The 72,089-nt window shown below is 38.2% G+C and overlaps 1 protein-coding gene across 1 annotated transcript; it reads left to right on the forward strand.

Annotated features, from left to right (window-relative positions):
• Positions 1-46,090: 46,090 nt before the first annotated feature.
• LOC120854653 (60S ribosomal protein L7-like) lies at positions 46,091-47,199 on the forward strand. The gene has a single exon (XM_040228859.1). The coding sequence runs from the start codon at positions 46,115-46,117 to the stop codon at positions 46,859-46,861; it is 747 nt and encodes a 248-aa protein (XP_040084793.1). The 5' UTR covers positions 46,091-46,114; the 3' UTR covers positions 46,862-47,199.
• Positions 47,200-72,089: the final 24,890 nt, after the last annotated feature.

Consider the following 72,089-nt stretch of genomic DNA (forward strand, 5'->3'; position numbering starts at 1 on the left):
AATGGTATCCATTTCTTGCAGAATCTCATCATTAAGGCCTGTGAAAATCACCCAAAATTGAGTCTAAAATGCACTTACCAGTTATTGGAGATACACTAGTGCAATTGTTTATTACTTCAATTTGATCTTAATTAGCAGAGTGAGAGATGCCTTTGAAACAGCATGAAAGTGTTTATTTAATTCTCCTATTCAGTACTCTCAAGGGTGAAAGCTTCTGCTTTAGTGCTTGGTCAAGCCTTAAACTTTATGTGCTTTGGCACGGCTCTGTAACAGAAGTGTTCATGGCTGACACTGCTGAGTGCACAGAATAAATATAAATTTTTATCAGTACAGTAAGTGTTCATAATACTGACTGTCAGTTGAAAGCTACGCAGTGCTTTTATGGTTTCAAATTTTATAATAGAAAAGCAGCAAGGTTTGAGAGCGGCTGTGTATCCTTCAAACCTAAGCTGCTGATGCCCACAAACCACTGTGTACATGTAGTGCCCATAATATTTAGCACAGAAGAAGTGAGGAACTAACAGGCCAGGGACAAGGATCTAACCCAAGCTTTACCACGACTCTCTAGGAGCCAGAAAAAGTCCCCAACAGTCTTACCTGTTAAAAAAAAAAAAAAAAGGTCTATTACTTGTAGAGATCCACCTTCCAGTGTTGCTAGGAGGAAAAAAAAAATGAAGTAACACATGTGAAAATGATGCCAAAGTCACACAGTCTAACTATACAGTTGTTATGTCCTTCAAGCTGCTGTGTTATTGATAAAGAATCCAGAGAGTTTTCAAGGAAGCCAGTTTTACTAACACAGGCTATGAAATAATGCAGAATAACCTGTTTTACATTCAGATTCATCAACTTCAGAGGGATCTTCAGAAGTCATGTGGTCTATATCGTTCCACTTCCAGGAATTTTGATTTTGACAAATGAAGACAGCAAATAAAATTTCTTCATACACTCTCTTTAGAACTGATGACCTACATTTTTAGTTTATCGACTAGCAAATCCTGGTCAAGAAAGATCTGTGTTGAACTATAAAACATTTCTCAAGAAATGAAGATACCACCACGGGTATCCTAGGAGAGATTAGGAGAAACCAAGTAAGACCACAGACAAGAAGAAACGGCCTCTATTAAGCAATGCCTCTTGAAGCGATTTCAATCTGTTCTTTTCTTGATGCATCTTATTCAAAACTGGGCCTAGGTTATCAATAGTCTTAGAGTAGTCTGGGCCATTCTGGTGCTTTTCAATAAATATTAAATTTACTTACTGTTTGAAAAAATAAATCATACTCCTCCTTCATTGAATTTTATTAATTTAACTCTCAAATGCTGATATTTTGGGAGAGACGGCTTCTTGACCAGAATAAAGCACTTGAGTGAAATCAGAATCATTTCTGTCCTAGAAGGCCATTGAGTTAAGATGTTATGCCTGATATATGATTCCTGAAGCCCTGGTGATTTAAATTTGATGATCTATTATATCTTGGGTTGCTTTCTCATTGTTTTATGAACTTTAGTTTTATCTTCTCACTGTAAAAAGGCAGATACAGCATCTTTTACTTCTGCCCTATAATGCCCAACATAGAGCTGGCATTCAGTGCAATTTTAAAACGTATTTTGTAAGTTCTCCTAGGTAACATGAATAATTCAATAACTCTTTTGTTAGAATGATTCATTCATTCATTCAACAGCACATGCTGTTTATCCTTTTATTTAGAAAAAGAAATGCTCCAAATCTTTAAACTGGTAGAGCCCAAAGGACGTTTTTTGTCTGGTTCATTCTGTGCTGAATGGGTCTCTCTTACTCTTCTCCCTTTTCCATGTTGAACTGGTTACCCAATTTTATCAATTCCATCCTAAAATATCTTTCTAATCCGCTTCTTTCTCTCTATCTTTAGTCCCACTGCCCAAGTTCAGACCATCATATCTTTTACCTAGGCTGTTTCAAGACTCTTCAAATCAATGTTTGCCTAATCTACTTTTTAAGATTTAATTAATACTCATTTATCAACAACTATGTACCCAGTGCTTCCTAGGTACTGAGACTACTTTCTAGATCTCTGCTCTCATGGGGCTTTTATTCTGATGCTCAGAGACAGAAACTAACCAAGAAAACAAACAGGATCATTTCAGGTGATTTAAGTATTACAGAGGAAATAAAATAGTGATGTGATATTGACTGGTGGGTATAAGGTGACAATATGTATTTTAGAAAATGCATTTTGAGTTTGTGACAGGGCTATAGTTCATAGGGTTGCAAAGAGTCAGACACGACCTAGAAACTAAGCCACAACATTTAGTTGAGTTTTGGAGGATGAGAAGGACCCAGCCATTTGAGGAATTGGCTAGATAGTCTTCCAAACAGAAGTAGGGGCATGAAACTGGAACAGAGAACACACCAGTATGGACAGAGAATAGCAAAGCTGAAAGGGTTATATAAGCTGAGATGGAGAGGTGGGCGGACAGCAGTTCATGTAACTTTGTAGGCAATTGAAAGGAGTCTGAGCTTTATTCTAGGAGCAATAGGTAGATCCTGGAGAGTTTTAAGGAAAGAAGCAGTATCATATGATTTAATTTTAATAAGCTCATTCTTGTTCTGAGGAGATTGGATTCATACAGGCAAAGCATGAACCAAAGGATAAGTTATGAGACTATTAAAATAATCCAGGTAAGGGAAGATAGTGGTTTATACTATGGTGATGGGAAACAAAATGAAGAAAATACATTTAGGATTTTCTTATTTTTGGATATTTTGAGCAAGAAAAAATAAAAAATAAAGAATGACACTTAGGTCAGGGGCTTGAACATCTAAATAGCTGACTTTACTGAGATGGGCAAAAATGGAGAAGAAGTACATTTCACAAGTAGAACAATTTTTCTAAAATTTGAGTCTGATTATGTTTTAGCTTAGCTAATATATTTCAACCATTTCCTATTCTTCTCAGTATAAAATCCACACTTTATATTATATATATGACATCACTTGTATTCATCCTTCCAATCCAGCTTCCTTTCCCATCACTCCCCCACAAAGCACCTGCAGCTGCAGCCATAATGAGCTACCCACTTCTTTTCTGTACAGGCTGTACTTTCTCGCTTCACCATGCCTCAAAACTCAAGTGTTCATTCTGCCTAAAATTTTTGACCTTCATTGTCTATGTTGTAATGTCTAACCTATCTTTCAATACACTGTGTTACCTCCTCACCAAGGTAAGATGGGTACTTCCCTGTTTCAGTCTCAGATAATGGGCCAGTTACATTCTATTGATGAATATGCCTTGGCTGTGAGCTTATTATCAGTAGGGAATCTCATTCAACTTTTTACCCCCATAATTGATAAGCCACATCACAGCTCACAGATCAGGCCAAGGTAGACGGACTTCACCCCAGTTACAAGGGTCACTTTCATCCTTCTGGTTATCAGTATGGGAGTCTTTATTAACTTTCATCTGTTTTTTTGCGTACAGCCCAAATACACAATTCTTAAAGGGTGGTTTTGCTAAAGTTCTCTTTTTTTCCCTCTAGCTTAGCTTCATGGATGTTTAGAAATGTGAAAAATATTTTTGCACAGAAGAGAGGATGCTATCAGGGTGATTAGTATATGGGGTCTGAGACCCTTAGGCAAGCCACCACACTTTGAGACAAGATGTTTTCTTAATGAGGAAGTCATTTTCTGTGTGTCAAAGTCATAAAACTTAACACTGACCCCTCCCTATATTTTATACTGAGTCTGTGTTGTGCTTGCCTGAATATGCTGCCAGTAGATTTATACTCTAATAACTTGATTTTTAATTAGCGAGAAACCAAGGCAGTACTAGTTAAATGTCTCACAAAGCATTGCAGATGACTCTAAATGCCTTATGATATAAATACCTTTAGTCAAATGAAAACACAAGTAGCTTTGCATATATTTATATGTTTTGCCCTTTAAGTTTTGAGTTTAAAGGCTGAAAGCAGAGGCAGTGGTAAAAGGAAGGCAGCTTCTTCTGAAGATTCATGCATTAAATTAGTTTGATTAAACTCAACACACATTCACCAGGCATCTACTAGGTGCCAAGGCATGTGTACGGCATGGTGGGAATTGCAGAGCCAGGTGACATGAAGGACCTACTGCCAAGATGCTCTTCAGAATAATGTATTTTCCAAGAAAAACCTTTTTCTGTTCCTCTGAGTGGTCTCAAAAGACAGCTGAAGTCAAGAGTCATGCATCAATTCTGGAGTCCTCAGCATTTCGTTGGACTTGCTAAATCAAACCCTAAGTGGAAGTGATGCAGTTCTATTCATTATAATTCATTTCTGAAAAGTAAAGCTTCATTTGCCCTAAGAACTTTTGGCACATTTTTAAAGTAAAATATTAAAAACTCTGAAGTAATATAATTTAAAACAATCTAATCAGTTTAAAAGCTAAATAACCTGAATGAATAAAAGATTTTATTCTGTGATATTTAGGCTCTGGATTAAAATAAAATTTTTAGTTCATTTTAGCTCGAGATAAATAAAATTCCTAACCACACATGATCAAAAGTCTCTTTTTCATTAGGGAAATAAGATTCTGTGAATTTTGCACTCGGAATTTTATATCAGAATTGGTGTTCAAGATTGAAAAAAAGTGGAGTAAACCTTAAACTGATGTCAGTCCGTCACTCATTTGTCCAGCCAGACAGCAGCCCTCAGATGTACCAAACACAGATTTGCTGGGCACCCTGTCTGTTTTAGGCTCTGTGACCCATGATTTAGTTCCCTATTCTCTTTGTATTTCAAATACAGTTCTCTCATTGGAGAGTGACATTTTGTTCTTCCTTCCCTCATGGAACAGCATGTTTTGTTTGTTTGTTTGTTTTCTTTCCTGCTTGTTTGTTTTATCAGCACTAGTATACCATCTGCATTCTGGGGCACTTCTTTTCTTTCCTTAAAGATGTATGAAGATCCTCCAGACTACTTCCCTTGTAGCTCAGTTGGTAAAGAATCTGCCTGCAGTGCAGGAGACCCGGGTTCGATTCCTGGGTTGGGAAGACCCCCTGGAGAAGGAAATGGCAACCCACTCCAGTATCCTTGCCTGGAAAATCTCATGGACATAGGGCTGCAGTCCATGGGGTCGCAAAGAGTTGGGCACAACTGAGTGACTAACACTTACTGTCCCAGCCCAGCCTGGGGATTGGTCAGCAATACTGCAGGAAGCTGGAGGTTCTGGGTTGAATGGTCAGTATTTCCAAGAGTCAGTGAAGAGAAGACAGACTGATAACTCAGTGATTACTGAGGAACACTCCAGGCCAGTATTGCTTATTTATTACTGTCACCACTCCTTGACATGTTGGACAGGTTCTGTTTGTCTTCTGTTCTGTTTTTGGCATCTATATTGGTTTGCTAGAGCAGCCAGCCATTAAAAAGCACCAAAAACCAGGTGACTTAAAATAATGATAGAAATCTATTCTCTTGAAATTCTGGAGGCTAGAAGTCTAAAATCAAGGCAAGAAGTCTAAAATCAAACTGAGCTACACTGCCCTGAGATTCTGGGTAGAATTCTTCTTTGCTTCTTCTAGCTTCTAATGGTTGCCAGTATTCCGTGGCTTATGGATGCATCGCTCCAATCTCGGCCTCTATCTTTACCTTGCCTTCTGCCTTAGGTGTCTGTGTCTAAACTTACTCTCTTCTTACAAAAACAGCAGTTACTGGGTAGAGCTCATTCCAATCCAATATGACCTCATCTTAACTTGATTGCACCTTCAAAGACACCTTTTCTGAATAAAGTCACATTTATAGGTTTCAAGTGGAAATGAATTTTGAGGAGGTACTATTGAACACAGTACATTATCCAACTCCCTTTCCTTACCCCTTCAAATTCAGGGGTTTCTTACTACCCAAGAGTTCTAAACTCTTCTTTGTTCATTTCATTGAATTTGTTCATGCAGTTGTAACTTGTTTACATCCTGTGTAAATCTTTTCTTAAAGTCTCCTCAAATTACCCAGTGTAAATGTGTCATTTGTATTCTATAGGGACCCTAACTGATACACAGGTCCTTCCATATACCTCTTTCATTTTCATGTTTACCTTTAATGTTTTTTGCTTTCACTTGTCACTAACTGCAGAAATATGAAGGAAAGAAAACATTGGGCCAGAAGTGGCTTGCTTTAATTCCTCCTAGCTTTTGTAGGGCTTCCCCAGGGGCACAGTGGGTAAAGAATCTGCCTTCAATTCATTAGATGCAGAAGATGCAGATTTGATCCCTATATCGGGAAGATCCCCTGAAGGAGGGCATGGAAACCCACTCCAGTACTCTTGCCTGGAGAATCCCATGACAGAGGAACCTGATGGGCTACAGTCCATAGGGTTACAAAGAACTGAACATGACTGAAGTGACAGAGCACACATACAACCTTTGTAGAGAAGGGCCATCCTTCTTGAATAAGCTTCTGCTTTTAATCCTAACTGAACAGAAAAAATTTAAGACATGAGGCACTAATAAAGAGTTCCAGAAAAAAGAAAACCAAAAGTGTGAGAAAGAAGATGGCGTTAGAATGCATTGGGGGAAAATACATAAATACTTCCATACAGTCAAATGTTTTTATTTATAATATTTTTATAACTATGGAAAAGTGGAAAGGGGAAAAAACTATTAAAAAATTTGGTGTTCCTTTGTTAATCTAGCCACAAAAGTGCTTTATTTTTTTCTCTTTTTGTTGTGCTGTTGCTAAGTCATATCTGACTCTGCAATCTCATGGACTGCAGCACACCAAGCTTCCCTGTCTTCACTATTTCCCAGAGTGTGCTCGAATCCATGTTCATTAAGGCAGTAATGCTATCTAACCATCTCATTCTCTGCCACTCTCTTCTCCTTTGCCTTCAATCTTTCCCAGCATCAGGATCTTTCTCAATGAGTCAGCTGCTCGCATCAGGTGGCCAAAGGATTGGAGCTTCAGCTTCCGTATCAGTCCTTCCAATAAATATTCAGAGTTGGTTTCCTTTAGGATTGACTGGTTTGATCTCCTTGCTGCAAATGGACTCTCAACAGTCTTCTCCAGCACCACAACTCAAAAGTATCAATTATTTGACTCTCAGCCTTCTTTATGGTTCCAACTCTCACATCCATACATGACTACTGAAAAAACATAGCTTTGACTAGACAGATCTTTTTTGGCAAAATGATGTCTTTGCTTTTTAAAATGCTGTCTAGGTTTGTCATATCTTTTTTTCCAAGGAGCAAGCATCTTTTAATTTTACATCAGCAGTCACAGTTCTCAGTGATTTGGAGCCCAAGAAAATAAAATCTGTCACTGTTTCCACTTTTCCCCCTATCTATTTGCCATCAAGTGATGGAACTGGATGCCATGATCTCAGTTTTGTCCTTTTACCTGTGATTTATATTGATACACCCTTGAAATTCTAGAATAAATCATTTTAGTACTCATATTGTGCATTAGTTTAGGAATTTTATATTTACTATAAATGTAATTGGTTCTTAGCTTTCATTTTAAGACCATTTCATTTCAGATTTGGGACCGGAGTTATGTTAAATTTTAAAAATTATCTGGGAAACCTTTTATTCTTTATTTGCATTTTGAAACAACTGAACTATTGATAGAACAGTGTTTGTTTTATTAATGTTTCCTTCTTGAAGATTTCAATGAATTTTCTGATGAAATTATTTTGGTTTAGCAATGTGTTTGTCTATGCTCAGTCACGTCTGACTCTTTGAGACTCCATGGACTGTAGCCTGCCAGACTCCTCTTTCCATGGAATTTTCCAGGCAAGAATACTAGAGTGAGTTTCCTTTTTCAGGGGATTTTCCACCACCCAGGGATCAAACCCTCATCCCCTGAGTCTCTTGCATTGGCAGGTAGATTCTTTACCACTAACATCACCTAACAAATACTTTGAAAATCATTGATCTAAAATTTTCTTCTATAAGAGCTAATATATTCATTTTATATTATTTCAGTAGTTTTTATTTTATTACAAAGATCCACTTCTTTAAGATTTTAAAATTATTAGTTGAGAGCTACACACGGAAGGTAGTTATAATTTCAATTTTTTTTTAATTTATTTTTTGGCCTCACTGAGAAGCATGTAGGATCTTAGTTTGCTGACCAGGGATTGAACCTGTGCCCCTTGCACTGAAAGCACAGAGTCCTAACCACTGGAATGCCAAGGAAGTCCATGTAGTTATAATTTTTAAATTTTTAAATTTCTGATTATATTCTCCTCTTCCTTCTCCATAATAGTAAAAATATTAGTATTATGATGGTAATGATGCTGTTTGGAAAAACCATAGATTTGACTAAATGGACCTTTGTTGGCAAAGCAATGTCTCTACTTTTTAATATGCTATCTAGGTTGGTCATAACTTTTCTTCTTAAAAGAGCAAGCATCTTTTAATTTCATAGCTGCATTCACTGTCCGCAGTGATTTTGGAGCCCCAAAAGATAAAGTCTGTCACTGTTTCCACTGTTTCCCCATCTATTTCCCATGAAGTGATGGGACAAGATGCCATAATCTTAGTTTTCTGAATGTTGAGTTTTAAGCCAACTTTTTCGTTCTCCTCTTTCACTTTCATCAAGAGGCTCTTTAGTTCTTCTTCACTTTCTGCCATAAGGGTTGTGTCATCTGCATAACTGAGGTTATTGATATTTCTCCCGGCAATCTTGATTCCAGCTTGTGCTTCATCTGGCCCAGTGTTTCTCATGATGTACTCTGCATATAAGTTAAATAAGCAGGGTGACAATATATAGCCTTGATGGACTCCTTTCCCTGTTTGGAACCACTCTGTTCCATTTTTCAGTAGTCATGTATGGATGTGAGAGTTGGACTATAAAGAAAGCTGAGCACTGAAGAATTGATGCTTTTGATCTGTGGTGTTGGAGAAGACTCTTAAGAGTCCCTTGGACTGCAAGGAGATCCAACCAGTCCAGCCTAAAGGAAATCAGTCCTGAATATTATTGGAAGGACTGATGCTGAGGCTGAAACTCCAATACTTTGGCCTCCTGATGTGAAGAACTCACTCACTGGAAAACACCCTGGTGCTGGGAAAGATTAAAAGTGGGAGGAGCAGGGAATGACAGAGGATGAGTTGGTTGGATGGCATCACCGACTCAATGGACATGAGTCTGAGTAATCTCTGAGTTGGTGATGGACAGGGAGGCCCAGCATGCTGCAGTCCATGGGTCGCAAAGATTCGGACACGACTGAGTGACTGAACTGAACTGAATGATACTGTTTGCCACTGTATACATCTTACAGTTTTTAATCTTCACAAGAGTCCTAGGAGGTAGATTCTGTCTTTTGCCCATTTCGGGCAAGAAAACTGACATATATTTTTCTCTTCTAATTACTAATATATAAAAGTTAATAGTAGGTCTTGTCACTTTGAGACAACTTAGTTCCAAGTCATTGAATCACAATGACAGCATGAAATTTAGCCCAGGATAACTTCAGAAACTATCCTCCTAACCTCCACACTATGTATATTTGTATTGATATTTCCTTCTTTTTTCCTCTATTGGTCTTAGCAGAGATTTGTTTCACAGATAGAGAATCAATTCTTCACTATATTACCAAACCATCTCTTTTTAATTTTTTTTAAATAATTAATTTTTGGTTTTTATTGTTATGTGTGCATGCTCAGTTGCTCAATTGTGTCTGACTCTTTGCAAGTCTATAGACTGTAGCCCACCTGGCTCCTCTGTCCATGATACTGTCCAGGTAAGAATACTGGAGTGCTCCCAGGGGACCTTCCCAACTCAGGGATCAAACCTGGTTCTCTGGCAGGCTGGTTCTTTACCACTGAGCCACCTGGGAAGCCTTTTTTATTCTTACACTCATGTATATTTTTGCTAACTTTTTTAGTTTCTTTAATTTAAACAATTTAAAATTCTTCTTATTTAAAAATAAAAGTATTTAAAGCTATGAAATTTTCTCTGATTATAATTAGTATGAAATCTTACACCTCGAGATATTATATTGAACCTATAAAATTAACATCAATAATTGACAGATTTGGGCATTATAAAAATGATCATTTCATATGGTTCAACCTAATGCCTAATATTATTTTCCCAATATTTTATAATTATAGTTTGATATGCTCAGTTGGTAAAGAATCTGTGTGCAATTCAGGAGACTCCAGTTCGACTCCTGGGTTGGGAAGATCCACTGGAGAAGGGATAGGCTACCAACTCCAATATTCTTGGGCTTTCCTTGTGGCTCAGCTGGTAAAGAATCCACCTACAATGAGGGAGACCTGGGTTCCATCCCTGGGTTGGGAAGGTCCCCTGGAGAAGGGAAAGGCTACGTACTCCAGTATTCTGGCCTGGAGAATTCCATGGACTATATAATCCATGGTGTCGCAAAGAGTCAGATGTGACTTTCACTTTCATGCTTTCTTTTTTCAAGGATTATTGTGCACCAGAGGTAAGTTTTAAAATTTGTTTTCTAAAGCACAGCCCTAGTGATATTTCTTTACTCAAAAAGATTTTCTTTCTTTTTTTGGCTGCACCATGTAGCATGTGGGATCTTAATTTCTGGACCAAGGACGGAACCCCTGGCCCTGCAGTGGAAGCACAGAGGCTTAACCACTGAACCACCAGGGAAGTCCCCCTAGGCTTTCAAGGTGACATTAATTGTCCTTCACATTGCTTCTCAACATGTTGCAGGCTGCCTGCATGTACCCCTCACAACCATCCAGACTGAACCCAGCTTTCCCTGCCCACCTCTGGCTTTGCTCATAGTCTTCTTCTTTCCATATGAAATATCCTCTCTGCTCAGCTCCACTTGCTGAAAATCCTCTCTGATCTTTGAGGAATAGAGCAAAGGCACATCTTCCAAGGTTTCTCTTATTCCCTCAGTTCAAATTTGTACCTATTTGAACTCAGTTCAGTTATTAATGGCCGAGTTCCAGTTTGTTTACTTGTAAAATGGGAACATTAATACTCACTTTATCGATTTCTGTGAGGATTAAGTTATATAAAGTATCTACATCAGTAGGAGAGTTCCTAGCATGTATAAGTGTTTTTTTTTTTTTTTGGTCTGTGTTATTCCCAGTTGACCCCCTACCACCATGGCTCTTCCTCCCCTGCCAAACCTCACCTCAAAGTGCTCTGCCCTCAGAGATCTCATTTGTTCAACCACTCTTCATCCTTTACTCTAAGCTGGCTTCACATCTCTTTCTTTCCTCTACAGATGAACTACCTTCCAAACATGTGCGTTGTTCCCATCACATCTGCTCCCGTTGTTCACATCTCCCTCTCCTCCTTGCCTGGGACTTCTCCACCACACTCCCTGCCTCTTCTCTTACTTCTCTAACCTCTCCCTCTCTCAGCCTATTGGCAATTACTGTTTTACCCACCTACTCTTAAGTATAAACTGAAATTTATATTTCACCCTTATATCTGTGCTTCTGTTTCAGTGAAGAACAATATCATATAACCAAAATCTAAGAATCATTGCTAAATTATTCTCCAGACCCAGTGGTCCACTCCCTGTCTATTCTATTCTTTCACATTTCTCTGTGTCCAGATCCCCACTCTCACTCTACTAACTTCCTCTTTCTTTCCTATTCAGTACATTCTCCTCTCTGCTGACTGAATTATAATTCTAGAACATAAATGAAGAGTCTTTTAAAGTCTTTTATAGCTAACCTTTGCTTAGAGTTTACCATGAACATAAAACCCTCAAAACATACCTTCCTTAAACACTTCACAGTTATTTATTCTTTAGCGACTGTTTTATCAGTTGGTCCATGATTGCAACAGAACTTTCATGTCTCTGAGTTGTTTGAAATTAAGGGCTGCAATTTCTCTTTTATAGCTCCCAATGAACCTGCTACAATATGTGACAGGCCATCACTCATCAGCATTGTCAACCTGAATCCTGATAGTAAATGCTACCATTATTGAGTGTTTCCTATGTGCCTACTACTCTCTCATGTGTTTTGCATAAGTTTTAACTTAATTCCTGTGGAATAAGTATTAATGCTATCAACATGAAGTAAGGACCTACAGCTAATAAGCAAAAGAGCCAAGATTTGAATCCAGGCAACTACAGAACTTGTCTTTGTAAATATTGCATTATTTACCTAGGGCACATTCTTGTCAAGAAAATGCCTAAAGGACTAAGATAAAAACAAATGTATTTTTATTGTGGCATAAAGCAAGTGCAATGGTGAAGAGTTCTGACAAAACGTGGTCCACTGGAGAAGGGAATTGAAAACCACTTCAGTATTCTTGCCTTGAGAATCCCATGAACAGCATGAAAAGGCAAAAAGATAAAACACTGAAAGAGGAACTCCCCAGGTCAGTAGGTGCCCAATATGCTACTGGAAATCAGTGAAGAAATAACTCCAGAAAGAATGAAGGGATGGAGCCAAAGTAGAAACAATACCCAGTTGTGGATGGGACCGGTGATGGAAGTAAATTCCAGTGCTGTAAAGAGCAATATTGCATAGGAACATGGAATGTTAGGTCCCTGAATCAAGGCAAATTGGAAGTGGTCAAACAGGAGATGGCAAGAGTGAGCATCGGTACTTTAGGAATCAGTAAACTAAAAGGGACTGGAATGGGTCAATTTAATTCAGAACCATTATATCTACTACTGTGGGCAGGAATCACTTAGAAGAAATGGAGTAGACATCATAGTCAACAAAAGAGTCCAAAATGCAGTACTTGAATGCAATCTCAAAAACAACAGAAAGATCTATGTTTGTTTTCAAGGCTAGCCATTCAATATCACAGTAATCCAAGTCTATGCCCTGATCAGTAATGCTGATGAAGCTGAAGTTGAATGGTTCTATGAAGACCTACAAAAGCTTCTCAAACTAACACCCCCCAAAGATGTCTTTTTCATTATAGGGGGCTGGAATGCAAAAGTAGGAACTCAAGAGATACCTGTTGTAATAGGCAAATTTGGCCTTGGAGTACAAAATGAAGCAGGTCAAAAGCTAACAGATTTTTGCCAAGAGAACGCACTTGTCAGAGCAAACACCCTCTTCCAAAAACACAAGAGAAGACTCTACACATGGACATCACCAGATGGTCAATACTGAAATCAGATTGATTATACTCTTTGCAGCCAACGATGGAGAAGCTCTATACAGTCAGCAAAAACAAGACCAGGAGCTGACTGTGGCTCAGATCATGAACACCTTATTGCCAAATTCAGGCTTAAATTGAAGAAAGTAGGGAAAACCACTAGACCATTCTGGTATCACCTAAACCAAATCCCTTATGATTATACAGTAGAAGTGAGAAATAGATTTAAGGGACTAGATCTGATAGACAGAGTGCCTGAAGAACTATGGATGGAGATTTGTAACACTGTACAGGAAGCAATGATCAAGACAAACCCCGAGAAAAAGAAATGCAAAAGAGTGAATTGGTTATCTGAAGAGGGCTTGCAAATAGCTGTGAAAAGAAGAGAAGCAAAAGGCAAAGGAGAAAAGGAAACATATACCCATCTGAATGCAGAGTTCCAAAGAATAGCAAGGAGAGATAAGAAAGCCTTTCTCAGTGATCAGTGCAAAGAAATAGAGGAAAACAACAGAATGGGAAAAACTAGAGATCTCTTCAAGAAAATTAGAGATACCAAGGGAACATTCCATGCAAAGATGGGCACAATAAAGGACAGAAATGGTATGGACCTAAAAGAAGCAGAAGATATTAAGAAGAGGTGGCAAGAACACACAGAAGAACTATACAAAAAATATCTTCATGACCCAGATAACCATGATGGCAATCATCACTTAGAGTCAGACATCCTGGCATCCTGGCAAAGTCAAGTGGGCCTCAGGAAGCGTAACTATGAACAAAGCTAGTGGAAGTGATGGAATTCCAACTGAGCTATTTCAAGTCCTAAAAGGTGATGCTGTGAACATGCAGCAGTCAATATGTCAGCAAATTTGGAAAACTCAACAGTGGTCACAGAACTAGAAAAGGTAAATTTTCATTCCAATCCCAAAGAAAGGTGATGCCAAAGAATGCTCAAACTACCCAACAATTGCACTCATCTCACACCTAGCAAAGTAATGCTCAAAATTCTCCAAGCCAGGCTTCAACCATACATGAACCTTCCAGATGTTCCAGCTGGATTTAGAAAAGGCAGAGGAACCAGAGATCAAATTGCCAACATCCTGTGGATCATAGAAAAAGTAAGAGAGTTCCCCCCAAAATCTACTTCTGCTTTATAGACTATGCCAAATCCTTTGACTGTGTGGATCACAACAGAGTATGGAAAATTCTGAAAGAGATGGGAACAACAGCACCTTACCTGCTCCTTAGAGATATGTATGCAGGTCAAGAAGCAACAGTGAGAACTAGATGTGGAACAACAGACTGGTTCCAAATTGGGAAAAGAGTATGTCAAGGCTGTATATTGTCACCCTGTTTATTTAACTTATATGCAGAGTTCATTATGTAGAGTTACTAACACTGAGCTGGATGAAGCACAAGCTGAAATCATGATTGCTGGGAGAAATATCAAAAACCTCAGATAGGCAGATGACACCACCCCTATGGACAAAAGCAAAGAACTAAAAAGCCTGTTGATGAAAGTGAAAGAGGAAAGTGAAAAAGTTGGTTTAATATTCAACATTCAGAAAACTAAGACCATGGCATCTGGTCCCATCACTTCATGGAAATAGATGGAGAAACAATGGAAACAGTGAGAGACTTTATTTTGGGGGGCTCCAAAGTCACTGCAGAGGGTGACTACAGCCATGAAATTAAAAGATACTTGCTTTTTGGAAAAAAGCTGTGACCAACCTAGACACCATATTAAAAAGCAGAGACATTACTTTACCAACAAAGTTCCATTTAGTCAAAGCTATGGTTTTTCCAGTAGTCATGTATGGGTGTGAGAATTTGAGTAAACTCAGAGAGTTCGTGATGGACAGGGAGGCCTGGCATGCTGCAGTCCATGGGGTCACAAAGAATCGGACATGACTGAGCGACTGGACTAAAAGCAAATAGAGCAAAAGTTATAGCATTTGAGAATGCCATTATTAGGAATATTTTTAAAATAGCAATCTGTTTCATAGTTATCATGTAATAGTCAAACGATTCTGCAAGAGGACACAGCAATGCATTCCTGCTGCTCTTCTTCCTGAGACCAACTTATTTTTTAATTTTGTCATTCTAAAAAAGATGGAAGATTTATAATTCAGTACACATTTCTTCTGTTGTAAGTTCCCAAAGGTAAATCAACCAATCAGTTCCATATTTTCTGAGTACTTACAATGTCTGTCTTAATGCCAACAGCCTGAAAAGAAGTTTTGAGATTAGCAGTTCCTGAATCCTGTTCTAAAATCTTGTCTCTTTTACCCATCTTATAACATGAATGTATTCTGTTCTTTCTCAAGAGAAAAGTCAATAAAGAAGTTACTAGAGTAAAACTTAAAGATTCAAAGAGATGTTTTATAAATAAAAAAAGGAAAGCAATGACTATGGTGGTGATATCAGGTCTCTTTACTTCTGAGCAGGGTCTTATGAGAGACCTAATCCATTCCTAAACAATCTCTGAAGGACTGGTAAGAAAAGTCATTGGTGAGATTAAACTCAATAGCAAAATCCTTGGATGCTGCCCAAAGTGACTAGTTTCATCTGAGTCGGCTAAGTTTAAACATGCATTTACCAGCAAGTCCTTCCTGCTGGCCCTTCTATTGTGATACAGTTTTTCTTATTAATCATATATACATTTTATTATTCTCAAAATGGAAACCTTTGGAATGAACATCTTGCTCTTCAGTTTTTAAGACAATCTACTTTCATCTATGCTATCAGTGACCTTTTATTGATAGCAGTGTTATAGAACAAAAAGTAATTTTAATAGCTTGAATAATTTATAAGACTGCCTACTTGAGGATAAAGGAACTTAGTGTAAAATAAGGACTTTATAAAGCAGGATTTGTTTTATGGAAAGCACTCTACCTTAATCAGAGTACAAAGATCAGTTAAGATGCGTGTCAGGCTTGCACAGGAAAGTTGTTGCCTCAATCATCATTGACGAATTACTGTTTTATTGTATTTTCTTTTTATTTTTATGGTAGAGAATGCAGTTTTTCCCACAATCAGTCCTTGAGCACAAATACAATAACAATTTGGGGAGATAGAGTGAAAAGGGAATCTTAGTTTTATCTACACAAAGGGACCAATTGGAGATCTGTTGTGCATACAGTTGTATTCAATAGAGTATTCTAAAAATAGCTTCCTATTGTAAATAGTTCCTTTAAAAGTAATTAAAAGGAAACTTGCTTTCCTTGACTGTATTTGGAAATGTTAGAATTCCTAGAGATTATCTATTTATGTATTTGGAAATATTAGAATTCTTAGAGATAATCTATTTATTTATGCCGAATAGATTTCCTGAGTTAGAAGTATGATAAATTGGAACATGAGACTGATTATGTTCCAGATAAAAGTTCTTACTGTGGTCTTTAGGGGCATAGCTTCCCTGGTGGTTCAGACGGTAAAGAATCAGCCTGCACTGTGGGAAATTTGGGTTTGATCCATGGATTGGGAAGATCCCCTGGAGAAGGGCTTGGGAACCCACTCTCATATTCTTGCCTGAATAATCCCCATGAACAAAGGAGCCTGACGGGCTACAGATTAAGCACAGCAGAGCACAGAAGCATAGCCAGGGCTATCATTTAGAAGGGGGAAAAAGCTGATTTTCATGAAAAATATAAAAAACTTTCCTCAAAAAATGGTTAGGGGTTTAATTTTTAAAGCTGAAAGGCTTATTTACCATTTGAACAAATACATATATATGTTTAAATGAGATATGCACAAGTTCTTTGATTATTTTAACATAACACCTGCATTTTCCCCCCATTCCTTATTTTAACACCATCCTAGTGAAGGAATGCCCCTTGCTATCTTCATGGTGGTGGTGGTTTAGTCACTAAACCATGTCTGATTCTTGCAACCCCATGGACCATGACTGGCCAGGCTCCTCTCTCCGTGGGATTTTCCAGACAAGAATACTGAAGTGTGTTGCCATTTCCTGCTCCATGGGATCTTCAAACTCTACCATATTTTATAGGGAAAAGTGAGAAAAGTAGTAGCCCAACAGTGATCCCACATTTCCTTTGACTGTCCTTTCAGCAAGGGAGATGTGATACAGTAGGGAGGTGGGTAACAGTCCAGAAGAGTTACTATTTAACTCCACTAAGAAGCTAAATCAGAATAAATACCAATTAGGTGCTTTGTCCTTCCCGTACTTTCTTCTGGTACCTCTTCAGAGGTGTCAAAGGCAGCCCCAAGAAAATGGAAGGTTGTGATACAATGGCTTAATAAAAGTGAAAGTGAATGTCACTCAGTTGTGTCTGCATTCTTTGCAACCCCATGGATTAATACAGTCCATGGAATTCTCTAGGTGAGAATACTGGAGTGGGTAACCTTTTCCTCCTCCAGCAGATCTTCTCAACCCAGGGATCGAACCCAGTCTCCTGCATTGCAGGTGGATTCGTTACTAGCTGAGCCACAAGGGAAGCCCAAGAATACTGGAATGGGTAGCCTATCCCTTCTCCAGCAGATCTTCCCAAACCAGGAACTGAACCAGGGTCTCCTGCATTGCAGACAGATTATTTACCAACTGAGCTATCAGGGAAACCCCACCCCCCCACCATGGCTTAATAAAGCCTCTAATGAAAGAAATGAAGGAAGAGGAAAAAGGAGGAAGTTAGAAAAGTAGAGACAGTGAGTGTGTGGAAGGAAAGAAGGGAGGAAGGAAGGAAAAGAAGAAAGGTTAATATTTACCTCCTCTTGGTAAATATTAAGATATAAATGCACTTTATTATTTAATTATAGAATCTAATTTCCTTGTGTGTTTCTTTTATACCAATGTTGTGTGTAAAAAACAATGAGATCATGTAATGCATTTCTATGTAATTCAGAGAACAGTATGAGGTGGAATGCCCTCTCTTCCCCCACAAAAATTGTCCTCACATCACTACTTTGTGGAAATGTAATTTTACCCTGATAGAAAATTACTCCATAAATATGATACATGTGGATTAAAGCATAACATATAATTATTTTCTAATAATAAGTGTAAATATACAATAATTTAGGCTACAAGTAAGGATTAAAAATAGGAAATGGTAGGTAATGGAACATTTATTATTTTTAAAGTAGCACCAAATATAATATGGAGTTTCAAAATTTCAATTGAACAGATTGCCATCTGTTAAAATATGCTGTCATTTTTTTTCTTTCTTCCTTTCTTCCTTCACTTCTTTCTTTAAGTATACAAAATTTCTATGTTGTATTGTCTATAAAGCCTGAAGGGGCTTCCCAGGTGGCTTTAGTGGTAAAAACAAACAAACAAACAAACAAAACCATCCCCCAGGGCAGGAGTGGAGAAGGCAATGGCATCCCACTCCAGTACTCTTGCCTGGAAAATCCCATGGACGGAGGAGCCTGGTAGGCTGCAGTCCATGGGGTCGCCAAGAGTCGGACACGACTGAGCGACTTCACTTTCACTTTTCACTTTCATGCATTGGAGAAGGAAATGGCAACCCACTCCAGTGTTCTTGCCTGGAGAATCCCATGGACGGGGCAGCCTGGTGGGCTGCTGTCTCTGGGGTCGCACTGAGTCGGACACGACTGAAGCGACTTAGCAGTAGCAGGGCAAGAGACTTAAGAGATGCAGTGTCAAGCCCTGGGTCAGGAAGATCCTCTAGAGGAGGGCGTGGCAACCCACTCCAGAATCCCATGGACAGAGAAGCCTGGCAGGCTACCATCCATAGGATCCCAAAGAGTCAGACGCAGCTGAAGCGATTTAGCATGCACACACATATTAAGCCTGAAGCAGATTTGTAAGGTTACACATGTATTGTAGATATCTTCAATGAGATAAAAGGATTTGGCTTTTATAAGAAAACAATAGGAAGATAATATTCAAATGCTAAAAAAATCCAAAGAATTAAACTATGTTTTCACCTGGTATATTTGTTTCCTTCCTATATTTGCTAACATATCTATTAACTGATAAACTCTAATGATTTGAAATGATTGCATTTACATTTATATCCCCCTCTTTTCAAAAGCATTTAGACTGCTACCCAAAGAACATTACCAAGTTCTCTTCAGCTCAGAAGATAACCTGGAACATTTTTAACTGAAGAAAATGCATCATATTTAATTATTATTTCTTCCATATCATCAAATGGGAAAATATTTTTAAGGAATTCTGCAAAGTGAATTAAGTTATGAAACTTAAAGCAAAGAATACAAAATGGGACAGGCTGTAGCTTCCGTAGCTTTTGCATTTCATTTCTTCAGGAAAGGACTCTAAAATGTCCAGGGTTAGAAAATGCTGTAACTCTTTTGCATAAAGAATATTACTGAATAGTTAATGTCAAGCAGTTAGGTAGAAGATAGTTTGTTTGTTAATTTGTTCATCACTGGCTGAGCTGAATTTCTCACTGCTCACAAAGAGGTTAAGTAATGAACGTTGACTATATAGATATATGGATTTCCATGCATAGAAAGTACATATCGCTAATTCCCAAGGAAGCATTTCCTAGCCTCCTGTTATTTGTGGAGACATAAGAAAACTTAAAGGAGGGGGAGCTCTCTTCTGAGTTCTGTTTCATTTCATAAACCTTCACTTCTGATTTTAATTTTCTTCTGCTTGTCTTTGAGAGGCTGGAAACTGCAAGATCTTGTTCGCCAGCGTGTTCAGAATCTTTCTTTAAAACCCGCCCAGGCTTTATTTTCTTAAGTGACTTAATCAAAGGGAATTCGAGTTCACATTTTTGTATCAATGGTTGTATTTAAAAGGTCTTATCTGATTTCCATCACCAATTACAGGCTTGCATTTCTTGTTTATATCCATGTTGAAACTGACAAGGGCCCGCTTTGGTTTTGATAGGAAGTCAAGCCTTCATCTCATGTCAAAAGTCCCTAAAGCACATTTGTTCTGGTAAAATTATATCTCGGGAATGATGGGTTCTAATATGAAATGAGGATGTGGTGGCATGGGGTGGTCCCTGCCACTTTGTTTGAAAAATAAATTGTGAAACCTCAGTAGTAAATATTTGCCTGAGAGGACACAGTGGGAGGGAAATTACAGCGCCGGGGAATATTGCCATTAAGAGGACTGAAGTCAGAGGTTAACGTAACAGGAGTTGGTCTAGTCAAAAAGGTCAAAGCGGGTTGGCTCACTCAGCAGAGAGCTCCTAGATGACTTTTAACTATTTCTGGCAAGATAAACATCATATGTCCTTGCCTTTGGGAGCAAAGAACAAAGGTCGAAGACCCAGGGGTATTAACTTCTTAAAAAGAGATACAATATTTAACTTGGCTGCCCTCAAATGCCTCGGTTTTCTGCCTGCTTTCTTCAGCAGTGGAATTCCAGGTTTTGTTTAAAACAAAGTGTCTCTCAGAAGTCAAGATTCTAACTCTGCAAAACTAATACCATAAGAAACCATAGGTTTTAAGTTAAATTTTAGACTCGGTGTTTGGCTTGGCGGTCTGGTTTGTTCTAGGGCGTGGGCCACCACTCCGAAGGTCTTATGCACCTCCCTGTGTCCTCACAGCATCCTGAATATCCCTGGCACCTGCTGTACCTATCAAGTGCACGTCTGTCTCTTCCAACTGGACTCAGTTTCCTGAGCTCTTCTTAGTCTAACTTATTTACCGTTGACATGGTTTGGTTCAGTCAGATTGCTTTTATTTGCTTCCTTCTACCTGGATAAAATTAGACAATTCCTTTAACCTCTCTGTGCCTCAGTTTCCTTGAACTGGAAGTGATAATAATAATACCAACCTTATAGGTTAAACAGGGACACAATCTCTTATTCACGTTCTGATATCCAAAATATTTGGGAAACTGATTATTCTTTCTTAAATTTGTAGAAAACCTACATGGTGGTTTTAAATAATGTGAATCTAAAGACTTTATTTCTCTTAGTGTAACAGTTCACCTATTTCAGTGCAGAAAAGTTAATGTATTTGATGACGAGATGTTATCCTAGACCCGCCTGGGATATTATATTATATACTCTATAAGCATTGTATTGCTGTTTTAGTATCTTAAACAGTTCTAATTCTGAATCATGTATGACTTCAAAACTTTTAGATAAGGAATTTTGTTTATTAACACATAGAAATCAATCACAATCAGTTGGCAGTAATCATTATTGATCCTAACTACCTGGAACAGTATCTGACGCAAAGAATATGTTCAATAAATTCTACTGCTATTCCTTTTAGAAACAATGCTCATTGATCACTTCTAGAGTATGGTCGGAGAAGACAATGGCACCCCACTCCAGTACTCTTGCCTAGAAAATCCCATGGACAGAGGAGCCTGGTAGGCTGCAGTCCATGGGGTCGCCAAGAGTCGGACACGACTGAGCGACTTCACTTTCACTTTTCACTTTCATGCACTGGAGAAGGAAATGGCAACCCACTCCAGTGTTCTCGCCTGGAGAATCCCAGGGACGGTGGAGCCTGATGGGCTGCCGTCTATGGGGTCGCACAGAGTCAGACACGACTGAAGCGACTTAGCAGTAACAGCAGCAGAGTATGGTAGGCTCTTTTCCCAAGATTTGGTAAGGCCAAGAAGCTCCCACACTTAGGTGGCAGAATAAAAATTCGAAAATAGGCAGGTTAATTCCAAACTGCATGCACTGAACTAGTTCACACACAGTTAGTACTAAAACACTGACCATCCACATTTTCTTTTTTTTTTTTTTCATCCACATTTTCTATAGCAAAACTGTGGTGCTGCTGTGAATGAGATCTGAATAATTCACAACCAATGGCATTTTAGGTTTTGCACTTTGTGTTGAATTTTATGCTTACGCTATTAGAAACAGGAAGAGAACAACTAAACAAGGAGCATCCAAAAGAAATATCAACAACATACTCATTTCAGTTCAGTTCATTTGCTCAGTTGTATCCAACTCTTTGTGATCCCATGTGTGTGATTTCAATCTGTCCTTACACCGATTAGTGCTAGATACAAAGCAGCTGCCCAATTAATATGTATTGAAGTAAATAATGAAAGGCTGTGAGCACAAGTTCTCTGTTTTACCTTCTGTGAGTCACTTCTATAACCCAGATCAGCAAATATTTGAATATTAAAATCATTTAGTCTTTATCCTGTTATTTTATTTTTGTCTTTTAAATATCTATAATACAAAAAATAGCCTTGACATCATGCATTTCTTTTACATTGTATCCAAGCCTTGTTGGAAAAGATGGAGTCATTTATTAATTGATGGTATCTTTTATGATATAAGCATATCACCAATTCCTTAAGGAAGGAAAACAATGTATACATAAATAAAATATTTTCTCCATTTTAGTTCCAATTAAAATAACCTCTGAGGCTTATGAATTCTCTTTTAAAATATATTAGCTTACATGTCTATTGGAAGCCTAGTGTATGTATTTATGATCCATCAACTTAAACTCAATTATTTTTCATCTAAAAAATATTACCCTCATTTAGCTTATATAATATAGAACATTAATAATAATTATTTAGTGTGATACTAAGGGCTTGCTTAAGAAGGGGATTGTTGATGTTTAGCTGCCAAATTTTGTCTGACTCTTTTTTCAACCTGTTGTACTGTAGCGTCCGAGGCTCCTCTGTCCATATTTCCCAGGCATGAACACTGGAGTGGGTTGCCATGCCCTTCTCCAGGGGATCATGCTAACCCAGAGATCAAACATGCATTTTCTGCATTGCCAGGTGGATTCTTTACTACTGAGCCATCTGGGAAGCCAAAGGGAGTGCTAACTGCTAAAATACTTGTGGTTTTGCACAATTTATTCAGTGCAATTGATTTTACTAATAGTCCCACTTTTCCATAAATCCAGTATACTCACTCCTTGTGGCCAATCACACAGACTCTAGGCTTGATTTGCAGGCTTTATTTAGTCAGGCTTGATTTGCATCAGCTTAGAGAAGCTGATGAAAGAAAAGCCTAAAGTGAAAGTGAAAAGTGAAAGTGAAGTCTCTCAGTTGTGTCCAACTCTTTGAGACCCCATGGACTGTAGCCTACCAGCTTTCTCAGTCCATGGGATTTTCTAGGCAAGAATATTGGAGTGGGTTGCCATTTCCTTCTCCAGGAGATCTTCCCGTCCCAGGGATTGAAGCCGGGTCTCCCTCATTGTAGGCAGATGCTTTTACCATCTGAGCCAGATGACCTGGCCTAAAAAAGTGCATTTCCCTTGTGTCTCATGCCTTCCTCAGTGATCAATGCAAAGAAATAGAGGAAAACAGTAGAATGGGAAAGATAGAGATCTCTTCAAGAAAATTAGAGATACAAAGGGAACATTTTATGCAATGATGGGTACAATAAAGGACAGAAATGGTATGGACCTAACAGAAGCAGAAGATATTAAGAAGAGGTGGCAAGAATACATGGAAGAACTATACAAAAAAGATATTCATGACCCAGGTAATCATGACAGTATTATCCCTCACCTAGAGCCAGACATCCTGGAACGCAAAGTCAAGTGGGCATTAGGAAGCATCACTATGAACAAAGCTAGTGGAGGTGATGGAATTCCAGCTGAGCTATTTCAAATCCTGAAAGATAATGCTATGAAAGTGCTGTACTTAATATGCCAGCAAATTTGGAAAACTCAACAGTGGTCACAGGAAAGGAAAAGGCCAATCCCTAAGAAAGGCAATGCCAAAAAATGTTCAAACTACTGTACATTGCACTCACCTCACATGCTAGCAAAATAATGCTCAAAATTCTCCAAGCCAGGCTTCAACAGTACATGAACCATGAACTTTCAGATGTTCAAGCTGGATTTAGAAAAGGCAGAAGAACCAGAGATCAAATTACCAATATCCATTGTATCATTAAAAAGCAAGAGAGTTCCCCCAAAAATCTACCTCTGTTGGTATTCCCATCTCTTGAAGAATTTTCCAGTTTTTTGTGATCCACCCAGTCAAAGGCTTTGGCATAGTCAATAAAGCAGAGATAGATGTTTTTCTGGAACTCTCTTGCTTTTTCCATGATCCAGTGGATGTTGGCAATTTGATCTCTGGCTCCTCTGCCTTTTCTAAAACCAACTTGAACATGTATTGCTGAAGGCTGGCTTGGAGAATTTTGAGCATTACTTTACTAGCGTGTGAGATGGGTGCAATTTTGTGGTAGTTTGAGCCTTCTTTGGCATTGGTTTTCTTTGGGATTGGAATGAAAACTGACCTTTTCCAGTCCTGTGGCCACTGCTGAGTTTTCCAAATTTGCTGGCGTATTGAGTGCAGCACTTCCACAGCATCATCTTTCAGGATTTGAAATAGCTCAACTGGAATTCCATCACTTCCACTAGCTTTGTTCATAGTGATGCTTCCTAAGGACCACTTGACTTCACATTCCAGGATGTCTGGCTTAGGTGAGTGATCACACCATTGTGATTATCTGGGTCATGAAGATTTTTTTTGTCCAGTTATTTTTTGTACAGTTCTTCTGTTTCTGTTAGGTCCATAATATTTTTGTCCTTTATTGTGCCCATCTTTGCATGAAATGTTTCCTTGGTATCTCTAATTTTCTTAAAGAGATCTCTAGTCTTTCCCATTCTGTTGTTTTTCTCTATTTCTTTGCATTGATCGCTGAGGAACGCTTTCTTATCTCTCCTTGCTATTCTTTGGAACTCTGCATTCAGATGCTTATATCTTTCCTTTTCTCCCTTGCTTTTCACTTCTCTTCTTTTCAAAGCTATTTGTAAGACCTCCTCAGGCAGCCATTTTGCTTTTTTGAATTTCTTTTTCTTGGGGATGGTCTTGATCCCTGTCTCCTGTACAATGTCACGAACCTCCATCCATAGTTCATCAGGCACTCTGTCTATCAGATCTAGTCCCTTAAATCTATTTCTCACTTCCACTGTACAGTCATAAGGGATTTGATTTAGGTCAACTTGAATGGTCTAATGGTTTTCTCCACTGTCTTCAATTTCAGTATGAATTTGGCAATAAGGACTTCATGATCTGAGCTACAGTCAGCTCCAGGTCTTGTTTCTGCTGACTGTATAGAGCTTCTCCATCTTTGGCTGCAAAGAATATAATCAGTCTGATTTCAGTGTCAACCATCTGGTGATGTCCATGTGTAGAGTCTTCTCTTGTGTTGTTGGAAGAGGGTGTTTGCTATGACCTGTGAGTTCTCTTGGTAGAACTCTATAATGCAAAGAAGAGCTAAAGAGCCTCTTAATAAAAATAAAAGAGGAAAGTTAAAAAGTTGGCTTAAAATTCAACATTCAGAAAACTAAGATCATGGCATCTGGTCCCATCACTTCATGGCAAATAGATGGGGAAACAATAGAAGTATTGAGAGACTTTTTTTTTTTTTGGACTCTAAACCACTGCAAATGATGATTACAGCAATTAAATTAAAAGATGCTTGCTCCTTGGAAGAAAATCTATGACCAACCTAGACAGCATATTAAATAGCAGAGACATTACTTTGCCAACAAAGGTCAATCTAGTCAAAGATATGGTTTTTCTAGTAGTCATGTATCAATGTGAGAGTTGTACTATAAAGAAAGCTGAGTGCAAAAGAACCGATGCTTCTGTACTGTGGTGTTGGAGAAGACTCTTGAGAGTCCCTTGGAATGCAAGAAGATCCAACCAGTCCATACTAAAGGAAATAAGTCCTGAATATTCATTGGAGGGACTGGTGCTGAAGCTGAAACTTCAATACTTTTGCCACCTGATGCAAATAACTAACTCATTGGAAAAGACCCATGTCTTTTGGGGAAATGCTGGGAAAGATTGGGAGAGGAAGAGGACGACAGAGGATGAGATGGCTGCATGGCATCACTGACTCAATGGACATGAGTTTGAGTAAATTCAGAGAGTTGATCATGGACAGGGAGGCTGTCATGCTGCAGTCCATGAGGTCACAAAGAGTCAGACACGACTGAGCAACTGAGCTGAACTGAACTGGTTGTACCTCATGAACCCCTCAACCTCCCGTTCCCCGAGAAAATGTCCAGGATACCTTGCTGAAGGAATATGTGAGGCATTTGGGTGGGAACTAAGTCATTAAGCTGAGGCCATCCCTGACCAACCAGCTTCTTGCCAAGTCATCAGCTCAGTACAAATGTTTGAGTAAACCCAGCTGATATCAACAGAGCCTGGTCAGAGAGAAGATCTCCTAAGTCAACCCATAGACTCACAAGAAATAATAATGAGAGAGTCAAATCCTAGACAGGTTGATAAGAAGTTTGGGGGTCCCTGAGGAGAAAAAAGGGATCTGAGGCTCTTGAAGGGGAGATAGGGCTCTGGAATTCTCAAGGAGGAGGAAAGGACAAACATCTTTTTCTTTCTCTACATTCCTTAGTCTTAGTCACATAAAATGTTTTTGTTTTTTTTTTTCCTTTAAGCCCAGAAGTGATGATTACAAAACAAACAACCCAGTTTAAATTCTGTACTAAGGTTTATATAACAACAATGTATCCTGCATGAGGACAGTTTCTCCTTCTTGAAAACCTTCTATTATCTTAAAATGTAAATTATGGGAGTGGGTCTAGGAAGATCTTTACAACCTTGAGACATTCTTTTGATTTACTGCAATAACTAATTTAGAAAGTATATAATTCCCTTGCTTAGACTAGTGAGGGAGTTATTCTCCATCCCCCTTCTGAAGTCTATGTCAGAAGCTTTTTCTGTCTCTTTTTGTACTTTAATAAAACTCTGCTATACAAAAGCTCTTGAGTGATCAAGCCTGGCCCCTGGTCCTGAAGTTATATCTTCTTCAGAGATCACAAATACAACACTGTTCACTGTAAGTTATCAATAAGCAGTTGATACTTTAAGCCACTATATTTTGGAGTGGTTTATAACAATGACTATCAGAATTTGCCCTGCTGTATTTCATTTCCCCTGTCCATTGGAATAAATGAGATTGAATTTCAGTCCAGTTTTGAAATTCTATGCTAATTCTTTGTATTAATTTTATGTGTTCAAAGAATTATGGAGTTTACATTTCAATATTATTATCAGCCACAGCAGTAATATCATCATGACCCAGAAACATTTATTGAACACACAGGTGCTTGGCTTTAAATCAGACTAAGCAAGATTCAGTATAAAAAAAAAAAAAAAATCCCTTACTCTCTAGAGCCAAACTTGGCAAACTTTCTGCAAAAGGTTAGATAGTAAATAGTTTAGGATTTGTGGGTCATATGGTCTCTGTCACACTTATACATTTCTGTCTTTGTAGCACAAAGTGACCAAGGAAAATACATAAATAATTGAGTATGTATACTTTTCAATAAAAAATTATTAATATTTACAAAAATAGGTATCAGTCTGGATTTGGCCCACAGGCAGTAGTTTGACAAACACTTATAAAGGAACTGTTGAAACCAAACAACTCTGCTAAGTTATTCAGGAATAAATATAAAAATATAAAGCAGCAAATCAGCATAAACATTTGATTTTTTCCCCCCTTTTTTTTATTGTAGTTTAAAAACTCATTGCATGCATGCATGTGTGCTAAAGTTGCTTCAGTTGTGTCCAACTCATTGCAACCCTATGGACTATAGCCCGCCAGGCTCCTCTGTCCTTGGGATTCTCCAGGCAAGAATCCTGGAGTGGGTTACTGTGCTCTCCTCTGGGGGATCTTCCCGACCCAGGTATCGAACCCCCATCTCTTACATCTCCTGCATTGTCAGATGGGTTTTTAACCACTAACACCTCTTGGGAAGCCCCACAAAACCCATTACGTGAGATCTACCCTCTTAAAACTTAAGTATACAGTGCAGTATTAAATATATACACATTGTTCTATTGCAGATCACTAGAACATTTTCATGTTGCATGAATCAAACTCCATACCCACTGAACAGTAACTCTACATTTCCCTCTCCCCTCAACTGCTGGAAACAACCATTCTCTCTCTGCTTCTGTAAGTCTGAATATTTTGGATACTTCATATAGGAGGAGTCATGCAGGATTTGTCTTGCGTCTTAATCAGTTCAGTTCAGCTCAGTTCAGTCGCTCAGTCGTGTCCGACTCTTTGCAACCCCATGAATCGCAGCATGCCAGGCCTCCCTGTCCATCACCAACTCCCAGAGTTCACCCAAACTCATGTTCATCGAGTCAGTGATGCCATCCAGCCATCTCATCCTCTGTCGTCCCCTTCTCCTCCTGCCCCCAATCCCTACACTTACCATAATGTCCTCAAATTTTTTGTATCATGTGACAAGATTTTTTTCTCTTTAAAGCTGAGTTTTATTGTATTGTAGTATATACTACATTTTCTTCATCTATTTATTAGATGGACAGGGAGGCTTGGCATGCTGTGATTCATGGGGTCACAAAGAGTCGACTGAACTGAACTGAGACAATTAGATCGTGTCTACTTCTTGGACATTGTGAATAAGGTTGTAATGAACACAGAAGTGCAAATATTACTTCAAAAACCTGTTTCTAATTCTTTTACATACCCAGGGTGTGATTGCTGGATCATATGGTAGCTCTGTTTTTTGTTTTTTTTCCTTTGTCCTGCTTTGAGGAATCTCCACACTGTTTACTATAATGGATACACCAGAGTATATCCTACCAACAGTGTACAAGGATTCCAATTTCTCCACATCACTACCAACAATTGTTATTTTCTGTTCCGATTTTCTGTTTTTTTGTTTGTTCATAATGGCAGGCTACAGACCATGGGATGCAAAGGGTTGGACATGACTTGGCAACTAAAACAAAAACAATAGCAAACAAAAGGTATAAGTAATATCTCATTGTTTTAATTTGCATTTCCCTGATGATTAGTGATGTTAGCCATCTTTTTCACGTATCTATAGGCCATTTGCATGTCTTCTTTGGAGAAATCTCTTTTCCGTTGCTTTACCCATTTTTTTTAAATTGAATTATTATACTTTTGGTATTGAATCATGAGTTTCTTATATATTTATGGTTGACAAATATTTTTCCCAAACCATAGATTGTCTCTTCAGCTTGTTGATTTTTCCTTTACTGCACAGACAATTTTTAGTTTAATATAAAGTTCTTATTTATTTTTACTTTTGTTGCCTGAACTTTCAGTATCATATTGAAAAAATTCATTATCAAGGCAAATGTCATAGAGCTTTTTCTCTGCTTCTTTCTAGAAACTTTATATTTTCAGGTCTTGTCTTACATTTAGACCTTTAATTCATTTTGAGTAGATTTTTGTGTATGGTATAAAGATTCAATTTCATTCTTTTCCATAAGGATATCCAGTATTCCCAGCATCATTTACTGAAGAAACTAACCTTTCTCCATTGTATATTATTGGCTCCTTTGTCATAAATTAATACACCATATATGCATTGGTTTGTTTCTGGGCTCTCTATTCTGTGCCATTGGTCTTATGTGTATGTTTTTATGCCAGCACCATACTGTTGTGATTACTATAACTTTGTTATATAATTTGAAATCAGGAAGTGTGATTCCTTCAGTTATTTTCTTCTTTCTCAAGATTAGTTTAGCGTCAAAGCTTTGCATTTGAGTGGGTGGTTCCATATGAATTTTAGGATTTTTTTTCACTTTCTGTGAAAGATATTGGAATTCCAACAGTGACTGAATTTAATGTGTATATCTCTTTGGAAAGTATGGACATTTCAACCATATTAATTGTGGTACCATTTGATCCAACAAGTATATTTTTAAATGCTATGTTATAGACACAGCCACATAAATTCAGATACACGTACATACAGTAATTCTTATTATAATATTATCCTAATTTTGAAAAAAAAAAGGGAAACAAAGTTAAGATCCATGCATAAGACAATAGTTAAACAAATCACTTCCAAAGTCCACAATACAATGCAGCATTTAAAATGAATTTAGTACACTGATGAACATAGATGCAAAAACTCTTAACAAAATTCTACCAAACAGAATCCAACAACATGTGAAAGGGATCATATATATATTATGAACAAGTGGACTTTATTCCAGGGATGCAAAGATTCTTCAATATTTGCAAATTAATCAAAGTGATGCACCATATTAACAAATTGAAAGATAAAAACCATATGATTATCTCAATAGATGCAGAGAAAGCCTTTGACAAAATTCAACACACATTTATGATAAAAAAAAAAAAAACCTCCAGAAAGCAGGCATAGAAGGAATATATTTCAAGATAATAAAAGCCACATATGATAAACCCATAGTGAATGTTATCCTCAATGGTAAAAACAATTGAAAGAATTTCCTCTAAAATCAAGAACAAGACAAGGGTGCCCACTCAACCACTACTATCCAGCATAATTTTGGAAGTCTGAGTCACAGCAATCAGAGAAAAAAGAGAAATACAAGGAATCCACATTGGAAAAGAGGTAAAACTCTCACTATTTGAAGATGACATGATCCTCTACAAAGAAAACCCAAAGACACCACCAGAAAATTACTAGAGTTAATCAATGAATATAGTAAAGTCATAGCATATAAAATTAATACACAGAAATCTCTAACATTCTTATACACTAACAATGAAAAAACAGAAACAGAAATTAAGGAAACAATTCCATTCACAAAAAGAATAAAATACTCAGGAATAAATCTACCTAAAGAAACAAAAAACATATATATAGAAAATTATAAAACACTGATGAAATAAATCAAAGATGACACAAAAAGATGGAGAAATATACCATGTTTACGGATTGGAAGAATCAATATAGTGAAAATAGTATACTACCCAAAGCAATCTATAGATTCAGTGCAATCCCTATAAAGTTACCAACTGTATTTTTCACAGAACTAGAACAAATAATTTCACAATTTGTATGGAAACAAAACTGTGATTCATGCGGTCACAAAGAGTCGGACACGAATGAGCGACTGAACTGAAATGAACTGAACTGAAAAAAAACTTTGAATATCCAAAGCAGTCCTGAGAAAGAAGAGTGGAACTGAAGGAAGCAATATTCCTGACTTCAGACTATGCTACAAAGCTACAGTCCTCAAGACAGTAGGGTACTGGAACAAAGACAGAAATCTAGATCAATGGAACAAAATAGAAAGCCTGTAGATGAATCCATACACCTATAGACACCTTATATTTGACAAAGGAGGCAAAAATATACAATGGAGAAAAGACAATATCCTTAACAAGTGGTGCCGGGAAAACTGGTCAACCACCTGTAAAAGAATGAAACTAGAACACTTTAGGGAAGGCAGTGGCAACCCACTCCAGTACTCTTGCCTGGAAAATCCCATGGACGGAGGAGCCTGGTAGGCTGCAGTCTATGGGGTCGCTAAGAGTCAGACACGACTGAGCGACTTCTCTTTCACTTTTCGCTTTCCTGCATTGGAGAAGGAAATGGCAACCCACTCCAGTGTTCTTACCTGGAGAATCCCAGGGACGGAGGAGCCTGATGGGCTGCCGTCTCTGGGGTCGCGCAGAGTTGGACACGACTGAAACGACTTAGCAGCAGCAGCAGAACACTTTATAACACCATTCACACACAGGACACACACAAAACTTAAAATGGATTAAAGATCTAAATGTAAGACCAGAAACTATAAAACTCTTAGAGGAAAGCATAGGCAGAATACTCTCTGACATAAATCACAGCAAGATCTTGTATGACCCACCTCTCAGAGTAATGGAAATAAAAACAAATAAACAAATGGGACCTAGTTAAACTTTAAAGGTTTTGCACAACAAAGGAAACTATAAGCAAGGTGAAAAGGCAACCTTCAGAATGGGAGAAAATAATAGCAAATGAAACAACTGACAAAGAATTAATCTCCAAAATATACAAGCAGCTCAATATTGAACAACAGCATCAAAAAGTGGGCCAAAGATCTAAACAGATATTTCTCCAAAGAAGACATACAGATAGCTAATAAACACATGAAAAGATACTCAACATCACTCATTATTAGAGAAATGCACACCAAAACCACAATGAGGTATCATCTCACGCTGGTCAGAACGACTGCCATCAAAAAGTCTACAAACAATAATTGCTGGAGAGGGTGTGGAGAAAGGGAACCCTCTTATATTTTTGATGGTAATGCAAACAGGTACAGCCACAATGGAGAAGAGTGTGGAGATTCCTTAAGAAACTGGCAATAGAGCTGCAATATGACCCAGTAACCCCACTGCTGAGCATAAACACTGAGGAAACTGGAATTGAAAGAGACACATGCACCCCAATGTTCATTGCAGTACTGTTTACAATAGCTAAGACATCGAAGCAACCTAAATGTCCATCAGCAGATGAATGGATAGGGAAGTTGTGGTATATATGCACAATGGAATAATGCTCAACTATTAAAAAAAAAGAACACATTTTAGTCAGTTCTAATGGAGTGGATGAAACTAGAGCCTATTATACTTACAGTGAAGTAAGTCAGAAAGAGAGACACCAATACAGTATATTAATGCATATATATGGGATTTAGAAAGAAGGTAACAATTATCCTAAATGAAAGGCAGCAAAGGAGACACAGATGTAAAGAACAGACTTTTGGACTCTATGAAGGTGAGGGTGGGATGATTTGAGACAATAGCATTGAAACCTGTATATAATCATATGTAAAACAGATGACAAGTGCAAGTTTGATGCATGAAGCAGGGCAGTCAAAGCCAGTCCTCTGGGACAACCCAGAGGGATGGGGTAGGGAGGGAAGTGGGTGGAGGGTTCAGGATGGAGGACACATGTACAAATATGGGTTATTCATGTCTATATATGGCAAAAACCTCCTTCAATTAAATGAATTTTTAAAAATAAATAAAATGAACGTAGTAGATTTTATGGAGTAATCTGGAAAGACCATAAGACATTAAGTGAAAAGAGGATATTAAAATATAAAATATTAACACTAACACTAGTAATAATAATAATTTAATGATTATTGGGTGTTAGGAATATTTCTTATTATACATACAAACATGTATGTAACTGATATGTGAGATATCCAGAACTATGAACTATGCACACACACATGCACATGCTCACAACAGTCCTCACAAAAACTCTTTAAAGTAAGTACTATTATTATATTATGTATACTTTAAGTATGAGGAAACTGAAGCACAGAGCTGTCCAGTGACTATGGAAGGTTAAAGATTCTTAATCCCAACAGTCTAACTCCTTAGTCTCATGTGTGTATGAGATGATGCCTGCCTGAAAACCAAATTAAAGGAAATAAAATTTTATAATGTCCAAAAGAGTACAGGGATAAGTAGACAGATGATAAATTGATAGACACTATGACTGCATGATAAAAGGTTTCAAAGGATTTAATGTAGTGATAGTCTTTGATTTTAGGATAAATATGGAGAGGGAGAGAACAACTTTTTACTCAGTATGTTTCCATACTGTTTGAGGTTTTACAACCACCATATATTTATTTAATATTTAATTGCACTCATCTCACACACTCGTAAAGTAATGCTCAAAATTCTCCAAGCCAGGCTTCAGCAATATGTGAACCGTGAACTTCCAGATGTTCAAGCTGGTTTTAGAAAAGGCAGAGGAACCAGAGATCAAACTGCCAACATCCGCTGGATCATTGAAAAAGCAAGAGAGTTCCAGAAAAACATCTATTTCTGCTTTATAGATTATGCCAAAGCCTTTAACTATGTGGATCACAATAAACTGTGGAAAATTCTGAAAGAGATGGGAATACAAGACCACCTGACCTGCCTCTTGAGAAACCTATATACAGGTCAGGAAGCAACAGTTAGAACTGGACATGGAACAACAGACTGGTTCCAAATAAGAAAAGAAGTACGTCAAGGCTGTATATTGTCACATTGTTTAATACATGCAGAGTACATCATGAGAAACGCTGGGCTGGAAGAAGCACAGCTGGAATCAAGATTGCTGGGAGAAATATCAATAACCTCAGATATGCAGATGACACCACCCTTATGGCAGAAAGTGAAAAGGAACTCAAAAGCCTCTTGATGAAAGTGAAAGAGGAGAGTGAAAAAGTTGGCTTAAAGCACAACATTCAGAAAACGAAGATTATGGCATCTGGTCCCATCACTTCATCGGAAATAGATGGGGACACATTGGAAACAGTGTCAGACTTTATTTTGGGGGGCTCCAAAATCACTGTGGATGGTGATTGCAGCCATTAAATTAAAAAACACTTACTCCTTGGAAGGAAAGTTATGACCAACCTAGATAGCATATTCAAAAGCAGAGATATTACTTTACAAACAAAGGTCCATCTAGTCAAGGCTATGGTTTTTCCAGTGGTCATGTATGGATGTGAGAGTTGGACTGTGAAGAAAGCTGAGTGCCAAAGAATTGATGCTTTTGAACTGTGGTGTTGGAGAAGACTCTTGAGAGTCCCTTGGACTGCAAGGAGATCCAACCAGTCCCTTCAAAAGGAGATGAGTCCTGAGTGTTCATTGGAAGGACTGATGCTAAAGCTGAAACTCCAATGCTTTGGCCACCTCATGTGAAGAGTTGACTCACTGGAAAAGACCCTGATGCTGGGAGGGATTGGGGGCAGGAGGAGAAGGGGATGACAGAGGATGAGATGGCTGGATGGTATCACTGACTTGATGGACGTGAGTTTTAGTGAACTCTGTGAGTTGGTGATGGACAGTGAGGCCTGGCATGCTGCAATTCATGGGATCACAAAGAGTGGGACACGACTGAGTGACTGAACTGAACTGAATGATAAATAATTATTTACTTAAAAAATCATCTAACCATTATATGCACACACATACATATATACATACATTTGTATATCAGTGTATACAAATCAACTCTGCATAAGATGTTGGTGATTTTTATGAAAAATTGCATATTGATTATGACAACAATAGCTAGAATTTAAGAATTGGTGAGATTATATTTTTCAAATTGTTTACCAAAGAATTAGAGAAATGTAAATCAAAACCACAATGAGGTACTATTTCATGCCAGTCAGAATCGCTGCAATCCAAAAGTCTACAGGCAATAAATGCTGGAGAGGGTGTGGAGAAAAGGGAACCCTCTTACACTTGGTGGGAATGCAAACTAGTACAGCCACTATGGAGAACAGTGTGGAGATTCCTTAAAAAACTGGAAATAGAACTGCCTTATGACCCAGCAATCCCACTGCTGGGCATACACACCGAGGAAACCAGAATTGAAAGAGACACGTGTACCCCACTGTTCATCGCAACACTGTTTATAATAGCCCGGACATGGAAGCAACCTAGATGTCCATCAGCAGATGAATGGATAAGAAAGCTGTGGTACATATACACAATTGAGTATTACTCAGCCATTAAAAAGAATATATTTGAATCACTTTTAATGAAGTGGGTGAAACTGGAGCCTATTATACAGAGTGAAGTAAGCCAGAAAGAAAAGCACCAATACAGTATACTAACGCATATATATGGAATTTAGAAAGATGGTAATGATAATTCTGTATGCGAGACAGCAAAAGAGACACAGATGTATAGAACAGTCTTTTGGGCTCTGTAGGAGAGGGGGGGGGAATGATTTGGGAGAATGGCATTGAAACATGTATAATATCATATAAGAAACGAATCGCCAGTCCAGGTTCGATGCATGATACAGGATGCTTGGGGCTGGTGCACTGGGATGACCCAGAGGGATGGTATGGGGAGGGAGGTGGGAATGGGGGTTCAGGATGAGGAACACGTGTACACCCGTGGTGGATTCATGTTGATGTATGGCAAAACCAATACAATATTGTAAAGTAATTAGCCTCCAATTAAAATAAATAAATTTAAATTTAAAAAAGAGAATTAAACCATATTCAAATTTCAATCTATCAAGCCACTACTGGACTATTACACAATATAAAATATACTGGAGCATAATAATATATACATCTTGTATTATTAAGTAGTTTATCTTCCTTTCTACCACTTGTAGTTTCCTTTCATTTTTCTGTAAATGGGTGATTTTTTTCTGTGAATGAATATTCTTTAAATCGATGCCTTGTTCCTGTGATAACAAAGCAGTTCACAACAGTGAAAAATGTTGGCATGCAAACCCTTCCCTTTTTTTAAATAGTTATTTTATTCAAATTGATTTCTAATCCAAAATTTCCAAACAATCCCAGGTATCTTAAGGCTTTGGGACCTGGAGCTGACCCAACTTCTAACCTGAATGACACCTTATTGTGCCCAAAGCAATTCAGAAATGCAACCTGAGAAAATAATTGGTTAGCAAGCACATTTTGCTGCTTCAGAGACCCTTGAGATGCATCTTATGGCAAAGGGGGCCTCTGCTGGAATAGAAGGGGATGTTCTGGTCTGAGTCTTCAGGATAATTATATTGGTCTGAATTTAAGGCAGGAAGATTTTCAATGCAAACATTAGACGACAACCAAAATTCTTTATGATACAATGGGATATGAACTTATTTTATGCAGGCAAAAATTTAAGGCTAGCAAAATTCTAAAGCTTGATTGCTCATGGGACAATATGTCAAGGCTCCAATCATTCCATTTTAAAATACCTCAAGTTTACAATGATGAATCTAAAAAGCACTAGCAAATCCTACTCATTCAACTCTAGTTCTTGAAATGGCATCTGCCTTTAAGCTGTAAAAATAACAGATGATTTTTTGATAGCTTATCAGTTAACAGACTGCTTAGTTAGGGTAGCACATTTTTATGCTAATGTCAGCAGAGAGGGAGAGGGAAAGAGGAAAGTAAAAACACAGAGCACCATGGTGGGATAGATATTTAAGGACTTATTTAGATTTAAAAAAAAAAAAAAAAAGATTTTTTTTTTTTCCAGGCTTCTTTCTCCATAAGGTAAGGTGAGACTTTTGTGACCTGAAATTTTTTGAACATAAAGTAGATCTTGATTGGGGTCTGACTGGGAAATAAAATGTGATTTAATGTTTAATTAGTATAAAATATGCCTTATACTGAGCACAAAATAAATGAGGAAACTTCATGAATAAAGAATTCTATTGAAGTGTCAGTGAGCTAAAAGATGTATTTTTTGAAATGTCAATGTGACATTGTAATCTTGGAGTTAAGATTACAGTATCAATTCCAGGAATTCGAGTCTAGCCAGTTGAGAATTATCCTTGTTGTCTTAATATGTTGTTGTTGTATAAACTGAAGGAGAAAGAGATTAATCTTAGATTTTGTAAACACTTAATTTAAAATAAATCATAGACCCATAGATTATTAGATTGGGAGAAATTCAGAGTTCTGTGGTACAACCTGTTATCCAGAAGCTGCATCCTAACTTCAAAAGCATAACAGTAAAATAACATGTATCAGTAATGATATATTTACATTTTAACACTTATTAAGTATTTTCTATGTTCCAGAAACTGTGCAAACTATTAATCAACTGCTAGCTACTATAAATTACATAGTTTTAATGAGAATGATGAATTTTACTTGAAAAACAAAGGAAGGCTAAATCTCACAGATAGATAAAGAAATGATTCAGTTCAGTTTAGTTCAGTTGCTCAGTCATGTCCAACTTTTTGCAACCCCATGGGCTGCAGCATGCCAGGCTTCCCTGTCCATCACCAACTCCCAGAGTTTACTCAAACTCATGTCTATCAAATCGGTGATGCCATGCAACCATCTCACCCTCCGTCATCCCCTTCTTCTCCTGCCTTCACTCATTCCCAGAATCAGGGTATTTTCCAATGAGTCAGTTCTTTGCATCAGGTGGCCAACGTATTGGAATTTCAGCTTCAGCATCAGTCTCTCCAATGAATATTCATAAGGACTGATTTCCTCTAGGATTGACTGGTTGTATTTCCTTTCAGTCCAAGGGACTCTCAAGAGTCTTCTCCAGCACCACAGTACAAAAGCATCAATTCTTTGGCACTCAGCTTTCTTTGTAGTCCAACTCTCACATCCATACATGACTTCTGGAAAAGCCACAGCTTTGACTAGATGGACCTTTGTTGGCAAAGTAATGTCTCTGCTTTTTAATATGCTGTCTAGGGAGGAAATGGCAACCCACTCCAGTATTCTTGCCTGGAGAATCCCAGGGATGGGGGAGCCTGGTGGGCTGCTGCCTATGGGGTCACGCAGAGTCGGACATGACTGAAATGACTTAGCAGCAGGTTGGTCATAACTTTTTTTCCAAGGAGAAGCATCTTTTAATTTCATGGATGCAGTCACCCTCTGCAGTGACTTTGGAACCCCCCAAAATAAAGTTTCTCACTGTTTCCATTGTTTCTCCATCTATTTCTATGAGGTGATGGGACCAGATGCCATGATATTAGTTTTCTGAATGTTGAATTTTAAGCCAACTTTTTCACTCTCCTCTTTCACTTTCATCAAAAGATTCTTTAGTTCTTCACTTTCTGTCATGAAGGTGGTGTCATCAGCATATCTGAGGTTATTGGTATTTCTCCTGGCAATCTTGATTCCAAGTTGTGCTTCACCCAGCATTTCATATGATGTACTCTGCATATAAGCTAAATAAGCACCGTGACTATATACAGCCTTCAGTTCAGTTCAGTTGCTCAGTCATGTCTGACTCTTTGCGACCCCATGAATCGCAGCACACCAGGCCTCCTTGTCCATCACCAACTCCCAGAGTTCACTCAGACTCATATCCATCGAGTCAGTGATGCCATCCAGCCATCTCATCCTCTGTTGTCCCCTTCTCCTCCTGCCCCCAATCCCTCCCAGCCTCAGAGTCTTTTCCAATGAGTCAACTCTTTGCACGAGGTGGCCAAAGTACTGGAGTTAAGAAAGGGTAATAGCAAAGATAAAGGGGAATTCCCTGGTGGCTCAGAAGGCAAAGAATCTCCCGCAATTCAGGTGACCAGAGTTTGATCCCTGAGTAAGGAAAATACCATGGAGAAGGGAATGGCTATCCACTCCAGTTCTTGCCTGGAGAATCCCATGGACAGAGGAGCCTGGTGGGCTACCATCCATGACTTTACAAAGAGTCAGACATGACTGAGCAACTAAGCATGATGACAAATAGCAAAGATAAAAGTTAAGAATTCTTTTTTTTTTTTTTTTTACTGTCATGCATTCAGAAAACTTCAAGTAGTACAACTGGATGAGAAGACATTGTATTGGGAAACTGGCAAGATTAACTTGACTTAGACAGTAGAAAACTTGTGTGCCATACCAATTGAAGAGCCAAGATTGAGCCAAATGGGCAAAAAGATTTTGCTTATGTCCAGATGAGATCATTTTGACAGTTTCAAAGGATAGATTGAAGATGATGGTGATAGTTAGCTGAGATTTCATTCAGAAAGAAATGAAAATATAGGGCTACTTCTCCCTGATAAATAAATAAAATGTAATAAAAGACTAAACTTAGTGGGACAGAAAAGAAAGCAACTGATTTGTGACATATTTTGTAGGTAATCTTTTCAAGTTTCAAAGAGGAAAGAACTCAGGTACCTCCTGAACTTCTGAAGCAAGAGATTGTACAGTGGTGTACCATTATATTTGAAAATGAAGAGAAAGCTTTGATGGGAAAATGATGGGTTAGAGGGGCCCTGCTCAGTCTAGCCATTGCTGGTTAGATATTGGAAACATGGATCTTGAGTGTTCTGGACCATATTTTGGAGTTGTCTTTCTCAACCTGAGTTCCAAGAGGGAATTAAGTCTTAAACCAAAAATGATTTGAATGCCCACTTTCTTAATTCTTCTAAGGATGGTACATAGCTAGTACTATTCCAAATGTGTTGGACAAGAGTTAAGATATTACATGGAATGGAGAATTAGGTCATTCAGTTCAGTTCAGTTCAGTTCAGTCACAAGTCATGTCTGATTCTTTGCGACCCCATGAATCACAGCATGCCAGGCCTCTCTGTCCATCACCAACTCCCAGAATCCACCCAAACCCATGTCCATTGAGTCAGTGATGCCATCCAACCATCTCATCCTCTGTCATCCCCTTCTCCTCCTGCCCTCGATCTTTCCCAGAATCAGGGTTTTTTTCAATGAGTCAGCTCTTCGCATCACATGGCCAAAATATTGGAGTTTCAGCTTCAATATCAGTCCTTCCAATGAACACCCAGGACAGATTTCCTTTAGCATGGACTGGTTGGATCTCCTTGCAGTCCAAGGGACTCTCAAGAGTCCTCTCCAGCACCACAGTTCAAAAGCATCAATTCTTCAGCACTCAGATTTCTTTATAGTCCAACTCTCACATTCATACATGGCCACTGGAAAGACCATAGCCTTGACTAGACGACCTTTGTTGGTAAAGTAATGTCTCTGCTTTTTAATATGCTGCCTAGGTTGGTCATAAATTTCCTTCCAAAGAGTAAGCATCTTTTAATTTATGGCTGCAATCACCATCTGCAGTGATTTTGGAGCCCCCCAAAATAAAGTCTGACACTGTTTCTACTGTTTCCCCATCTATTTCCCATGAAGGGATGGGACCAGATGCCATGATCTTCGTTTTCTGAATGTTGAGCTTTAAGCCAACTTTTTCGCTCTCCTCTATCACTTTCATCAAGAGGCTTTTGAGTTCCTCTTCACTTTCTACCATAAGGGCGGTTTCATCTGCATATCTGAGGTTATTGATATTTCTCCCAACAATCTTGATTCCAGCTGTGCTTCTTCCAGCCCAGCATTTCTCATGATGTACTCTGCATAGAAGTTAAATAATCAGGGTGACAATATACAGCCTTGACGTGCTCTTTTTCCTATTTGGATCCAGTCTGTTGTTCCCTGTCCAGTTCTAACTATTGCTTCCTGACCTGCATATAGGTTTCTCAAGAGGCAGGTCAGTTGGTCTGGGATTCCCATCTCTTGAAGATTTTTCCACAGTTTATTGTGATCCACACAGTCAAAGGCTTTGGCATAGTCAATAAAGCAGAAATAGATGTTTTTATGGAACTCACTTCCTTTTTCCATGATCCAGCAGATGTTGGCAATTTGATCTCTGGTTCCTCTGCCTTTTTTAAAACCAGCTTGAACATCTGGAAGTTCATGGTTCACATATTGCTGAAGCCTGGCTTGGAGAATTTTAAGCATCACTTTACTAGGGTGTGAGATGAGTACAATTGTGTGGTAGTTTGAGCATTCTTTGGCATTACCTTTCTTTGGGATTGAAATGAAAACTGACCTTTTCCAATCCTGTGGCCACTGCTGAGATTGGTTTCATTATTTCTATGTACTCTAGTTTAAATGGGTTGAGTTAGCTCAAGGAGAAAAGAAGAGTTAAGCACTATTTCCTCCCCTATTTCAGGGTTGGGGGAAAATAAAATCCCACAAAAGATCCTGCTGCTGCTGCTGCTGCTAAGTCGTGTCAGTCGTGTCTGAATCTATGCAACTCCATAGACGGAAGCCCACCAGGCTCCTCCGTCCCTGGGATTCTCCAGCCAAGAACACTGGAGTGGGCTGCCACTTCCTTCTCCAATGCATAAAAGTGAAAAGTGACAGTGAAGTCTCTCAGTCATGTCCGACTCTTAGCGACCCCATGGACTGTAGCCTACAAGGCTCCTCCGTCCATGGGATTTCACAAGGCTCCTCCGTCCATGGGATTTCCCAGGCAAGAGTGGGGTGCCATTGCCTTCTCTGACACAAATGGCCAAAAACTGATTGAGTGAGACATTTGAAATCTGAACTTCACAAATGGATTTGTGGAAATGAAAGGAAGAGAAAATTCCATGGAAAAAACAAATCCCAATTTTGTCAAAGTGTTAAAGACTCAGATAGGGTCATGATTATAATATTTATTGAGTACCCTCTGAAAACTGCTGCTGCTGCTGCTAAGTTGCTTCAGTTGTGTCTGACTCTGTGTGACCCCATAGAGGGCAGCTCACCAGGCTCCCCTGTCCCTGGGATTCTCCAGGGAAGAACACTGGAGTGGGTTGCCATTTCCTTCTCCAGTGCATGAAAGTGAAAATTGAAAGTGAAATTGCTCAGTCACGTCCGACTCTTAGCGACCCCATGCATTGCAGCCTACCAGGCTCCTCCATCCATGGGATTTTCCAGGCAAGAGTACTGGAATGGGGTGCCATTGCCTTCTCTGCTGAAACTAAGGAGTGACATATTAGATTCGGGAGTTGGAACATTATTGATGTTGGCACAAAGAACGGTCAAGTGATTAATTTAGAAAATAAATGTGAACAATTTGAAGCAAAGAGGTAGAAAATATAGAAGGACAAATTTGGGGTTAAATATAGCACAGCTGAGAGGAGCTACCCCATGTCCGAGGTCAGGGGCAGCGGCCAAGAGTGCCAGGCTGCGACAGCACAGCAACGGCTGAGAGGAGCTACCCCACATCCGAGGCCAGGGGCGGCGGCCAGGAGGAGCAACCCCAGGTCCAAGGAGCAGTGGCTGCATGGGCACAGGAGGGCCTAGAGGAGCTATCTCATGTTGAAGTTCAGGAAGGGTGGCGGTGAGGAGATACCCTTCGTCCAAGGTAAGAGAAACCCAACTAAGATGGTAAGTGTTGTAAGAGGGCATCAGAGGGCAGACACACTGAAACCATACTCACAGAAAACTAGTCAATCTAATCACACTAGGACCACAGCCTTGTCTAACTCGATGAAACCAAGCCATGCCCGTGGGGGCAACCCAAGACAGGCGGGTCATGGTGGAGAGGTCTGACAGAATGTGGTCCACTGGAGAAGGGAATGGCAAACCACTTCATATTCTTGCTTTGAGAACCCCATGAACAGTATGAAAAGGCAAAGTGATAGGATACTGAAAGAGGAACTCCCCAGGTCAGTAGGTGCCCAACACGCTACTGGAGATCAGTGGAGAAAAAACTCCAGAAAGAATGAAGGGATGGAGCCAAAGTAAATACAATACCCAGCTGTGGATATGACTGGTGATAGAAGCAAGGTCCGACGCTGTAAAGAGCAGTATTGCATAGGAACCTGGAATGTCAGGTCCATGAATCAAGGCAAATTGGAAGTGGTCAAACAAGAGATGGCAAGGGTGAACGTCAACATTCTAGGAATCAGCAAACTAAAATGGACTGGGATGGGTGAATTTAACTCAGATAACCATTATATCTACTACTGCAGGCAGGAATCCTTCAGAAGAAATGGGGTAGCCATCGTGGTCAACAAAAGAGTCCAAAATGCAGTACTTGGATACAATCTCAAAAATGACAGAATGATCTCTGTTTGTCTCCAAGGCAAACCATTCAATATCACAGTTATCCAAGTATATGCCCCAACCAGTAATGCTGAAGAAGCTGAAGTTGAATGGTTTTATGAAAACCTACAAGACCTTTTAGAACTAACATCCAAAAAAGATGTCCTTTTCATTATAGGGGACTGGAATGCAAAAGTAGGAAGTGAAGAAACACCTGGAATAACAGGCAAAATTGGCCTTGGTATGCGGAATGAAGCAGGGCAAAGACTAATAGAGTTTTGCCAAGAAATGCACTGGTCATAGCAAACACCCTCTTCCAACAACACAAGAGAAGACTCTACACATGGACATCACCAGATGGTCAACACCAAAATCAGACTGATTATATTCTTTGCAGCCAAAGATGGAAAAGCTCTATACAGTCAACAAAAACAAGACCAGGAGCTGACTGTGGCTCAGATCACGAACTCCTTATTACCAAATTCAGACTTAAACTGAAGAAAGTAGGGAAAACCGCTAGACCATTCAGGTATGACCTATATCAAATCTCTTTAAAGTAATGCTCAAAATTCTCCAAGCCAGGCTTCAGTAATACGTGAACCGTGAACTCCCTAATGTTCAAGCTGGTTTTAGAAAAGGCAGAGGAACCAGAGATCAAATTGCCAAGATCCACTGGATCATCGAAAAAGCAAGAGAGTTCCAGAAAAACATCTATTTCTGCTGTATTGACTATGCCAAAGCCTTTGACTGTGTGGATCACAAGAAACTGTGGAAAATTCTGAAAGAGATGGGAATATCAGACCACCTAACCTGCCTCTTGAGAAATCTGTATGCAGGTCAGGAAGTAACAGTTAGAACTGGACAGGGAACAACAGACTGGTTCCAAATAGGAAAAGGAGTACGTCAAGGCTGTCTATTGTCACCTTGCTTATTTAACTTCTATGCAGAGTACATCATGAGAAACGCTGGACTGGAGGAAACACAAGCTGGAATCAAGATTGTTGGGAGAAATATCAATACCCTCAGATATGCAGATGACACCACCCTTATGGCAGAAAGTGAAGAGGAGCTAAAAAGCCTCTTGATGAAAGTGATAGAGGAGAGCGAAAAAGTTGGCTTAAAGCTCAACATTCAGAAAACGAAGACCATGGCTCTGGTCCCATCCCTTCATGGGAAACAGATGGGGACACAGTGGAAACAGTGTCAGACTTTATTTTTGGGGGCTCCAAAATCACTGCAGATGGTGATTGCAGCCATGAAATTAAAAGATGCTTACTCCTTGGAAGAAAAGTTATGACCAACCTAGATAGTATATTCAAAAGCAGAGACATTACTTTGCCGACTAAGGTCTGTTTAGTCAAGGCTATGGTTTTTCCTGTGGTCATGTATGGATGTGAGAGTTGGAGTGTGAAGAAGGCTGAGCGCCGAAGAATTGATGCTTTTGAACTGTGGTGTTGGAGAAGACTCTTGAGAGTCCCTTGGACTGCAAGGAGATCCAACCAGTCCATTCTGAAAGAGATCAGCCCTGGGATTTCTTTGGAAGGAATGATGCTAAAGCTGAAGCTCCAGTATTTTGGCCACCTCATGAGAAGAGTTGACTCATTGGAAAAGAGTCTGATGCTGGGAGGGATTGGGTGCAGGAGAAGAAGGGGACGACTGAGGATGAGATGGCTGGATGGCATCACCGACTCAATGGACGTGAGTTGAGTGAACTCCGGGAGTTGGTGATGGACAGGGAGGCCTGGCATGCTGCGATTCATGGTGTCACAAATAGTCGGACACGACTGAGCGACTGAACTGAACTGATTTATTTTTATTCTGGGCTGTTCTGAATCTTCATTGCTGCGTGGGATTTTTCTCTACTTGCAGCAAGCAGGGGCCTGTCTCTGGTTGTGGTGTTTGCCCTTCTCAATGTGGTGGTTTCTCTTGTTATGGAGCATGCGCTCCAGACCAAGCAGGCTTCAGTTGAGGCAGCATGTGAACTCAGTAGTTGCAGCCCCCAGACTCTAGAGCACAGGCTCAGTATTTGTGTCATATAGCCTTATTTGCTCCACAGCACCAGATCAGGGATCAAACCCCTGTATCCTGCATTGGCAAGTGGATTCTTTACCACTGAGCCACCAGGGAAACCCAGTTCATTCCATTTTTGAGTGAGCTCTGACATTAAAGACTATCTTGTTTATAGGGAGCCAAATTCTGATCTCATATAACTTCCACTCACCTTCTCACAACCTACCCCTGAGCATTATGGAAATAAGTCCCAAGATATCCGTGAAGCAATGTGTGGTAAATACTAGATGATAATTCATTCACTTTGAGCCAGGTCTCCTCAAGCTAATTATCTGCAGATCAGACAACCAGTCATTTGTTCTATAACATAGTTTCTCTTCACTCAGTGCTCTCCGTACAGTTTCCTGACCAAGCTCCGTTTTCCTTTAGAAAGTCCTCCTGGTGTCTGTACACATTAGAAACAAAATTAAGTTTTAGAAGCAAAGGATATATTACCGTTTACTACAAGTGAGGGATAATATTTACTTCTTTACCTTTTTGAGCTTATGAGGAGAATGAAATGATGAGATAACCGCAACTCAAAAAACCAAAATCTTAATTATTCAAAACTGTCATTAAATAATCCTTTATGAACAATAATTACAAGACTGACTATGCGTCAGGTCATATGCTAAATCTTTGTTTATGTTTCCTCATTTAATTCTTGAAATAACCCCACAATGTACATACTTCCCAACTAATGGGCAGATAGACGCAATCAAGAAATACATAGCCTATCCAAGGTTACACAGTGGTAAGTGACAGGCCTGGAATTTGAATCCAGGTGCATCTGTCTCCATTCAGTATCTTCTTTATAATACATATAAGAAAACTGAGACTGTGAAGATGACTTACTGAGAGTCACCAACTAACTAACCAACAGTAGAATTAAGGCTGGGACCCAGGCTCTCTGACTAGTGGTCCAGTGCTGTGTTAAACCTACTGCTTCTGAAAGGGGTTCCTGTGAAGTTGCAAGGCATGCATTCAATAAGAAATTATGGTTCTGGAAGTTTGTTTATCTTGAGTTTAGAAACAGACAAGTCTAACAATGTTCATAAAAATGAGGGACATTAAAATATACTTGACCTCTTTCCCGGCTGGAACCATGGAGGGTGCAGAAGAGAAGAAAAAGAAGGTTCCTGCTGTGCCAGAAACCCTTAAGAAAAAGCGGAAGAATTTCGCAGAGCTTAAGATCAAGCGACTGAGAAAGAAGTTTGCCCAAAAGATGCTTCGAAAGGCAAGGAGGAAGCTTATCTATGAAAAAGCTAAGCATTACCACAAGGAATACAGGCAGATATACAGAGCTGAAATTCGAACGGCTAGGATAGCACGGAAAGCCGGCAACTTCTATGTACCCACGGAACCCAAATTGGCGTTTGTCATCAGGATCAGAGGTATCAACGGTGTGAGCCCAAAGGTTCGAAAGGTGCTGCAGCTCCTTCGCCTCCAGCAAATCTTCAACGGCACCTTTGTGAAGCTTAACAAGGCACCAATTAATATGCTGAGAATTGTGGAGCCATACATTGCATGGGGGTACCCAAATCTGAAGTCTGTAAATGAAGTGATCTACAAGCGTGGTTATGGCAAAATCAACAAAAAGCGAATTGCCCTGACAGACAATGCGTTGATTGCTCAATCTCTTGGGAAATATGGAATCATCTGCATGGAGGATCTGATTCATGAGATCTATACCGTTGGAAAATGTTTCAAAGAAGCAAACAACTTCCTGTGGCCCTTTAAATTGTCTTCTCCACGAGATGGAATGAAGAAAAAGACCACCCATTTTGTAGAAGGTGGAGATGCTGGCAACAGGGAAGACCAGATCAACAGGCTTATTAGAAGGATGAACTAAGATATCTACCAGGATTATTTTTGTGTTCTGGTTAATAAACAATTGAAACAAATTGAAATGTACTGTCTTGATTGACTTTTATCTTTCCTTTGCAAATCTTGGTGTGACAAGATTAAGTCAAATCAACAGCCTGGCCTCTTGGATGCAAAACTTAGGGTCCAGCCTGTGTCTTGTGAAAAACATTCCTTGGGTTTATTGAAGATTTTCCTGTACAAAAAACAATCCTGATTTTCCATTTCAGTTGGCCAAACTGGGTCTAATCTAAGAAAGCCTATTTCATAGGCCTTTGTGCATGATAAAAAGTTCAGTTTACAGATTAAAAATGTTGCAGAAATTCAGTTTTCTCAGGTCTTGACTTGCTTACAAAATGGTCATCTTAATGTCAATTTTCTTTTTGTATTTCATCTTATTTTTGCTTTGCATCTTCTACCCATACTTTAGTGAGTTTTTAATATTTCTACTATGTATTGTAACAAGAAGAAAGAAAATATGTGCCTGTGGATGTAATTTATAAATAACACTCCCTGCATAACATGGAATACATATACATATAAATAAAAAATAAATAAAATATACTTGAATATCTGACAGAGTATTTGCAGATCTCTGATGCTTTACTAATGCTGATAAAATTCAGTGAAGTGGATTTGACCAGTGTTGTATAAATTCCACAAATGAAATCTGTTTGTAAAACTCCACTCACAGAAAGATTAACATATCTTTTGTATTGAAATTTATAATCTTCAAATAGGTTTCAGCAGAAGAAATTACAAATATTTGTTGCAGGAATGAGGATATCTCCTAGATGTCTTTGAGATGTCAAAATCATTTTTTTTTTTTTCTTTTGGTGGTGGTGGCGATAGGAAGGGCAGGGAGAAAAGAACCACCAGTAATCATATCTTGATAAATTACAATATGTCTTTCTAAACTTTCCCTTTTTATGTCTTCTCTCTTTTTTCCTTTAATCTCTATTATTACTACATAAAACATTACCAGAATCATATAGTCTTGGTACCTAACAGAATGTCAGCAACTACATTTGATTCATGGCCCCTTAATGTTTAATGGTAGAAATAATCTTCAACATTTTATCAATATTATTAATTAGAAATGTAGCACTTGAAAAATGAAATTCAAAAACTAATGAAAGAATATTTTATTTTATTTGTGTAAAATATCACTTTCTACACTTATATACATATACATACACAAACATCATACTGTGATGTGGTGGTTTAGTAGATAAGTCGTGTTTGACTCTTGCAAAGCCTGCCAGGCTCCTCTGTCCATGGGATTCTCCAAGCAAGAATACTGGAGTGGGTTGCCATCTCCTTCTCCAAATCTTCCCAACCCAGGAATAGAATCCAGGTCTCCTGCATCGCAGGCAGATTCTTTATCAACTGAGCTACAAGGGAAGCCTATTACACTATGATAAGTGTAGGCATTTATTCAATCAGCATCCAGCAAATATTTTTCAGCTACCATCTCATTTTTATGATTTGAACTAAACTGAAACATCAAAGACAAAAAAGATACCATTCCAATATCCTATAAACTCATAGGCCAATAGGAGAAAACAAGTAAGTAAGAACTGAAAAACTGATCTAAAAACTGCTTTAAAAAAAAAACAAATAATTCTTGCTTCAAGTGGTCAAGACAGTTTATTCTTATTAGGCATGTATACTGTATATTGGGCTTCCCTGATAGCTCAGTTGGTAAGGAATCAGCCTGCAATGAGAGAGACCTGGATTCAGTCCCTGGGTTGGGAAGATCCCCTGGAGAAAGGAAAGGCTACTCACTCCAGTTTTCTGGCCTAGAGAATTCCACAGACTGTATAGTCCATGGGGTCCCAAAGAGTCAGAAAGAAAAACTTTCACTTTCATTCATTGTATATTATATTTGAATAGATAAATAGGAAAGATTTGAGGTGGAATTTCAAGCTATTATAGTAGGAAACTTCCCTATGCTTCTCCATTGGTCTTCTTTTTTTTTTTTCAATCAGGAAATAATTTCATAAAAGGATGCCTCTCTGACCTCCATTATCCTTCAGATGTTAAGCTCATATATAATCAATGCAATACAAGCCTTTGAATTTAACATGGAACTCAGTTTTTAAGATATATCAATAAATGGGGCAGGGGCACTTGGGGTTACCTGATATAGTCCCTTGTTTAATAATCTGAGCAAAATGCTGTGCTTAATGTTGTGAGCTCTAAGTTGCATTGGTGCTTCTAATCTTCTCTGTATCAAAACTGTCTAATATGCATGAAGGCTGATGAAAATAGAAATTATGTCCACTTCCTCCCATTACTTATTTTTAATCTCCTGCACACTTTGTAGCTTGAGTTCTTTAAGTATATTGGTCCCTATCATAGACAAGGGGGCTTCCCAGGTGGCTCAGTGGGTAAAGAATCTGCCTGCCAGTGTAGGAGATGTAAGAGACATGATTTTAATCCCTGGGTCAGGAAGATCCCCTGGAGAAGGAACTGGCAACCACTCTGTATTTTCCCCTGGGGAATCCCATGAATAGAAGAGCTTGGCAGGCTACAATCAATAGGGTCGCAAAGAGTTGGACACTCCTGAAGCAACTGATCATGCACATAGTAGACTGTCACAGGTTTCTGTCAAACTGGTGGAAGCTATGGTCTGTATCCCCAAATAAAGTGAATTACACATGTAAACCACCTTGAAGAGGTGTCTGTGCTGAAGACAATGCACATCGGATAGGAAATAATGAGGGAAGGGATTGAATCTAAGCCAGAGTAGGGAAGGGAAAAAAATCATCCAGACTGACTAAACTCTTTTGACTCTAACAGAAGACTGGTCTTTACTGCAGATTTTTAAATGGACACTAAAACGATTCATGTCAAAGGTGTTTACTGCTTCTATCTCAATGAAGAAAATTAAAAATGTGATTTTACCTCAATATCTTGCTTTAAGTTAATATACAGTAAGTAACCAATAACATAACTGCAGAATATAATTTTGTTTCATAATTTGGACCAAATGAAGCCTCTTTCATAAAATTATAGAATTTAATTTTGTCTAACTGCCAGGGTAAATCACAAAGTTCTATAATGAACAGTTTTAAAGTTGGGCCATTTGGGCTTATAAATCAGTGTTTTAAATTTTTATAACAAAATTTATGAGTGGATCTTTTGTAAAGCAGTTGAGGAATTCAAGTACACTGAGCCTCATACATTTTCTAATCTAATGAACCATACACAATCACATATATTTAACATATTCCAGGACAATTCTAAATGTACTTGAGTCCTATGAAAACAAGTCTATTTAGGTGGATTATTTTACTGACAGAGGAAGAATATTTTAGTCACTATGACTAGCATTATGTCCATCCAGATTTCTGAATTTATTTTGAAATATGTCTGTACGTTGGAGGTAAACACACATAAAGAAAACAATTCAACATAAAAAGGTAGACAAACATGTCTACATACCTAAGGCTTTTGGAAACAATCATGCCACTTACATACTGATGACTGGAATAATACATTTTTACTTTGCAGGAATATATAGTTTAAACTTTGTATCTGCAAATCAGGGGAGAAAAGGGAGACTTTATCATATTATCTACCATAATAAGTCTGTGGCTCCTTTTGTTCAAAAAGTTCATCTGGTTTACACAAATTTGGATGTGTGGCAAAAATATTTCGTGCATGGCTGATGTGTACCTTTAAATATTGGGGGCTCTCTTCCATGTTCTTATCAGTAGCAGCCACTCTCTGAAAATAAGTAACCAGATATACAGTGGAGTGAATGTGGATTTTAAATGGAGTGTGTTACTCCTTCCCACTCTACTGAATGAACTGTTAAAAGACCAAGAAGGCTGTCATAGAGATATCACAGGAAATAAAGAACTCCAAGCCAAGGGTGTGTCCAATGGGGCTGGCATGGAATGACAGACCGCCCTCCCCACATGGAAAATCTCGTCACCCATCTGAGATATCACATAACGGTGGCAGCGCTCCAGGGACAGAATGAGCTCCACCTGTTTGCAATGTGTTTAGCTATTAATATTTATGTAGTAATTCAAGGGAGTAAAAAATGACAAAATGAACCGAGTTGTATCACTGTTGGTGCTTTCAACCAAGATTTCCCAAAAAAAAGTAACAGCATGAATCTGTCCTTCGCTGTAGGAAGAAACCGTGTGACATCCTTTGGATGCCAAAGACTGTTGAAGAGAAGGCAGTAGCCATGTCCTTGGCATACCCAGAACGCTTACTCTACTATGACTTAATAAGAAATGTTTGCTATTTGTAGTTGTGCCTCTGACTCATGTAAAAGTCATATATATCAGAAAAATATGTTCTCAGAGCTGTGCTAATATTAATGAGTCATAGCATTAAACTTAGATGAAACAAAAACTGTTCAAATTTCTCATCTGAACCAAGAGAAATCAGAAAGATAGTTGACCAATGTCCACATGGGTATTTGGAGTAAGGTCATGACTGTCCTTCATAACAGCATCTTCAAAAAGTGAGCAATATTCCATGAAGATCATTTTCTTGATGTTTAATCTTTACTTGAATTGATTTTTTTAAACTATACTCCATCTCAAGGCAATGGACTCCTTAAAGGTAGTGGTAAAATGACACGTTCTCTTATTTATCTTGAAATGTCCTCTTCTGAGTACTGAGCTTGTGTTGTATGGCATAATGGCAAAACACCAAGCTGAATCCAAGGACATCTAACCTCCAGTCCTGCTTCTGAGTGATAACTGGTGTGATGAAATAATCATAAGCAAAGGGGTAAGGCTGACTTGAATTCCAATCACAGATCCCCTCCAAGTTGGCTGTATGACTTCATAAATATATTGTACTTCTTCACCCATGATTTATTATTTTTTAAATGGAGATGATAATACAATTTCACCAAGCTGTGAGAATGGAGAATCACGGCACATGAAAAATACCCAACTTACTTCTAAATATTCCTTTTACCACGTTTTGGGCTAGAACTGTCCCTCAAGGTTACTGATGTAATTTGGATGATATAATGCTATGCCAAAGAATATCTATAACTTATTTTATTTATTTGTAGAGTGGAACTTCTTGCAAGAGATCTCATAATTGTGAACTGAAACCTAAGAAACCATCTGGCATAAAGACAGAATTTATCTTAGCTTCTTTTGTTTGTTATAAATAATAATAAAACTCACAGCATTGGGTGCATGGTTCAAGTGAAACAAAGACCCTACTTTGGAGGTTTTAGCCCAACTCAGTGGGACTGTGGGAGGATCTACCAGAGATCACAGAGAAGATTCCTTTGGACTTAATCCCTATGGAAACTACAAAATGACATTGGCTTTGCCCTTGTTTTTCTTATAACCCACTTGAAAGTGAAAGTGAAAGTGAAGTCGCTCAGTCGTGAGTTCTCTCCTGCGGTTCTAGCGACTTATGGCCCACTTAACCACTACAAATAAGCCCTGAGTGAGTGAATGAGTTAAATAAGCAGGGTGACAATGTACAGCCTTGACGGACTCCTTTTCCTATTTGGAACCAGTCTGTTGTTCCATGTCCAGTTCTAACTGTTGCTTCCTGACTTGCATACAGATTTCTCAAGAGGCAGGCTAGGTGGTCTGGTATTCCCATCTCTTTCAGAATTTTCCACAGTTTATTGTGATCCACACAGTCAAAGGCTTTGGCATAGTCAATAAAGTAGAAACAGATGTTTTTCTGGAACTCTCTTGCTTTTTCCATGATCCAGCAGATGTTGGCAATTTGATCTCTGGTTCCTCTGCCTTTTCTAAAACCAGCTTGAACATCAGGGAGTTCATGGTTCACGTATTGCTGAAGCCTGGCTTGGAGAATTTTGAGCATTACTTTACTAGCATGTGAGATGGGTGCAATTGTGCGGTAGTTTGAGCATTCTTTGGCATTGCCTTTCTTTGTAATTGGAATGAAAACTGACCTTTTCCAGTCCTGTGGCCACTGCATAATGAGTAACGTTGGACTGGAAGAAGCACAAGCTGGAATCAAGATTGCCAAGAGAAATATCAATAACCTCAGATATGCAGATGACACCACCCTTATGGCAGAAAGTGAAGAGGAGCTAAAAAGCCTCTTGATGAAATGAAAGAGGAGAGTGAAAAAGTTGGCTTAAAGCTCAACATTCAGAAAACGAAGATTATGGCATCCGGTCCCATCACTTCATGGGAAATAGATGGGGACACAGTGGAAACAGTGTCAGACTTTATTTTTGGGGGCTCCAAAATCACTGCAGATGGTGATCGCAGCCATGAAATTAAGACACTTACTCCTTGGAAGAAAAGTTATGACCAACCTAGATAGTATATTCAAAAGCAGAGACATTACTTTGCCGGCTAAGGTCCGTCTAGTCAAGGCTATGGTTTTTCCAGTGGTCATGTATGGATGTGAGAGTTGGACTGTGAAGAAGGCTGAGCGCCAAAGAATTGATGCTTTTGAACTGTGGTGTTGGAGAAGACTCTTGAGAGTCCCTTGGACTGCAAGGAGATCCAACCAGTCCATTCTGAAGATCAACCCTGGGATTTCTTTGGAGGGAATGATGATGCTAAAGCTGAAACTCCAGTACTTTGGCCACCTCATGAGAAGAGTTGACTCATTGGAAAAGAGTCTGATGCTGGGAGGGATTGGGGGCAGGAGAAGAAGGGGACAACCGAGGATGAGATGGCTGGATGGCGTCACTGACTCGATGGACGTGAGCCTGAGTGAACTCCGGGAGTTGGTGATGGACAGGGAGGCCTGGCGTGCTGTGATTGATGGGGTTGCAAATAGTCGGACACGACTGAGCGACTGAACTGAACTGAACTGAACTGAGTGAATGAGTGAGCAAGTGAAGTCGCTCAGTCGTGTCTGACTCTTTGTGATCCCATGGACTGTAGCCCACCAAGCTTCTCCACCCATGGGATTCTCCAGGCAAGAATACTGGAGTGGGTTGCCATTTCCTTTTCCAGGGTATCTTCCCAACCCAGGGATAGAACCCAGGTCTCCCACATTGCAGGCAGAAGCTTTAACCTCTGAGCCACCAGGGAAGCTTCAAATAAGCCCTAAATTAGTCAAAGCATCTTTGTGATAACTTGTTCTTAGAAACCCTTCTCATGCCACATGGTCCTCACAGCACAGAATTGCCAGAGTTCTAGAGTCATATCCAGATCAAGGGTGCATAGTTAAATGTAGAACTATCCACCCTTTTCCTCAACACTGAAATCCTAAATATGAGAATTGTGAATAAGTACTGGTATAGGTTGAAAAATACCTCCCCTCCACCAAAGTTATAAGATCCTAATACAGGAACCTTCAAATCCTATTATATGTGGGAAAGTATGCAAAGCAGATTATACTGGATAATCAGGGTGAACCCTAAATGCTATCACAAGCATTCTTATAAGAAAGAGGCAGGGGAAGATTAGATAGACACATAAAAGAGATGGCTGTGTGAAGAGAGAGAGACAGAGAATAGAGAGGCAACAGGAACCAAGGAATGTCATCAGGCACCAGAAGCTGGAAGAAACAAGGAGTGAATTCTCCCCTGCGGTACTAGTGGTAAAGAACCTGCCTGCCAATGTAGGAGGCATAAGAGACGTGGGTTCCATCCCTGTGTTGGGAAGGTCCCCTGAAAGAAGTCATGGCAACTCACTCCAGTATTCTTGCCTGGAGAATGCCATAGAAAGAGGAGACTGGCAGTCTACAGTCCATGGGATTGCAAAGAATCTAACATGACTAAAACAACTTAGCACACACAGAGACCAGCCTTACCACCACCTCGGTTGTGGACTGACTTTAGACTTAGAACCTCCAGAACTGTGAAAGAATAAATTTCGTTTGTTTTGAGCCACTTAGTTTGTGGTAACTTGGTACATCAGTCATAGTACAGATACATCCTTTGAATTCTATTTTACAGTATTTTATTGAGCAGCTACTATTTGCCATTCACTAAGTTGGAACTATGAAAGGGTTTATGAGTACACAAAGACAAATATGAATTTAACTACTTCTGTAGCAACATACAAAATTCTAAAACACTCTTTAGGTACAGAAAGTAAAGGTGTACCAACTAAACTTTTGCCAAGACATGCCAAGAATTACATGATCTTTCCCAGATCCTTTCAGTCAACAGAAGAAGTGAAGTGAAGTCACTCGGTCATGTCCGACTCTTTGCGACCCCATGGACTGTAGCCCACCAGGCTCCTCCGTCCATGGGATTCTCCAGGCAAGAATAGCGGAGTGGGTTGCCATTTCCTTCAGCATTCCATCCCTCTGTTCTCACTGTCATGTAAAACCATTCAGTGGTATCTCTTCTCAAGTCTACTACATGGACCCTACTTGTCTTCCCTACCCATCTTCATTGTTTATCCTCTCTCTTTCCCATTATACACACTGGAGACTTTCTGAACTATTTTCAGTTCCTCTAGCATAGCACCATTAACACTAAACTGCTGGAGTCCAGTTCCAGCAACCAGGGAATCAGCCCAAAGAGGTAAGCAGTGTTGACGGACGATGATGTAGCCTCTGACCCATAGTATGGAACTACATGTTTATTTCAAGCTTCAGGTTCTCTTTTATACTTTGACAAAAGCATTAGGTCAAAGGTTTAACATTTTCAGTTTCCCCCACCCAGATTTACTATCTCCAGAAATCACTGTGGTCCTACAAACAGAGTTCCTGCTTCAGCATTCAGAATTGGCTTTACTATTATCTACTTCTTCTTATGTGTCCTATACTTAACTTGTGATTACATTGTAACTCATGCTACATTCCTCAGTTTATTTCTTATCTTTCTAAATCCTGTTTGCCCCTAGCATCTTAAGATCACTATCTCCTAAAAAACTATTCTTAATTGTTCCTAAACCCTAAACTTAGCAAACTACTTTCTCCATAAATATTTCCCTCACAAACAGGTCTCAGAAAACAATCCTTCCCATGGCCTCAAGCTGCGGCCTACCTGCTCATCCTGGGACATTCTTGGTAAAGATCCTCGAACAAATGTCAATGGTTATTTTATAGATTATTTTCTGGGCACAACTGTAAAAGGCTTTGTGTTATCTCATGCTTCTCTCAAGCACCTTAACATTCTTTCCAGCCAACTCAACTTAAGAAAGGAAAGAACAAGTCAGAATCACAAGGTCTAACTCCTTCATCCTGGGGCCATGACTGAGAGATGAGGAGAGGGGATTGAGGTCATGCCTCCATTTTGTCAGTAATGCCTAACGCGGCTCCCAACACTAAACTTTTACTCTTCCTGTTCCTTCTTCTGGAACATTCTTATTTTCTCTCATTCCTGACTTTTAGGTTAGATTACATCCCCATATGCTCAGTTAAGATCAGTTCAGTTCAGTAACTCAGTTGTGTCTAACTCTTTGTGACCCCATGAATCAGAGCACGCCAGGCTTCCCTGTCCATCACCAACTCCCAGAGTTCACCCAAACTCATGTGCATTGAGTTGGTGAGGTTATCCAGCCATCTCATCCTCTGTCGTCCCCTTCTCCTCCTGCCCCCATTCCCTCTCAGCATCAGGGTCTTTTCCAATGAGTCAACTCCACATGAGGTGGCCAAAGTATTGGAGTTTCAGCCTCAGCATCAGTCCTTTCAATGAAAACCCAGGACTGATCTCCTTTAGGATGGATTGGTTGGATCTCCTTGCAGTTCAAGGGACTCTCAAGAGTCTTCTCCAACACCACAGTTCAAAAGCATCAATTCTTTGGCGCTCAGCCTTCTTCACAGTCCAACTCTCACATCCATACATGACCACAGGAAAAACCATAGCCTTGACTAGACAGACCTTTGTTAGAAAAATAATACCTCTGCTTTTTAATATGCTATCAAAGTTGGTCATAACTTGCCTTCCAAGGAGTAAGTGTCTTTTAATTTCATGGCTGCAATCACCATCTGCAGTGATATTCGAGCCCCCAAAAATAAAGTCTGACACTCTTTCCACTGTGTCCCCATCTATTTCCCATGAAGTGATGGGACCAGATGCCATAATCTTCGTTTTCTGAATGTTGAGCTTTAAGCCAACTTTTTCACTCTCCTCTTTTACTTTCATCAAGAGGCTTTTGAGTTCCTCTTCACTTTCTGCCATAAGGGTGGTGTCATCTGCATATCTGAAGTTATTGATATTTCTCTTGGCAATCTTGATTCCAGCTTGTGCTTCTTCCAGTCCAGCGTTTCTCATGATGTACTCTGCATATAAGTTAAATAAGCAGGGTGACAATATATAGCCTTGACGTACTCCTTTTCCTATTTGGAACCAGTCTATTGTCCATGTCCAGTTCCAACTGTTGCTTTCTGACCTGCATATAGGTTTCTCAAGAGGCAGGTCAGGTGGTCTGGTATTCCCATCTCTTTCAAAACTTTCCATAGTTTCTTATGATCCACAAAGTCAAAGGCTTTGGCATAGTCAATAAAACAGAAATAGATTTTTTTAATGGAACTCTCTTGTTTTTTAAATGATCCAGTGGATGTTGGCAACTTGATCTCTGTTTCCTCTGCCTTTTCTAAAACCAGCTTGAACATCTGGAAATTCACAGTTCACATATTGAGGAATCCTGGCTTGGAGAATTTTGAGCATTACTTTACTAACGTATGAGATGAGTGCAATTGTGTGGTAGTTTGAGCATTTTTTGGCATTGCCTTTCTATGGGATTGGAACGAAAACTGACATTTTCCAGTCCTGTGGCCACTGCTGAGTTTTCCAAATTTGCTGGCATATTGAGTTCAGCACTTTCACAGCATCATCTTTTAGGATTTGAAATAGCTCAACTGGAATTCCATCACCTCCACTAGCTTTGTTTGTAGTGATGCTTTCTAAGGTCCACTTGACTTCACATTCCAAGATGTCTGGCTCTAGGTGAGTGATCACACCATAGTGATTATCTGGGTCATGATGATCTTTTTTGTTCAGTTCTTCTGTGTATTCTTGCCACCTCTTCTTAATATCTTCTGCTTCTGTTAAGTCCATACCATTTCTGTCCTTTATCGAGCCCACCTTTGCATGAAATGTTCCCTTGGTATCTCAATTTTCTTGAAGAGATCTCTAGGCTTTTCCACTCTGTTGTTTTCCTCTATTTCTTTGCATTGATCGCTGAGAAAGGCTTTCTTATCTCTCCTTGCTATTCTTTGGAACTCTGCATTCAAATGGAGATATTTTTCTTTTTCCTTTGCTTTTCGCTTCTCTTCTTTTCACAGGTATTTGTTAGGCCTCCTCAGACAGCCATTTTGCTTTTTTGCATTTCTTTTCCATGTGGTTCGCCTTGATCCCTGTCTGCTGTACAATGTCACAAACCTCTGTCCATAGTTCATCAGGCACTCTATCAGATCTAGTCCCTTAAGTCTATTTCTCACTTCCACTGTATAATCATAAGGGATTTGGTTTAGGTCATACCTGAAATGGTCCAGCGGTTTTCTGTTCTTTCTTCAACTTAATTCTGAATTTGGCAATAAGGAGTTCATGATCTGAGCCACAGTCAGCTCCCAGTCTTGTTTTTGCTGACTGTATAGAGCTTCTCCATCTTTGGCTGCAAAGAATATAATCAATCTGATCAATGTCGACCGTCTGGAGAGGACCATGTGTAGAGTCTTCTCTTGTGTTGTTGGAAGAGGATGTTTGCTAAGACCAGTGTGTTCTCTTGGCAAAACTCTATTAGCCTTTGCCCTGCTTCATTTTGTACTCTAAGGCCAAATTTGCCTGTTACTCCAGGTGTTTCTTGACTTCCTACTTTTGCATTCCAGTCCCTTATAATGAAAAGGACATCTTTTTTTGGTGTTAGTTCTAAAAGGTCTTGTAGGTCTTCATAGAACCATTCAACTTCAGCTTCTTCAGTGTTACTGGTTGGGACATAGGCTTGGATCACTATGATATTGAATGGTTTGCCTTGGAAACAAACAGAATCATTCTGTCGTTTTTGAGATTGCATCCAAGTACTGCATTTTGGACTCTTCTGTTGACCATGATGGCCACTCCATTTCTTCTAAGGGATTCCTGCCCGCAATTGTAGATATAATGGTGATCCGAGTTAAATTCACCCATTTCAGTCCATTTTAGTTCGCTGATTCCTAGAATGTCGATGTTCACTGTTGCCATCTCCTGTCTGACCACTTCCAATTTGCTTTGATTCATGGACTTAACGTTCCAGATGTCTATGCAATATTGCTCTTTACAGAGTCAGACCTTGCTTCTATCACCAGTCACATCCACAACTGGGTATTGTTCTTTCTTTGGCTCCATCCCTTCATTCTTTCTGGAGTTATTTCTCCAGTGATCTCCTGTAGCATATTGGGCACCTACCGACCTGGGAAGTTCCTCTTTCAGTGTCCTATCATTTTGCCTTTTCATACTGTTCATGGGGTTCTCAAGGCAAGAATACTGAAGTGGTTTGCAATTCCCTTCTCCAGTGGACCACATTCTGTCAGACCTCTCCACCATGACCCATCCGTCTCGGGTGGCCCCACACAGCCTGGCTTAGTTTCATTGAGTTAGACAGGCTGTGGTCCGTGTGATCATATTGGCTAGTTTTCTGTGATTACGGTTTCAATGTGTCTGTCCTCTGATGCCCTCTCGCAAGACCTACCACCTTACTTGGGTTTCTCTTACCTTGGACGTGGGGTATCTCTTCATGGCTGCTCCAGCAAATATACTATGCCACCATAAATACTCTATATATCCTCTATTATAATTTATTATAATTACTGGCCAATATTTTTCCTTGATGGACAACAAACTCTGTAGACATAGAAAGTGTGTGTGTCTGTCTTGTTTATTACTTTATCTTTAATGTTTGTCATGTGAACCTGGTTTGCAAAACAGGTGTTAAATATTTTTTGGTAAATAGGAGAAGGAAATGGCAACCCACTCCAGTGTTCTTGCCTGGAGAATCCCAGGGACGGGGGAGCCTGGTGGGCTGCCGTCTTATGGGGTCGCACAGAGTCGGACACGACTGAAGCGACTTAGCAGCAGCAGCAGCAGGTGATTGAATGAGAGAATGGATGAACAGCCTTTCTGAGATGCTAAGTTTCAGCTAGCATGTTTATTTTATTTTCAAAATATAATTCAATTATTTCAAGTCACCATGATTTCATTTTAATCCTGGGCACATAAACCTGAATCTGAAAAAATACTTCATTGCTGCAATAAAGGTCCTGTTTCTCAGATTTAAGTTGTCTCACTCCATCAGCTCTATTTATTAAACTGGGTGTGTGATCTATGGCAAATATATAGATAACCTCTGTCAACACAGCCCCACCTATCACGGAAGGGAGTTGATTATGATTTCACATGAAATGAGATCTATAAAAGCTGTAAACACCCAAGACTTACCTCCACTTGTAGAGAACATCCCTGAGGTGATGTTGTCCTTGTTTTATCTCCATTAACATTATACAGAGTGGCTGAGGTTACTTATAGGACAATCCTGTGTTCTGCATTTCATACATTAGCCCATTATTGGAGTTGATGCCAATTTGATAGTGATCAAAATTTGCTCTCATCAGATGCCAACTCTTTGGACCTTCTGGAATTAGTTAGTGACCATAATTCATTTCTAGTGGAAAACACTGTATGCAACAGCCAGCTGTCTTAGCAGGAAGGAAAATGATTTGGTTTTTCAAATTGGCTTTAAAAAGTGTATAGGCTGCCAGACGGCCTCTGGGCATGTGTATGAAACATCGAAAACAGACACAACAATACACATGAAAAAGAAACGAATTCCCAAAGCAGGCTCCCCATGAAGTAGCCAAGCAGGCTCTACTGATGGAACTGAATGAGACTTAGAAACATCACTCTTCTATAAATGGCTTTTCTCCATGAAAGATGAAATATATGGAGGAGGGGAGTGAGTATACACTGGAATCGTTCTGTGAATTAAGATTTTTAAAAAAATCAATGCCACGTCTACTCTGTTTTACTATTACTACCTAAACTGTCTTACTATTTTTAAGTGTTTTCTGTTCTAGGAAAACATTACATCTCAGAAATACTATCATTTATTTTTAAGGATCCACAAAGAGTAAAAATCTGCAAGCTCTCTAAAAATTTAGAGATGCTTATTTAACATTTAACTGTGGTAACTCTTTTGAAAAAGTCTTCAACTTGCTGATTTCCTTATCCAAATAATTTCTTATTTACTCTCTTGTTCATAAGGGAATCTAGAATTCACATTGAATGTTATGATTAATGATCATAAACAATGCTTTTAAGATTTCTTTTTTTAACCTGTGTATAATCAAGCCATCTAGTTACCAGTAACTGCAAATGTCACAGATTTCTATGGTCTCTTTGGGACTTTTAATCTGTTTGCTTTTATAAAGAAGGTGATTTTATTTTTACATTAAGGAAGCATTAACATCATTAAATGGGCTCCCACTTTATGATAACTGCAAATGTCACATTGATCCAGAAAGATAAGAAAATGTGCTCATCTTTGGAACAAATATCCAAGGCATGAGCAGGCAACCCACACTATTTGCATTAAAAAACAAATTGTATAAATGCAGAAGATTGATGTACCATCTGTTCATGTCCTTCACTTTTCTGGCTCTTCTGTGTTGAGATATTTTTATGGAATAGTTACATTTATTATTTTGAAAATGAGCCACAGGTTAAAGAAGTTTACGATGGGTAATATAACTCAGAGCTACTGGTTTACTGTATTCCAGGTATTAAAGCTTGCATTATGTTACATTTCATGCTATTAAACGCATGACTCTATATTTATATCCTCTGATGTTCCGACCAAGATAAAATGTATACAAAACTATAAAGGATGTTTAGGATCAAATCCAAAATATCTCACTAAGATGCCTCTTGGCAAGGAGAAGAAAAAAGTCCTTTAAAAACTAATGGCTTCAAAAGTCCCTAGCAATAAATATCAACTTGCTCCATCACGCCTATGAAAACAAAGGAGTAAAACAGAGTAAATAAATATCTCTTTGGGGGAGGGGGGGTAATACATTGGAGTTTTAATCATCTAATAAGGCACTATCTTCTTTCAATTTGTCACATAAAAATCTACTAGCAAATCTACCAATAAGAAATTTCATTTTCCATCTTTATTCACTATCAACAATATTGACTTCCCTTTTGAAATTGAAAATGAACTTGCAATCAGAGTTATCCTGCATGAAGTCTAAAGTTCCTTATGAGTATGCTACATTTTTTGTTAACTGGACAACTAGGCCAAAAAAAAAAAAAAGCAATAGTGTAGGATGAAACTTTGGTACAATAATCGCCCTCTGGTGGCAACTGCCTTAGACACTCAAGACCAGATTTTCTCTATGGCAGTTTTCCAAATTGCCCAAGCCTCCTCTTTCTGCTGTGAAAACGCTACATTGTGTGCTGTATATGGTTAAATACCCTTGTATGAGCAAATATCATGCTTGTGCGCACCAACGGTTTGCAGAGGTTGGTGCCTCCACAGAGCCTGACTTCAAACTCTTGTCATCCTTGATTTCTAATTAGAAAAGAATGACTAAAATTTTTTAAAAATAGAAGAAAATTTTCAGATTCTTAACAAATTTCTGGCACTAAAATCAAAAGCCTCAAAGAATTTTGCAGCACGTACTTTCCCCATGTGTTCCAAAAAAAATACCTGATTCCTTAATCCCTCCAAGAGATTGCTGTGTTTGAAAAGGATTCATTCTTGTCACACTGAACCTATAAAATCTCTACACTGTAATGACTCACCAAACTAGCAGTAATAAACTCTTCATATGAAATTAAATTTTTAGCATGTGTAACTTTATTATCCTTTTCTAAAAGAAATCCCTATTTTCTTTTTTTTTTTTTTTTTGCATGTGATACAATGACATATATGAAAGAACAAAATATTACCTGCTAAGAAACTCAGCCATAGTACTTAGCATGTCTAGGCCTAGGTGGACCAGTCATCCACAGAAGCCCTCTTTGATTCATCTAGAGTCTGAAGAATTGAAGAAGGCTTCTAAACGAGAGAAGAGAGATCAAAAACAACAATTAGAAAGAATGAAGAAAATATACTGAATGTAGAGAAAAAGTCCTGGTAGGGATGTATTAGAAGAAAGGAAAAGAGTGTGAACATAAAAAAAGGCACTACACAATATTTTAGAATACCTAAAATAGCAAAAGCATCAGCTTTCTTGATAATCAGAAAACAATTACGAAAATTTCACATAATCAAATATACATTAAAGAAAAAGAAAGAAATTCAAACACCTGATTTTTTAATGTTAAAGTTAAATCATTCTTTTAATCCTCATTTTCTTCAACTGCACTTTTTCTTAGAATTGTTTTCATTTAACCCTAGACAATGAATCAGTCCACCCAACGACTTCCAGACTACAAGGATAAAGGTAGAGATCAGTTTGGAAATGAGATATGGAAAACATTAGTAAAATAGAGCCCTCACTCATTACAGAACATAAGTGACCTTCATATTGTATATAGAAGAATAAAACACTGTAATATAATCTGCCATAGCATTTTATAAAGGTCAGAGAAAATTCTTGCAAATCCATATTTACTCATGAAAGGAATAGAACCCATTCCTAGAAGAAGCGATGTTTAAAACAATTTTGTAATTGCTAATATTGGAAACAGGCAGGAATATATATATATATATATACATGTATACATATGTGTATATATATGTATATATATATATATATACATATATATATACTGTTATATACATATTTTTCTCATTTAAAAATCTAAAGGAGTATTTTTATTTGAAACCATAAATTGATCAGTGAAAAAAGGCTGAAAGTGACTATTTTGGCTCATTCTTCCTTATCTACTTGCAAGATTTCAAAACAAAAATTCACATTGCTTCTTTTTCTTCCTGAAATTTTGTTTATAAAATAATCCCCAATTCATTCTCTCGGTGAATCCACAGTGTCTAGTCCATTCTTCATGTTCACGTAAGAAGACACACACAGGACTTCAGGGACCTATAAGATAAAGTGGATCTGGACACAGTTTTCTGAATATCCAGGAGCACATAATAATCTTGCCTAACCATTCTCTAAATCACAGTTGTGCATTTTTATTTTATGTCAAGCACACTAAAATCTCAGCTTATTGAACATACCATTCTGTTCTCTATTTCTCTCAGAACGTTCTATTTGGCTCTTTTCCCTCATATTTTATTTAAAAGTAATACTATACAGCTGCAAAATATAGCTGGTATCCAGTATATACAATTAAATGTTATATCTTCTTTAGTTCACTGCTAAGACTTAGAAGAGGGTCCCACTGGTTATTGTATTTTCTTAATAGTACATTTAACTGTACACTATGTTTTCCCCACTATTTTCAAAGATCGATTTATTGAGAATTTTGAGGAATTTCTATTTTGCTTAATGGAAAGGAACTAATCAAGAGTGTAGTCTAGTCAGTTTGTGTTGTGAGTTCTAAGGTTGCTTTGATCCACATTAACAGTTGAAAGCTTAAATAGAATACAATTAAGCTATGGTAGAACTCTTTGTTGTCTTGATTCCCTTCTTAATGTAAGGGAGAATGGCCTCGAATCTATTAGAAAACTCTTTCTTTAAAACACTGTTGTACAACTCCTCTTTCTAACAACTGTCCAGTAATGTAACTGGATTTTACCAGCATACAAGTTCCAAAGGGGATGCTACAATGTCTTCAGAAAAAAGAATCAGCAACTCTTCATGTTTTCCGTGTTCTTTCCCAGTTGTTAGCTTAAGATCAGCTGAGATAATGCCAGGATTTCATTTTCCTTTTTTAAAAATTCTCTTAAGAGAAACTATTTGTTTTAACCAACATCTAGATCATGATATCTACTTTAAATATTAAAATCAGAAAAAAAAATTAAGCTTTTCTAAAAGGGAAAATCTTAGATGTTAAAATTACTCCTAAGCTTTTTCTCTGTTATTAGTGCCATGGACAGCATGTATGTATTTGATATTTGATTTTTTCAAAAGAAGGAAGTAGGGGAAAGAAAATGAATTGAATTTCTTGAGTTTCTTAAATAAATTTAAGACATTACTAAAAATAAGTAGTAACAAGCTTGGTAAACCTTTTTAAATTACTGCATCAGATTGTGAGAAGTTTGTCATTTTTCTTACCAGAAACTTTTAATACATGTGAACTACAGGCAGTAGGTAAGTAAAAAGACTGTAAGCTATGTGTAGCCATACTCCATCTTGGAGTTACTCTCTAAGACAGATCATTCTGATGTAGAATACCTTTTAAAAAAACATATACCTATAACTTTCAAGACAGAACAGAGTGCTGTGATTTGGGAAAGGAATGGTATCACACCACTGAAAGCTAAACAACTGGCTTCTCAATAATAGCAGAAAACCCTGCCATAGCAAGGGTCTGGGTACCAAGCCCTCTTCATAATGTCAAATAACCTCCTCCAACAACAAAGAGTCATAATTCATTTTAATTGACGACTAAAACAGAGACTTTAGAAATTTACACAGTGGCCACAAAATTAAGTGTGTGGGGAGATGGCAGGGCAAAAATCAGCCAACTGCCTGTTTCAGTTAAAAAGCCATAAGTAACTCCTTTGGGTAAACATTTTTTAGCTGAATTGACTGATTTAGCATCACATACTATAGAAGAAGTAACAACAGGGCCAAAGCATATTTTTTTCTTTCTTGGGGCAATAAGCTATGATGCAAGAATTTTTAAAAATATTTTTCCATTTTAGTCTTTTCACATATTTTTTAACTATATTGGACAGACTTATACAAAATTAAATAAAATTAAAGTCTTAAGGTGTGTGTTTTTGCATACATGAGTGGTTAAGGAAAGAAAATAAGTAGGTGAAAAACATGGATAGTAAAATAGAAATTTGTCTATTATACATACATAAATAGACTTAATTTTTTTTCCCCCACATGTCATAAATGAGGGCATATTATTTTAAATACTAGAAATATAAAAACAAAAAGTTACAATATCTATGATTAACAATATTTGCAGAATTCATGAAATAACAAATTTTTTGAAAGAACAAGACAAATTCTTAGGGGGAAATAATGTTCAAGCAAGCATGAAATTGCTTCCAAAATGAATTCCAATGAAAGTTAAAAATCGTTTTCAATTTATTACTGAACTTTTGTACTGTTTTAGAATAAAAACTTATAATAACTGTTTTTGAGTTTGGGAAAAATATAAATTTTGACTTTTAATGATCGAAAAAACTTTCAGAATACAATCTTCTCATGTTGCACATAAAATATAGCTCTCTTATTTTGCATTTGGCTTTGCTCTTTTTTTGCACCGTTCTTCCACACTGTTACTGCCTACAGAACCTCAGGTTATGTCCCCATATTCTTTTCATGCATTTCTCCTTTTGTAAGCACAAGGGGGTACCTCCTGCTCTTACTGATTAGGCACCAAAGTTATGCTCAGAATTATATAGAATATAAAATTAGATATTGTCCCTTCCCAGTGGGCTCACAGTATCTCCAAATTTGCTGTAAAATATGTCTACATATTGTATAACAGATGCACTTCAAGTGCTAAATGTCTGGAGATAAATCTATTATTGACTTCATCCTCTCAACCTTTCCAATTTCCTTTATCATTTGTCAGCTCTCTTTATGTACATGCCCAGGCAGACTGGTAATTGCAGAGCAAGTCCTTTATTTTTAAAGGAGTGCCACAGTTCAAATGGACCATGGCAGATTTGGGTCCTATACACTGGGGCAATGAGAACATTCTTGACCCCAACCCATGCGCATGTGTCTTCCTACACTTACAGCAATAATAAGCATTCAAGTATATTCCAAAACACCTTTTACATGCCATCAACATTTCTTCTACCATGTTGGAAAACTCCGGATTTCATTTATTTTCAAATAGTTTCTAACTTCTCTTGAAAAATGTCTCCTTTTCTTCTGGGCTGGAGGAAGAGCTATTGAATAAACAGTAAAAATACTAGAAAAGACACATGTGACTTTTAAATTATGTATTTCAGCACATATCTATAACATATATATTATGTATAATATATATATATTTGTATGAGTGTATCTTTGCACTGGTATATTTATATTCTATATTTCAATACAGACACATATTTGATGAATGTGACTTACACGTTTAAGCATATAAAAGCATTACTTTCTTAATACTTCAGTGCTATCATACTTCTACATGCTTTAGTCACAGAGCTATTACTTTTGCAGACACCTGGATAGAAATCTGTATGAAAGAAGTTTTATAATATTATAAATGTTAAAATCTCATCATCGAATCTCCTGCTGACTTCCTATCTATAGGTCAATAGCAACAACTAAAAATTCCTTCAGACTTAAAATTAAAATGTAAGTGTTCAGCCTACCTCAATATGACTTTGCCATTTTTTAATAAAAGAACAGCTTTATTTCTCCTTTTAAAAATAAAGAAAGAAAAAAAATGTAAAATTAAAATGTCCCCTTCCTCCCTCCTCTTTTTGTTTATTTCTGAGTCTTTTCTTCATTTCAAATGAGTTTTTAAACACATTTGGCAGTCAGTACCCCTAATCATTCAGAGTTGTGTGACAAGGAGGGAGCTGGCTAGATCCCATCAGTTCTTTTAAAATGTATTAGTCTTTAGCCACCTGTCTTCCCCTTTAAAATTTAAAAAGAAAAAGATATATATTTTGGTTAAGAAATCAGTTTAATGATTCTATAATGGAGCTTTGGGATGCATATTTCAGCATATCGCATGACTTAAGGCTTGTCAACATGATGGAAATGAGCTCATTTGTTCAAAGTTTGTCTTTTGGTAAAAATCATTCTTTTTACCACAATGGACCTACATTGGGTAAATGAAATCGATCATCAAGAATGAATCTTTTCTATTGCTGTCTTTATGGCCCACGGTAAAAGCTATATTTTGGTTTTCATGTTAGTGTTCTTTTTCTGTCCCAGGGGAAAGAACTGAATCTCACTGAGGTTACACTGCTGCCAATAATTTCTTCTGTGTTCATTGACTTTCCACCTCATCAAATGTGCTTTGTCCATCAAAATACTAGTACCTGGTTATCTATTTTATACATCCCTAGTCTGGTTTTGCCCTGTCAATGTAAATACACACTGCAACTACTGACAACGGTTGTTAACTGGAAGGATATCAGTAGAAGTCTGGGACCAATTCATTTAAGCCCAAAGACCATCTATATTCTGAAAGTCATTTGTTGCTTGCATAGACCTTAGTAACTTGATCAAGGTGATCTGCAGCTACTGCATTTTTAAAGTACAGAGTTTTTCAAGAAACAAAAAACATTTTAATATAGTGTTCTTCTGTCATTTTATTAGGATTCTAAAACCTCAAAACTGTTTTAGGGTGAAAGAGTTTTGTTTTCTCTTCCACAAACTTAGAACCTTCACTAGAGTTAAGAGAGAGGATTCTGATAGTGGAGTCCAGGTGAAAAATATGCCATAACAAGGGCAGAAGGCCTAACACCTCAGCATTCCCTTGTCCATAGTCACATTTACAGGCTGGGGAAGGAATGTGGAAAGCAGAGAGAAAACCACTAGCCTGAGGCACAGGGTACAATTTGCTGCTCTGATACATTTAAGGCAGATAACACTTGGGCAATATAGAAGAGAAAAACGTAATGGTAATAGAGTCATGACTAAATCATTAGTCATATATATTTTTTTAAATCATAGAAGTAATGTTGTGGCAATCAGATTTCATTCATTTAATAAATGTTTGCTAATTGTCTACTATGCCCTGGATGTAATATTAGGTGCTAGGGATGAAACAGTGAGTAAAAACCACATGTGATCTCTTGTGTAGCTTACAAGCTTATTCATCAAATAGTAACACAGGGCAAAGGCAGGTAAAAATTCAAGACCTACAAAGGAAAGATACATGGTGCTATGAAGGGCAGATAACCAGCATCTGGCCTTGTTTTGGGAGCCCAGAAAATTTTGAGTTGAAATGTGAAGAATAAATAGAAGTTACACTATCATTGCATCAATATTAAAGGGTAGAAATAACATAATAAACACAGTAATACAAATCTAAGCTTTGGGTTTGTGTTTATAAGTTTAACGTAAGAAAGTCAATATATCTGAAATTATTGGTAACTCATAACCTCATATGCTACTCAGATCTCACAATGTAACACTCACAGGCAGTAGTTTTACTATATATCTATAAACTTCAGTTTTCAGTTTAAAATCTCAGATGTTTCCATTTGCATTTAGCTAAAAATTGGCAAGAAGATCGTCATCTCTGATCCAATTTTTTTAATGGAAAACTAATTTTGATTTATGGAGTGGCAAAAATATAAACATTTTAGATAAATCTTTTGCCAATTTCTAGATAAAAAGTGGTTTTAACTGTTAACTTTGGCCTTTTGAAGGATTATTTTTAACTGAACATGTCAATGTTTTTACCCTATAGTGTTTTTCTATATAAAATCACATAGTATTACCTTGTTCTGTTTCACAATATGTAACCCTTTAATGAGACATTGGCGCTTGTCTCCTCCTCAGTAATAGTCTCTGTCTAATGAAGCCAGTCTTCATATCCTTACCATTTTCTCAGGCAAGTGTGTGATAGTCATTAGCACATTATGTTAAATATGGAAACTCTTTTAAAATAATTTAATATTTTGCATGATTGCCTTTATAAAAAGAAACAAAGTTACTAGTGAAAAGTATGCATGTTTATCAGTATTATGGTCCATTTCTTGCTGGTCCAGAGATAATCAGTTAAAGAGATGTAGTAAAAAGGAAGAATATAAATAGAGAAAAAAAATTATGTGCCATGTCCTTATGGGAAGTCAGCTATAAGCCAGTTTAGAGATCTAAGCTTTCTGAACTTTCCACAGGAAAACTAGTTTATTTCTAAATCCATACTATAAAACTTGTATAAAGTTATACAAGTTTTTTTTTTCAACACTTATTTTTACTTTCAGTAAACATTAGTATTGAAAATAATTTGCTATTTTTTAAAAATAAATAATTTTATTTTTCCAGACTCTTCCTAGTACTCTGATATTTCTCTCTCAAAACATTTATCAAATTTTATAATTTTGATCTCATTTTATTTTTCTTTATGTGTAAATACTTTAATAAGTACTATGAAACCTATACCCTTGTCTGTTTTAGAAGTCAGTCTATAAAACCCATTCTAAAATATTTTACTACTTAATGAGGAAATCTATAAGGACTCTTGATTATTCTCAAGAATAATATATTTTGAATTTATTGTTCATATTAAATCTAAAGGAGGACATTCTTCAAGACCTCTTAAACTCTAGTTTTAAATATCATTTTTTCAAAATGTGATATACATATGTACATATACATACATATGTATGTACATATGTATATACACATATATAATTTTAAGCAAATTAGAAATGTCTTAAATATGTACATGCATGTATATGTACATACTCATATTTTTATTTGTCATATATGTTTTTTAAAACTGTATACTTATATGTATATATATAGACATATATGTATATATAATTAAAAAATTAAAAGTCTCAAATATTTTATTGAAAATAATATTAAAATTACAAAGTTTGTGGCAATTTTTGCCAGCCTTATTGAAATATAATTTCTTAACAATAAAATTCCATGATTTTAAATGTACATCTTTATACGTTTTGATAAATATGTTGAATCTCAAGACCATCATGACCATTGGGATATAGAACATTTCCATCATCCAGACAATTTCTTCGTGCCCAATTGCAGTTAGTTCCTATCCTCTGCTTTCTATCACTGTAGTTTTGCCTTTCACAGGATTTTTATTTTGTTGACTGTTTTAACCATCTATCTTCCCTAAAATGGAGCTTCCTAGGTGGTTCAGTAGTAAAGAATCTGCTTGCCAAAGCAGGAGACACAGGAAGACTTGGGTTAAATCCCTGAGTCAGGAAGAACCCCTGGAGGAGGATATGGAAACTTACTTCATGATTCTCGCCTGGGAGATCCCATGGACAGAGGAGCCTGGTGGGCTATAGTCCATGAGGTTGCAAAGAGTCAGACAAGACTGAGCAAGCATGCAGTAACAGAATCTTTCCTAAAAAAAATGTAAGGTCTCTGAGAGTGGGGAAATTCCTGTACCATTAGTAGAGAATTTCACGGCTGGCATAACCCCACTAATCTCACCCTCTCTGGCCCTTAAACTAATACAAAATAGTGAGATGACTTCATAGATCATTGAGCACATGACCAATTAGCATGCCAGTGGGTTCTCTTTCTAATAAATCTGTTTGTGCTCACCTCAGATATGTAAATAAGCATAATTAAATTATTAAAACTCACTTTTAAAATGTGAAAAAAAAAAGAGAGAGAGAGACTGTAAGCTTTCTGAGATCAGGGACTAGGTTGGTTCAACAGAAACTTGGATTTGAGAATTGAGAACACTCAGACACATAGATTTGGTGCAAATTCCACTTCACGGCATCAAGCTTGGGGAAAATAAACAAGGGCAGGAAGTAACAGCATATTGGATGAGTGTGATTTTTGGATCTTTCTAAGTTCCTTCCTGAGACACTCTGTAAGGTGTAATCATTAAGCTAAATGAGGTGACAGTGTCATCACATTGTGCAAAGAATTTCATGGCTGTGTTAATCAACATTCCCATATTCCCTGCCATGCCATCCTGAAACAACTGTGTTTGCATCTAACCTCATATTCTTGAATCTAACCGTCCAGATTGGGTATAAATATAGTTTGTGTTACAGTATTTGTGAGTCAGCAAACAACCACTTGGTCATGTATGGATGTGAGAGTTGGACTATGAAGAAAGCTGAGCACCGAAGAATTGATGCTTTTGAACTGTGGTGCTGGAGAAGACTCCTGAGAGTCCCTTGGACTGCAAAGAGATCCAACCAGTCCATTCTAAAGGAGATCAGTCCTGGGTATTCATTGGAAGGGCTGATGTTAAAGCTGAAACTCCAATACTTTGGCCACCTCATGCAAAGACTCATTGGAAAAGACTCCGATGCTAGGAGGTATTGGGGGCAGGAGGAGAAGGGGACGACAGAGGATGAGATGACTGTCTGGCATCACCGACTCAATGGACATGAGTTTGAGTGAACTTTGGGAGTTGGTGATGGACAGGGAGGCCTGGCATGCTGTGATTCATGGGGCCACAAAGTCGGACACGACTGAGCGACTGAACTGAACTGAAACAACCACTAAGCTTCATGCATGCACAGGTGTACTTCACTGACCCAACACTGACTGGTTCAGAGGCCTGTGCACTGCTTTATCTGCTTCATGACTTAGCCCTGGAGGAACCGAACAAGACA

The sequence above is a fragment of the Oryx dammah genome, unplaced genomic scaffold (genome assembly GCF_014754425.2).
Source record: "Oryx dammah isolate SB20612 unplaced genomic scaffold, SCBI_Odam_1.1 HiC_scaffold_27, whole genome shotgun sequence".
In the NCBI taxonomy this organism is placed as follows: domain Eukaryota; kingdom Metazoa; phylum Chordata; class Mammalia; order Artiodactyla; family Bovidae; genus Oryx; species Oryx dammah.

Bases quoted from the DNA above. Each gene is read 5' to 3' on its own strand.
- LOC120854653 (XM_040228859.1), top strand. From the start codon at position 46,115: ATGGAGGGTGCAGAAGAGAAGAAAAAGAAGGTTCCTGCTGTGCCAGAA.